This window comes from Schistocerca piceifrons, chromosome 8, assembly GCF_021461385.2.
Source record: "Schistocerca piceifrons isolate TAMUIC-IGC-003096 chromosome 8, iqSchPice1.1, whole genome shotgun sequence".
Classification (NCBI taxonomy): Eukaryota; Metazoa; Arthropoda; class Insecta; order Orthoptera; family Acrididae; genus Schistocerca; species Schistocerca piceifrons.
This window is the reverse complement of record NC_060145.1, coordinates 333,590,836-333,662,924: the sequence shown is the minus strand read 5'-3', so window position 1 is coordinate 333,662,924 and position 72,089 is coordinate 333,590,836.

Genomic DNA, 72,089 nt, shown 5'->3' with positions numbered 1-72,089 from the left:
AAGAATTCTACATACCAACTATAGGAAGGCACAGTTTGCATGATGAGACCAATGAGAATGGTCAAAGGATGATCAACGTAGCTATCTCAAAGAACCTGAGAGTAAGTTCGACTTACTTCGAACAGAAGAGAATACATAACGGATCATGGTGCTCACCGGATGGAAGAACCACCAACTAGATAGATCACATCTTGGTGTACCAGCGCTATAGCCATAGAGTCATGGACGTCAGGTCGTATAGAGGAGCCGACTGTGCGTCAGACCACTTCCTCATTGTGTGCAGGCTTAAACTCATGTTCACCTACATGCATAAGAAGAATGTTGAGAAACTACGAGAAAGTGCCATTAAAGATCAATATGCTCTAGAAATTAAAAACCGTTTTGAGGTCCTAGAGACCCTGGAAGCAAGAGAGAACGTGTAGGAACGGTCGAAAGAAACGGAGGATATATTGGGAAGAAATAAGATAATGAAGAAGAGGAAATGGTTCAACGAGACATGCCAGAAGGCTACAGAAAAGAGAAGGAAGATGAGGGAGAAGTGGCTACCTGACAGGGAGAATGAGCAGAAAAGGGAACATTTTATCAACATCAGAAAGGAGACAAAGCGAATCCCAAGAGCAGAGAAGAGAATATATCTAACTAGTTTGCTAGAACAAGTTGAGACAGAGAGCCAAAACAAGAACTCAAGGCAATTCCTCCAATACATAAAAAATTGGAAACGTGGATTTCAGAGCCCAACTTTTTTGATTAGAGATAGGAACGGCAACTTGATAAATGACAAGGAAAGAATTGTAGAAAAATGGAAAGAATACTTCTCAGAACTGTTGAATCACCCAGACCCAGAGGACCTGCAAACACTACGGAGGAAAGGAAAGATGAAGAAGAATGGGGAGTTAGTGAAGAAGACGTGAAGATCGCAATCAAAGGACTCAGAAACAACAAAGCCCCAGGGGAGGACAGAATAATATCAGAATTAATCAAGGAGGGAGGTGAGAGATTACACTTAGAGATATACACTCCTGGAAATGGAAAAAAGAACACATTGACACCGGTGTGTCAGACCCACCATACTTGCTCCGGACACTGCGAGAGGGCTGTACAAGCAATGATCACACGCACGGCACAGCAGACACACCAGGAACCGCGGTGTTGGCCGTCGAATGGCGCTAGCTGCGCAGCATTTGTGCACCGCCGCCGTCAGTGTCAGCCAGTTTGCCGTGGCATACGGAGCTCCATCGCAGTCTTTAACACTGGTAGCATGCCGCGACAGCGTGGACGTGAACCGTATGTGCAGTTGACGGACTTTGAGCGAGGGCGTATAGTGGGCATGCGGGAGGCCGGGTGGACGTACCGCCGAATTGCTCAACACGTGGGGCGTGAGGTCTCCACAGTACATCGATGTTGTCGCCAGTGGTCGGCGGAAGGTGCACGTGCCCGTCGACCTGGGACCGGACCGCAGCGACGCACGGATGCACGCCAAGACCGTAGGATCCTACGCAGTGCCGCACCGCCACTTCCCAGCAAATTAGGGACACTGTTGCTCCTGGGGTATCGGCGAGGACCATTCGCAACCGTCTCCATGAAGCTGGGCTACTGTCCCGCACACCGTTAGGCCGTCTTCCGCTCACGCCCCAACATCGTGCAGCCCGCCTCCAGTGGTGTCGCGACAGGCGTGAATGGAGGGACGAATGGAGACGTGTCGTCTTCAGCGATGAGAGTCGCTTCTGCCTTGGTGCCAATGATGGTCGTATGCGTGTTTGGCGCCGTGCAGGTGAGCGCCACAATCAGGACTGCATACGACCGAGGCACACAGGGCCAACACCCGGCATCATGGTGTGGGGAGCGATCTCCTACACTGGCCGTACACCACTGGTGATCGTCGAGGGGACACTGAATAGTGCACGGTACATCCAAACCGTCATCGAACCCATCGTTCTACCATTCCTAGACCGGCAAGGGAACTTGCTGTTCCAACAGGACAATGCACGTCCGCATGTATCCCGTGCCACCCAACGTGCTCTAGAAGGTGTAAGTCAACTACCCTGGCCAGCAAGATCTCCGGATCTGTCCCCCATTGAGCATGTTTGGGACTGGATGAAGCGTCGTCTCACGCGGTCTGCACGTCCAGCACGAACGCTGGTCCAACTGAGGCGCCAGGTGGAAATGGCATGGCAAGCCGTTCCACAGGACTACATCCAGCATCTCTACGATCGTCTCCATGGGAGAATAGCAGCCTGCATTGCTGCGAAAGGTGGATATACACTGTACTAGTGCCGACATTGTGCATGCTCTGTTGCCTGTGTCTATGTGCCTGTGGTTCTGTCAGTGTGATCATGTGATGTATCTGACCCCAGGAATGTGTCAATAAAGTTTCCCCTTCCTGGGACAATGAATTCACGGTGTTCTTATTTCAATTTCCAGGAGTGTATATGGAAGAAGGAGAAACTGCCAGAAGAATGGAAATTAGCTATAATATGCCCAATACACAAGAAGGGAAGCAAAATGGAATGCGGTAACTACAGAGGAATCAGCTTGTTGAATGTAACGTATAAGGTGCTGTCGATCATTATCCTCAGAAAATTGCAACCATTCATAGAGAACAACATACAGGAGTACCAAGCTGGCTTTCGACCAAACCGATCGACAATAGATCACATTTTTACACTAAGACAATTGTTTGAAAAACACTGGGAATATGACAAAAATATCTACAGCCTGTCCGTCGATTTTCAACGTGCATATGACAGCATCCACAGGAATAGCCTTTACAATGCTATGCGTGACTTCAGAATCCGTGAGAAGCTAATGATAATGGTGCAAGCTTGTATGGAAGGGTCAAAGGCAGCAGTACATTTCCGAGGATCCACATAAGAAACATTCGAGATTGAGACAGGCCTCAGACAAGGGGATGCTTCCCATGTGTTCTGTTCAATGTCATCTTAGAGAAAGTAATAAAAGAGTGTAGGCAACAGGAGTGGGCTGGAGTAGATATGGACAGTAACTTCAGTTGCCTTGCATATGCAGATGACATAGTACTACTAAGTGAATCTAAGCACGAGTTGAAAGGAATGTACTAGAAAATGGACTATTATGGACAGAAGGTAGAGCCCAAAGTGAATCAAGACAAAACAGAGCTCATACAATTAGGAAGAAGACAAGAGCAGGAAGGATTTCTTGAGAAAGATGGCAAAAGGTTCAAGAGAGTATACTAGTTCAAATACTTGGGATCTTGGTTTACCACGGACAACAACATAAAAATGGACATCAAGGAAAGAATAGCAGTGGGAATGAAGTGCATGCATTCTCCCAGAGAGACGCTCGTCTCTAAGTCGATTTCAGTGAACACTAAGATGAAAATCTACAACACAGTGATATGCCCAGCAGTAATGTACGGTACAGAAACATGGAGCATGACTAAGCGAGAAAAGTAAAAACTATTAATATTTGAAAGCAGAGTAATGTGGAAGATATGGGGACTAAGATAACGGAGACAGGGGGAGGAGGAAAAACGAGGAAATCTACCTTCTGATGCGGCAACCAACAGAAGATAAAGAGTAAAATTACAATGGATGGACCATGTAGCCCGTATGCCACATGGAAGACAAGTGCAGGTGGCACTGGAGGGGAAGCCAAACAGCAAACGCCCCACTGGACGACCAAGGCAGCGCTGGATGGACGATCTGTCTAAAGACCTAGCAGCCCTGGGAACTGAAGACACCTGAAGGAACCGGGCACAAAATACGAAGGAATGAAGGCAGTTTGTGGATGCAGCGTGTGGTCTGCAGGGCCTGTGATCGCTTAATATCTATCTACCTGTTAGAACGAGAGCGATGCAATACGCCAGATAGCCTATTATATTAATAACGTATCTACTTAGGGAACTGTCATTAACGGTAACACAGCTAGTTTATGTTTGTTAAATTTAGATTCATATTTTAGTTGCAAAATAGACCGAAAATGTTTAATACTAGTGGAGACGACAGCTACAATGAAATTTCTCGGATAAACCACCAGCGATCCGCCACGTCATACAGTTCGCCTTGTAGTGCCTGATGCATCTGTGGCAGAAACAGTGGCACGGCCGCCGGTCCGAACATCGCGCACTGTGGCTCCTGGCGATTCGTTACAAAGGATGTTGAGCAGCTTCACTTTTGTCTGTCCTGTCAACGAATAAATGTTGTTGCGCTGGCCCAGCCAATGTACCGGTGTAGCACCCACCAAACGTCTGACTCGATCTGGTATGATCAAGGCTACTTTACGTACCAGCTAAAAAACTAAACTCCGCCCCAAGAGGCCATGAAGGCCCAAGGGTACCGACCAGCCGCCGTGTCATCCTCAGCCCGCAGGCGTCACTGGATACGGACATGGAGGGGCATGTGGTCAGCACACCATTCTGCGGGTATGTCAGTTTACGAGACTGGAGCCGCTCCTTCTCAGTCAAGTAACTCCCCAGTTTGCCTCGCAAGGCCTGAGTGCACCCTGCATGCCAACAGCGCTGGGCAGACAGGATGGTCACCCATCATAGTGCTAGCCCCGTCGATTATTTCTTTCCATCAACTAATTCACGGAACACCATGTTATAAACGCACATTTTCCATTCTAATGCGCCAGTAATTTTCGAATAATGATGACCTCAGATGTTAAGTCCCATAGTGCTTAGAGCCATTTGAACCATTTGAACTGCGTCGCGCGGGATAGCCGCGTTGTCTTGGCGCCTTGCTGCGGTTCGCGCGGCTGCCCCCGTCGAAGGTTCGAGTCCTCTCTCGGGCATGGGTGTGTGTGTTGTCCTTACTTAGTTTAAGTTAGATTAAGTAGTGTGTAATCCTAGGGACCGATGACCTCAGCTGTTTGGTCCCATAAGAACTTACGAGAAATTTCCAAATTTTTCTAACAACTGCGCCAGACACTTGCGCTGACCGTATTGTGCCTGATTACATACCTTTGTATTTGAATACGCACGCCTATACCAGTTTCTTTGCCGCTTCAATGTATGAGATTGACAATGTGTCGGTAGCATCGTGTCTGCTAACCTTTTATGCTGAGGAGCAGAGAGTAAAGCTTTGCAGGTGACCATGACGAATTGGCGAGGAGTGTCACCAGTTCTGTTACCGAATGCAGAGGAATATCTGTTTAAGGTGAGAGAGTTCAGCACAGGGTGTAAAAACGGCGCTAATAGCTACAGAACCTCTTTTCGTTTTTAAACTCGCTGTGTGAAATTACGACGGGCGTTCAATAAGTAATGCAACATACGAGGTGCATTCATGTTCTAAGGCCTCCGATTTTTTTCTAATTAACTACTCACCCGAAATCGATGAAACTGGCGTTACTTCTCGACGTAATCGCCCTGCAGACGTACACATTTTTCACAACGCTGACGCCATGATTCCATGGCAACGGCGAAGGCTTCTTTAGGAGTCTGTTTTGACCACTGGAAAATCGCTGAGACAATAGCAGGACGGCTGGTGAATATGCGCCCACGGAGAGTGTCTTTCATTGTTGGAAAAAGCCAAAAGTCACTAGGAGCCAGGTCAGGTGAGTAGGGAGCATGAGGAACCACTTCAAAGTTGTTATCACGAAGAAACTGTTGCGTAACGTTAGCTCGATGTGCGGGTGCGTTGTCTTGGTGAAACAGCACACGTGCAGCCCTTCCCGGACGTTTCTGTTGCAGTGCAGGAAGGAATTTGTTCTTCAAAACATTTTCGTAGGATGCATCTGTTACCGTAGTGCCCTTTGGAACGCAATGGGTAAGGATTACGCCCTCGCTGTTCCAGAAGATGGACACCATCATTTTTTCAGCACTGGCGGTTACCCGAAATTTTTTTGGTGTCGGTGAATCTGTGTGCTTCCATTGAGCTGACTGGCGCTCTGTTTCTGGATTGAAAAATGGCATCCACGTCTCATCCATTGTCACAACCGACGAAAAGAAAGTCACATTCATACTGTCGTTGCGCGTCAACATTGCTTGGCAACATGCCACACGGGCAGCCATGTGGTCGTCCGTCAGCATTCGTGGCACCCACCTGGATGACACTTTTCACATTTTCAGGTCGTCATGCAGGATTGTGTGCACAGAACCCACAGAAATGCCAAGTCTGGAGGCGATCTGTTCAACAGTCATTCGGCGATCCCCCAAAACAATTATCTCCACTTTCTCGATTATGTCGTCAGACAGGCTTGTGCGAGCCCGAGGTTGTTTCGGTTTGTTGTCACACGATGTTCTGCCTTCATTAAACTGTCGCACCCACGAACGCACTTTCGACAAATCCATAACTCCATCACCACATGTCTCCTTCAACTGTCGATGAATTTCAATTGGTTTCACACCACGCAAATTCAGAAAACGAATGATTGCATGCTGTTCAAGTAAGGAAAACGTCGCCATTTTAAGTATTTAAAACAATTCTCATTCTCGCCGCTGTCGGTAAAATTCCATCTGCCGTACGGTGCTGCCATCTCTGGGACGTATTGACAAAGAACTCGGCCGCATTTTAAAACAATGCGCATGTTTCTCTCTCTTTCCAGTCTGGAGAAAAAAATCGGAGGTCTTAGAACTTGAATGCACCTCGTATTTTGTTCTACAAGCTGGTTGGATTTATTCAGGATTCCAATACAGCATATTTCCCCCAACTCTTTTAGCTACAAAACCCTATTTTGCAATAAACTCTCCTTTCAATGCGACAGCCTTACGCCATCTTACTGGAAAGAGTATGTGCGCATGGTACCACTCTTCTGATTTACGCTGGAGTCAATGTCTTGCTATATCAATAAAATCCCCATCATCCACGTACTGCTTCCCGCGAAGTACGTCCTTCATTGGGCCAAACAGATGGAAGTTGAAAGGTGCGAGATCCGAGGTGTAGGATGAACAGGCAAACAGCCAATGTAGTTTTGTGAGCTGCTCTCGGGCGCGCAGACTTATGTGAGCCTTCGCGTTGTCATGGAGAAGGAGAAGGACGTTTGCATTTTTATGGCAAATGAAAACGCTGAAGTCATTTCATCAGTTTTCTTAGGGCAGCGCAATACAATTCAGAGTTGATTGTTGCACCACGAAGGAGGACATCAAACGGAATTACCGCCTTGAGTCTCAGAAGACCGTCGCCATGACTTTACTTGCTAAAGGTTGCGACTTTGAGCAGTGACGCCATTCCATGAATTTCCGGTTGGAATTGATGAAGTCATGTTTCATCGACTATGACGGTGTTCGGCAAAAAAATGTCACGATCGGCCTCGTAACGTGCAAGCAGTTCCGCGCAGGTGGTCCTTCGTTGCTCTTTATGGTCTTCTGTTAAGCAGCGAAGAGCCCAGCGGTCACACACCTTTCGCCAGCCCATCTGGTGGATGAGTGAGCGAGTGAATCAGCACTACCAACAGGGATGTTGAATTCAGAGGAGAGGTCTCTGACTGTGATCCGTCGATCACCTCGAATGAGAGTGTCCGCACGTTCCAACGTTGCAGGAGCCACAGCTGTGAGCGGCCGGCCGGCACGCGGGAGATCGGACAGATTTCGCGATGCTGTTGCAGTGATGGGAGACGCCTTCCCAACCTCGTTCACTGCCAAGTCACCGCAGACATTCTGCAAGCGCCTATGAATATCTGCGATGCTGTGGTTTTCCGCCAAATGAAACTCAATGACAGCTGTCTGCTTCGAACGCACCTCCGTTACAGACTCCATTTTGAAGGCTATGTATAGCGCCACCATCTATCGGAACTTCATGAAACTGTAGCGACTGAAGCCGGATATTCCACCACGTCCGACAGCAAATTCTGCATTTTTTCAACCGAAATTGGCCGAGGAGAAATGTGTTGTGCTACTTACTGAACGCCTCTCGTAAATTAAACTTGGAGCATTTTAATTATACAGAGACTGGCAGAAATGTAAAGGGTCAGTAATTCTTCTACAGTACATAGATTTACACAAGGTGAATGGGCGTAACAACGTACAGATTCGATTAAAGAAAAACAAAACAAAATCTGTGTTTACCATACTACGCGAGCGAAGCATCGAGATCTAAGTTGCTATTAACACAGGGTGACAGTTTTTGAACTACGTAAAAAAAACGTAAAACATATACAAAATACTGCATGCGCACACTTTATTCAACATGTAAACGTCACTACCGGTATTAGGATTTAGGTTATGACAGGTTCAATATGCCTACCATCATTGGCGACGATGTGGCGCAGACCCACTGAAGTGTGGGAACATCGATGCTGTCGATGCCCTCCTGAATGGCTGTTTTCAGCTCAGCAATGGTTTTTGGTTATTGCTGTACACCTTGTCTTTAATACAGCCCCAGAAAAAGGAGTCTCATGTGTTCAGATGCGGAGAATATGGCGGCCAATCGAGACCGATGCCAGTGGCCTCTGCGTACCCCAGAGCCAGGATGCGGTTTCCAAAGTGCTTCGCAGGACATAAAACACTCTCCTGCTTTGATAGGATCGAGCTCTGTTTTGCATAAAGCACATTTTGTCGAAATCAGGGTCACTATGGATAATGGGGATGAAGTCATCTTCTAAAACCTTTACGTACCTTCTGTAGTCACCGTGCCATCAACGAATATCGCACCGATTATTCCGTGACTGGACGTTGCACACCACACAGTGACTTGTTGAGGGTGAAGACACTTCGCGAAATGCGGATTTTCAATCCCCAATGCGCCAATTCTGCTTATTTACGGACCTATCCAAATGAAAGTGGGCTTCGTCGCCAAACCAAACCATATGCGCATACTAATTCCCATCATGCCCCGCGGCCAACCGAGCAGTTTGAACGTCCTAACGCAAACCGCTCAAAAGTTATGACGATAATATCGCATATAGTTCAATAATTGTCACCCTGTATGTTTTTCTTTTTCAGAATACATTTTCTTATTATTGTAAGTCTACATTTTACATCTCCTTTTCTCTTGCCATGGCGAGTTAGTTTGCTGCCAAGTATCAAACTCTACTGCTTTTAACGTCTCATTGACTACGCCAATTCTTTCGGCATTGTCTGATTTAATTTACCTTCATACAATCAACACACGTGACGCCAAAGTCATTAAAAATAACTGAAAAAAATTCTTCAGACCTGTAGATAAACAAGTGCTCTCCGCGATACATCGTTAAGGTTGCTTGCGAAGTAAAAATGTAAACGATGAAGTGGACCGAAGGATGATTTTCAGCTTCGGATTTCCGTGTTTATGGAATCCCGCGGCGTCAAAATGAAAACGAGAATTATTCAAAGGAAGCAAGCCGACTGGGACGCAACATTTGGTAAAAAATAAAGACGTACGTTTGACATTAGGACAGAACTGCAAGCGGCCTGAACTACAGCTCCCACGCACTGCCGGTGAAACGTGGTCGCTGTGTATTCGACGTCTTGCGTCATTTGAAGCAATTCCAAGCAATAAACGAGTACATGAATTTAAACATTTCGAAACCCTCTTCACCATACTACCACAAATATTGTAAAGGCTGAAATTAAAAACAGGATTCGAAATGCAAATAAAACGAATTATTCCCTATTAAATGTGTTCAAGAGCAGCAGAGCCTGTGGGAAAATAAAAATATGCATTTTTAAAACTTTTATTAAACCAGTTCTAACATATGTAAGGGAAATACGGAAACTGACGTAAAATATGATAACACTCTGAGAATATTTGAGAAGAAAATACCTAAGTAAAATTTTTGAAGCAGTGAACGAACCTGTCAGTGAACATTGACGATATTCTAAAGGCTAATGTCTTGTTGATGCTACATCTTTCTTCTGTCACTGGCCTTTCGTTTCAGTTTAATATGACTGTCAATATCCCATCCATAAACGTTCGCGGAAATTTTTCTAAGAGGTGTAAGATTAAAAAATTGTCAGTTGTGATATAATTGTTTCGGTGAGTTTGAAAACGTGTCCTATCGCAAGGACTAGCCTTGACAGGGAGTACACAAAAATTATTATATCTCAAAAGAGTAACTGTTATGTACCTAGTATATTAAAGGTAGATTACTTCAGTACCTAAAAGCAAGCATGTTCCAACATTATATGCTAAGTACATCTTTTTAAGTTATTAATATGAATTTGGATGTAGCCTTTTTGATTCAGTGATCTGAAATTACATCCTAGTACGATTAAATGCAGGTTATCCAACGATTTATGAAATGAACTTATAAAATATTCACTAAAATAATTAATTAACACGCATGTAATGTTAGGTTGAAACTGAAAATCAAAAATCTGAAAGAGGACAAGAAAGTCAATGAAAAAGTGCTTCTGGGTATGAACAAAATGCCACATTAGTACCCCTCGAAGTGAAGAAACAAAAAATAAACTTTAAAAAAATGTTCTTCAACGTTGGCGTTATCCGCAACACTTTAATTTTTTCGTCTCGAATAATAACCGCTTGGTTGCGCTTGCAAATACTTTATTTAACTACCGGTTTCGTAGCGTTTAGACAAATCGTCAGATCAGGTAGGTTAAATCATGACATTAAACTCGCGACATCTACAGGAACGAAAATTCCTTGCCTACAAATACATACCGCAATTAATTCTTCGTTAGGTACGCAGAAAGAATGAGTCCACAATTCCTCATGCGTTCCGAATTCATGGCACGCTTGAGGAATCGTAGACCCATGCTCTCTACGTAGATGGCGAACCGCTAATTGCGTCATTTGCTCGTAGACAAGGAATTTTCGCTCCCGTCCATGTCGCAAGTTTATTTAACGTATTTAATCCGATGTTGTGGCTTCAAAGACACGAAACCGGCCGTTAAATAAATTATTTACAAAAGCAGCCAAGCTGTTATTATTCAAGAGGCGGTTATCCGTCGCATGAGGTAGCGTGTAGCTTAACCCCCCCCCCCCTTTTTTTGTAACAAAACCTCACATCTGTTCATGTGAATGGATTTATTCCATTACTTTCATTACTTCTAACTTTTAGTGTCGACTGGCGTAACTGAAACTGAACAAAATGTGTTTTCAAAGCTACTTGTTTGTGTTGTTTAGGTGAAGTGTAGCCCTGGGGTCTATATAGGTGTAGGTGAATTTGGGAAATCTCCTAAAGCTATTCCCAAATTGGCCGGTAGAAGCAACATTTAGCAGTCTAGGACTGCACCAATGTAATCGTCGTCTACCCAGTTTGTCTCATTATTGAGCCGCATGCCAATTGGAATGCAGAATTTGTAGCTCTGTGACCGGAGATGTTGCTGTGTTGCACACGTGGACTTTGAGAATGTTTCATTTCTGGAGAGCAAATATTTCGAACATGAAATTTCAACTTCTCTCCACGCTTTTAGCGCAGGAAATAGTATTTCCCTTTATCGACTGATGTGTTTGGGGCTAAGTATAGATGTACACACTTACAACATAGCATGGCTGTGCTCTTCCTAGTGTATTTGAACAACTATGCTGTGTAATACTGCAACCATAGTGGATTTTTTTCCCCTCAGACAAACAGTGAACTACTGTTGTGATTCCGTTGCGCACGAATGGGTGAGGGCGTCCCTATGGGAACTGTGAACAGATGACTGTTACATATACTTCGTCATTTTTATGTGCTGGGAGCTGACAAATAAATCCGCGATCCTTGGTGTTGGACCGGCTTCTTTCTGAAGCTCGGTAAGTTCTGAATGGGGAAGCGACAGAACGAGATTGAAAACATTATTCCCGCACGTTTGTCAACAAATTAGCGCCGAAACCACAGTTCTTGAAGGACTCAGTATGACTGCCAATCAACAGAGTGAAAACTAAGAAAACCAAAGGTGTGAAAGGTGATTCCGTGATATCACAAACTGTCAAGGATAAAGGGAAAGGGTAAATGTATCAGTCTGAGGTGAGGCCGCTGGTCCGGAAACGAACGGTTCGAAATTTGTAAGCTAAAATCATTCTGAAACCTCTGACAGTGGAATACATCTACCGGCATTGTTGTTGCTAGGATTTTAGGATAGGCAACTTTCAGAGGCGGTAGTATTGACCAGTACAAGAAAAAAGTCTATTAAGCATAGTCTCTAAAATGCACACCTTAAGGCTTGATCACTTAATTCATCTTCGATACTGTGAAACAGATCTCTTTACTGTAATCTTCTTAGTTCCCATATTTTTGATGGTGGCAGCATAGAACATACCAATAAAAAATGTCAAGTAAATATGGGCTCTTAAGTGCTTACTTTAAGACCTATGAATACTAACTGTTCGTCTTCGCTACTGTGTAACACATCTTTTCTACTGAAAAAGAGGCCGTAGCACATTAGAGCCCATATATACTAAACTTTGATTCTTGTTTCGGCCCAAACTAACTCCGCAAAAAATTTGGAATCCAAGGGGTTGCAGCACAAAAGATGTATTTCACGCATCGAAAATGAGTAAGCGCTCAAAGTTCTCAAGGGACACATTTTAGACACCAAGTCCACTGGATTTTTTTTTCTTGATTTGGTCCATACTGCCATCTCTGAAAGTTGTCTCTTCTACAGTCATCGCAACAACAGTACCAGCACATGTATTCCATTGTCAGAGGTATCAGAACGATTTAAGTCTATAACTTTCGACTCTGTCGTTTCTGGACCAGGGTCCGTTACCTTCTCCATCTCCCCTGAAAGTTTGTAACATCGTCACGAAATCACCCTGTATAAGGACTGTTAAGGCTGCAGTGTTTTTCGTCGCGGTCGTCAGTGTTAAATCTAAGGTCTAGTGGACTTGCAAACAATTCGGTAGTGAAGAAAAAAGCTGTAGTTAGATTACAGGACGGGTCAAGGGCTACCTTTACCCCCCTCCCTACCTTTCGTCCCATCCTGCACACGATTTGATTTCCTATCCTCTTCTTGATATCTTCCAAATATTTCTTTGTGGACTGGCCTCTTCCATTCCTACGCAGCATTTCCCCTTCGAGAAAGTTAATAATGAAAGTGTTGCGTCTGACGATATGTGCTACAAATTTTTATTTCTCTCTTTTCCATTTTCTGTAATGATATTCTCTCCGTTGACTTAAGACTTCTAGCTAGATTTTTCTTTTCTTATAGCTCGTTCTCGTCATTTTCCGTCAGATCCACATTTCACCAGCTTGACGTTCCAAATTAGCCAGAGTCCAACTTCCACTTCGATAGAACTGTGTCACTATACAAATGAACTTGCAAATAATTGTCTAAAAACTATATTCATATGTTTACTTGTTAAAATATAGTAATAAATATCTGTTTTCTCAATGAAATCCTTCATTTCCACTAAGCGTATATTATCTTCTGTGTCTATGTTTATGAAAACAAAAACAAAGAACTTTGTGACCTTATTAAAAAATCTGAGATCATACCAAAAAGAAAAACTAGAAGGACTAATTATATTGGTCATGTAATGAGACCACAATAGGATAGATATATCAAGACTTGGAGAAGAGCATCCAGATAGCAAGGAATGGAATTTTTAAGACGATTTGGAGAAGGACTAAAATGTTCTGAAAATTGCTGATTGGAGACACATCAGTTTTGTAAATACACACAAGCATAACAAAATATTGCCAGTTTAGTAGCAAGGACCTCAATAAGCCTGCGACTGCTCTTTAATAATTACAATAACAATAACAACTGCTACAATAATTACGAACAAAAAAATTGATTTATGAAAAGAAGGAATACAACAGCGTACAAGCGCACATCCCTGTTTAACTAAGAACTGTGAGTGAGTAACTGCATTTCTGAATTGTAGTAATCAGACCGACTATTTGTAATCTACGGACACTGATCAGCGAGAAAATTATGATCACCGATCTACTATCGATTTAGACCTGTTCGGGTGATAGCAGCGCCACCTGGCGAGGAATAACTGTTAGTCAGACACACGTACGGTGCATGTGGTGTCAGTGAGCGTGCTGTCTATGTGTAGAATGGCAAGGCGAGCGATGTATCTGTTGGACCGAGGGCAGATTGCGATGGGCTGGAGACTCGGCACGAGCAATTTGGAACTGCACAACATGTCATGTGTTCAAGGAGTGCTGTGGTGAGTGTCTTCAACACGTGGCGAAACCAAGGTGAAACAGCGTCCCGTAGGCTGGGCAGACTGGTATAACAGAACAGGTGGCAAACTGTGGCTGAGCTAACATCACACTTCAATTCTGGCTGGAGTACAAGTGTGTCTGAACAAACGGTGCACTGAACACTCCTAACAATGGGCCTCCGCAGCCGACGACCCATGCATGTGCCGATGTTAACACCACGACAGCGGCAACTACGATTGAAATGGGCAAGTGATCATCGACACTGGACGTTGGTGCAGTTGCACAGCGTTGCATGGTCTGATTAATTCCCATACCTTCTTCATGATGGCGATGGGAAGCAGCGAATCCGTCGTCTTCCACAAGAGAAGCTGGTGGCGGTTCCATTATGCTCTGGGGAACATTCACGTGGGCATCCATGGCTCCAGTGGAACTCGTGCAAAGGCACCATGACGGCCAAGGAGTATCGTATACTGTTTGCAGACCAGTAAACCCCTTCACGAGTATCATGTTTCTAGACAACAGTGGCATTTTTCGACAAGATAATGCGCCATGTCACAAGGCCAGGACTGTGACGGAGTGGTTCGAGGAACACAGAGTCGAGTCCCAATTGACACACTGACCCCAACTGGCCAGATCTGAAGCCGATCGGAATACATTTGGGATGTGATGTGGCGTCAGAGCTCATCGACACCCCCCCCCCCCCCCCCGATATTTACGGGAATTAGGTGACTTGTGTGATGGGCTGCCAACCCCCCCTCTAGCGACCTGCCAAACCCTCACTGCTTCCACGCCACGACGCTTCGCCGCTGTTACCCGTGCTAGAGGTGGACGTGCCTGCTACTGGGTAGGTGGTCATAATGTTCTGCCTGATCGGCGTATAATAGCATACTGTGTAATCTTATTGGTGATGGTTTTATGTCATTGATTGGATACGGTGTCGCAAGTTGCGTTGGTTCCATATACTATTCGGTAAATTTTAGCAGTCAAATGCTGTGGTTTTCTGCCTTAAGCTATAAACGTACGTTAATACGAGGTGCATTCAAGTCCTAAGGCCTCCGATTTTTTTTTTTTTCTAATTAACTACTCACCCGAAATCGATGAAACTGGCGTTACTTCTCGACGTAATCGCCCTGCAGACGTACACATTTTTCACAACGCTGACGTCATGATTCCATGGCAGCGGCGAAGGCTTCTTTAGGAGTCTGTTTTGACCACTGGAAAATCGCTGAGGCAATAGCAGCACGGCTGGTGAATTGGCGGCCACGGAGAGTGTCTTTCATTGTTGGAAAAAGCCAAAAGTCACTAGGAACCAGGTCAGGTGAGTAGGGAGCATGAGGAATCACTTCAAAGTGGTTATCACGAAGAAACTGTTGCGTAACGTTAGCTCGATGTGCGGGTGCATTGACTTGGTGAAACAGCACACGCGCAGCTCTTCCCGGACGTTTTTGTTGCAATGCAGGAAGGAATTTCTCCTTCAAAACATTTTCGTAGGATGCACCTGTTACCGTAGTGCCCTTTGGAACGCAATGGGTAAGGATTACGCCCTCGCTGTCCCAGAATATGGACGCCATCATTTTTTTCAGCACTGGTGGTTACCCGAAATTTTTTTGGTGGCGGTGAGTCTGTGTGCTTCCATTGAGCTGACTGGCGCTTTGTTTTTGGTCTCATCCATTGTCACAACCGACGAAAAGAAAGTCACATTCATGCTGTCGTTGTGCATCAACATTGCTTGGCAACATGCCACATGGGCAGCCATGTGGTCGTCCGTCAGCATTCGTGGCACCCACCTGGATGACACTTTTCGCATTTTCAGGTCGTCATGCAGGATTGTGTGCAGAGAACCCACAGAAATGCCAACTCTGGAGGCGATCTGTTCAACAGTCATTCGGCGATCCCCCAAAACAATTCTCTCCACTTTCTCGATCATGTCGTCAGACCAGCTTGTGCGAGCCCGGGGTTGTTTCGGTTTGTTGTCACACGATATTCTGCCTTCATTAAACTGTCGCACCCACGAACGCACTTTTGACACATCCGTAACTCCATCACCACATGTCTCCTTCAACTGTTGATGGATTTCAATAGGTTTCACACCACGCAAATTCAGAAAACGAATGATTACACGCTGTTAAAGTAAGGAAAACGTCGCCATTTTAAGTATTTAAAACAGTTCTCATTCTCGCTGCTGGCGGTAAAATTCCATCTGCCGTACGGTGCTGCCATCTCTGGGACGTATTGACAATGAACGTGGCCTCATTTAAAACAATGCGCATGTTTCTATCTCTTTCCAGTCCGGAGAAAAGAAATCGGAGGCCTTAGAACTTGAATGCACCTCGTACAGCTTGCACTTAACAATCATGTGTCGTTGTGGTCTTCAGGCGCGAGACTAGTTAAATGGAGCTCTCCAGGCTACCCATCCTACATCTATTCCTGTCTGCTCATTGTATTCAAGTCTTGGTCTTTCCTTACAATTCATACCTTGCCTCCGTACCTCTACATTAGTTAGTCAGTCTACCTGCCTAGTCTTGAGCGTTCTTCTGTGGCATTACATTTCAAAAGCTTCTATTCTCTTCTTGTCTTAACTACTCATTGTCCACGTTTCACTTTCATACGAGGCTACACTCCAGAGATACACACTCACAAAAGCTAGCTATACGAATAAGTCGCGATTTATGTGTTGACTGATTTCTAGGCACAGTGCAATGAAGATATAAAATCGTTGGACTAATTTATGCGACTATATGACCATAAATTTATCACACAAGCGCAAGATTAAATCTATAGTGTAGGAGTGTCATATGGGGGACTTCAAAAAGAAAGGGACTCATTACTATGGCACGCCAAATGACTGCTGCAATACACTTTAAAGTGAGACAGGTACATGACACTTTTGTAAAACGTTTTTATTACGTCGCTTTCTTCTCCGTTTGTTCGGTCCAATTTTGCAGTTTATTTTAAACAAACTTCCAGATGACCTAGAGATTTGAAACTGTCAACATAGCTCAGAACTGGACGACAACGCAATATTAACTCACTTCCGTGTCTAACGCGAGGTGAAAGGTACTTTGGTCACAACTATCATTTCCTGAGAGTTAGAGACTTGAAACTCATAGCCCATAAACCGATGACAATGAAATATTAACCCGCTTCTCCTCTTCCACTTTCGAATGTTTCATGGTAAGAATGGTAGCTGGAATGGTTCCTTGCGAACTACATTCTCTTTAACTTTTACTTTCGAGGTCTTGCCGGCAGATAATCGTAAGATGAAGCAATGTATTGGTTGACTGAGGTGAAGAGTAACTGAAACAATCCTGAAACTGACCACATGTCTCGGCTGTAATGTCATTTTGGCACACACACAGTACTAGAGTAAATAATTATTTGAATAATTTTTTAAATATAACACGTTTTGTGCTTTTTAATATTTAATAGTTATGAAAATAGTTGTAAAATTTAAAACTAAAACTGTGCCTCAATTGAGGCATGAACAGTTCATGTTCTTACTGTTATCTGTTACATGTACCTCACCTTTTTCGCTTTAAATTCTACAAGTAGTTTCATGACTATTACAGTTTACAAGCTCAAAATTTCAGGACTCTCTGTATGGCTTAGGAATCTGTATGGAAGTAGGAGAAATTTTTTATACTTCCACCAAATCCCTGTGTACAACGCTCGAACTGTTCCAGCAATCTTCCACAATTTCTCGATGCTCCTTGGTCACGGGGGAGGGGGGGGGGGGGGGGGAGGAGCCATACATGAACCGCTATGTGAACGTCCTCACCGTAAGAAAATCTGTAACTGCTGCGAATCGCTTCGTTACACACGAGACTCATCTCATATTTAGATGTAGGGAACGAAAACTGAATGTAATCTAATCTAGTCTGGACAGAGTCCTCTGTGGTGAACGTCGATGGCCTTCCTATCGCATCAACGTCACCAACGTCTGAGCGTCCTTGGTCAGATTGTTGGCACCATTTCACTACGCCTGGTCGTATCATTGCGTTTGGTCCATATACCGCCGATGTTTCACAGTGAACATGTGTCCAATTTAGGCGTTTCGCCCACAAGAATCGTACCGTCTCGCTTACTTCAGCTTTGAAGTACATTTTGAAGCCACTCTTATGTGACCATAAGCCACGATTTTAAACAGTTTCGTTACTCTCTTCTTGTATAATAGAGAATTATATAAGGATAACCATTTGAAAAGAACAAGCAGTGTACTAAGAACTTCTAGGCGAAAGAAGTTATAGTTACGTCAACTTTTGTATAAGTCTATAAATAATCAGACAATAGTGTCTCGCTCTCATCTTGTAGTTTTCTGACGGCTTATCTTGTCTCACGTTGTCTGTATAGTGTTAGGTCGTGACTTTTAACTGTGGAAATGTATAGTGTGAAAATATTCAAAACTTTAATTTCAGAATTACCTTCCACCTTCCCTAAAAGTAATTATCCATGAGAAAGGGAAAAGTTTTATTATTAAAAAGAAATGATAATTAATTTCTTTAAGTGGATTCAGGGAAGTGAGATAGACAGTTTCAGCGGACAGAAATTAATTCAAAGCTTAAACTGTGAGGACTTTTAATCATTTTCGATCGCTACATTACGCAGCCCAGCTCAGCGATCGTCAATTTTTTAAAATAAAATCGAACGAAAAATTATTATAGGCATAGGATCTTTGACTGCCAGCGTTAAAGAACACCGACTTCATAATAACGTGCAAAAATAACTTTTCACGTGAATCTGACTTGTAAAATTAATTTGGACAGGACTTTCTTATAGATTATCTTCTTTATTCATTGATTACTCCATCAAAGTTAAAGAAAGAAAGACACTATGAATTATTCAGTTCTTCTACGAACCATGTTTTACGACAAATATTAAAGACATTAATTTGTGGTGTCTTCTCGCAAAGAAAATTAACGATTACCACGCCCTGAGATCAGAAAGAATTCAACATTAACGATGACTAACCACTACCAACTAGTCGAGGAATATCTATCTAGAGGCGTCATGTTTCCAGTTGCAGCGCCTTTGCATTCCCACACTGTGCTGCACCTGTTACTCGTACCACAGCAGAACTGTGTGGAAAGGTATTCTCTTCTGATAATGTACTACTCTCGCTGCACAGTGGTCTTAGAGTGGGACCACATTTGTAACTTACTTTTTGAGACAATCCTTTTGTGTATACATTTCGTAGAATTTTCACCTGCAGGTAAGACTTACGAATGACAGTTTGTGTCGTTGCCACCTGGTTTTTCAGATTAGCTAGCCATTTTGCTTATTTTAATGTAGTCACAATTGGAGAATGAGCATAAGCGATAAATACGAGGGTTGATTGAAAAGTGATGCCTCCACCTTCGTAACTCTTCAACAGTTGGCAGCATTGGTATGCGGCAGGTACTGCCTTGTTCCGTAGCCTCTTCTGAACAGCTCCAGCTGGCGGGAAGCCTTAGCATTGAACAGGTGTGTTGTTAGTGTAAAGTATGGAAACGTGCATAGACGGTAGGTCAATGCGATTTAAGCAACGTGCAGTCATTGAATTCTTGACAGCAGAAAATGTCATCCCAAAGGAGATTGTTGGTCACAACTATCGTTTCCTGAGAGTTAGAGACTTGAAACTCAAACTCGTACTGTGCGTCGTTTGGCGAGTACGTTTAAAGATGCTGAGGCGGGAACATCTTACCTGCGTGATAAACAAAAGAGTTGAGCGTCCTGCGACAGAAAGCACCGAGTGTCACAAGCAAAATGTTGACATATTGATTCAGGACGATCGTCGAATCACTGAGAGAAATTGCAAGCACAACAGGCTTTTCAAAAGAACGTGTGAGCCACATTATTGCTTTGCTTGGCTATCGGAAGATCTGCGATTTAAGCAACGTCCAGTCATTGAATTCTTGTCAGCAGAAGGTGTCACCCCAAAGGAGATTCATCAGAGAATGGAAGCAGTTTATGGTGACTGTGTTGACGTGAGTACTGTGCGTCGTTGGGCGAGTAAGTTTAAAAATGTTGAGGCGGGAACATCTGATCTCCGTGACAAACAAAGAGTTGAGCGTCCTGCAACAGCAACCACCGAGTGTCACAAGCAAAATGTTGACCGATTGATTCAGGACGATCGTCGTATCACTGAGAGAAATTGCAAACACAATAGGCATTTCAAAAGAACGTGTGGGCTACATTATTGCTTTGCTTGGATATCGGAAGATCTGTGCACGACTGAATCTCACCACCGTTACAGCATCCCCCCTACAGTCCAGATTTAGCACCGTCTGACTTCCATCTGTTACCGATAATGAAAGACGATCTGCGGGGGACATCATTATGCTTCTGATGAAGACGTCGAGAGAACTGTGAGATTGTGGTTGCGGAAACAGTGTGTCGACTTCTTCCGTGACAGCTTCAGAAAACTTGTCCATCGTTGGCAGAAATGTATCCAATTGGCTGGTGATTATGTGGAAAAGTGAATATTGATAATTAAAGATCACATTCTAAGGATTATTTCTGCGTTTCGTTAATATAATATTCCCATCGAAACCCAATTAACGAAGGTGGAGGCGTTACTTTTCATTGAACCCTCGTAATTTAGTTTCACTGAGGATGAGCGAAGATGAAACATATGGTATCAGAGAGTAAAACCGGAAGGATTCTGTCCTTGCTACATTTCCTCAGTGTAAAACACCGCTAATTGGCTGCATGTCAGGGCTATTTCGCAATACCAGTACATCATAGTTTATTACAACAGAGACTCATGTTTAAGTTCAAGAGCAGTACAAAACCCAAAATAGTCGTGGCTAGCCCTTCTTTTCCTGTAACAAAGAATCTGATCTGTGTCAATTGTCGCAGGCAAGTGAAATGCCCTTGTACTTACCTCTTCAAAGCCTTAAGCCAGGTTCATTCCAGATATCGAATGCAAGTTATTAAGATGCCTATGAAAAGCGTGTAAAAAAAAAAGAAAAAAACCGCTTCCCTTGAACGGGATGTCTCTGTACTAGCGTGTAATGACATTCGCAATCTGCAACGAGCTAAGGGACAAATCTGTCGCCGCACCATAGTGAAGCGACTTTTGATACAATGTATCTTGGCGATAAAAATTGTGTTCTACGCGTATAGATATTACTAGTACACTTTAATAGATTTAGCGAGTAAAAAAGGGCAGGAATGTTTTATAACATCTCATACAAGTTGACTGGATTTTAGAAAAGCTGAGTAGTCGAAAACACAGGTACTAGTTGTCTTATGGTGAATTTATTCCAAATGACATATTTCGGGCTCTGCTCATCATCATATTTCCATTTCATAGCAAAAATAACTTTGACAGCTTGTTCATTTCCCATACATTAACGAACTAAAAGGTGTTACACAAAATTTAAACGTGAAGAATGGGAATGCATGTTGGTCGTGAGATGAAGTACAAAAAACTGCACCAAAAAACTAGTACCTTCCTGTAAATAGTCTTCAAGGGTTTGCCGCCGGATCACGTTGTGCAAATACCACAATATTTCCTCGGAGCAATCTTCAGGTGGTTCAACCTAGCCAGCAGCAAAGTGGAACCACCTGAAGATGTCGAACAGTTGCTCCGAGAAATTATTGTGGAATTTGCGGAACGTATCTGGCGGCAAACCCGTGAAGACTATTCACAAAACATTCGCCGGGAAAGCTTGAATAGTAACTTTCTGTTTGCGACTGCTCAGACTTTCTAAAATCCAGTCAATTATATTAATAATTATGGTTGCATATATCTACCGGCAGTTGCAGGCTCACATACGTAAAATCTCATGCAAGATCACCACGGTAAATCACGTCCTTTCTCCGTTTTTTAATTTTTTTAAATTTTTTATTTTTTTTTTAAATTTTTTATTTTATTTTAGATGGTATCTTGAAGATACGGAATGAAGCTACTATTCCCTATGTTGTTTCCTTTCTTCGCATGTCAGGCATTTTCCTTTTATGGCCTGCTGTTCCGGCCGGCCGCGGTGGTCTAGTGGTTCTAGGCGCGCAGTCCTGAACCGCGGGACTGCTACGGTCGCAGGTTCGAATCCTGCCTCGGGCATGGATGTGTGTGATGTCCTTAGGTTAGTTAGGTTTAAGTAGTTCTAAGTTCTAGGGGACTGATGACCACAGAAGTTAAGTCCCATAGTGCTCAGAGCCGTCTGCTGTTCGGTGCCTCTGTTGTCTGTATTTAGATACTGCTTGATTTATCCACCTCTTTTTTGGTCTGCCTATTCATCTTTCCCATTCCGATCGATAATTCGTTACAATAAGCAGATATGCAGCACACCGTACTGCGTATCTACTGTGACATGGTCTCTCAGTTTAATCCTATACTGCTTGATATCTTCGTTTATGCATGTTACGGAAGATTTTATACCAAATTCGATGAAATTTGACATTTTCTGTTTTCTATTCCATAATGCACTTTAGATTCTCCTGAGCAGTTTGGTATATCATACACTAAAAACAGGCAGTTTTAAGACCTTCAAATATTATTTTTATATTTAAATGGGGCTCAGAATAATTTTCATCACATCGTGTACAGCAGCCCAATATAGCAGGAACTGTCAAGCCAAACGAATGCAGTGGGCAGGCCATGTGGCCCGGATGGAGGATCACAGATGGCCTCGAAAGCTCCTGAATTTCACACCTACAGGAAAGAGACCGCCAGGGAGACCCAAGAAGCGTTGGAGGGATGGACTCCATGAAGATTTAAACCAAGTGTCAGTAGATGTGAACGGATGGCCGATAGCAGCAATGGACAGAATACAGTGGAGGAGGAAACTTATAGATATGTGCGGTCCACTGGGCCTGATCACGTAGTTGTAGTAGTAGTACATTGTGTACACTGTCATAGCTGAACAGTCATATCGTGGGAATCACACACAATCTAAAAGGCTGTGAACTAACTTATTTTGATGCCTCCGTTACGTCTCAGACGTTGGCATTACGAATAAAAAGTCAATCTTTTGATTCTGACCCTAGTTTGTTGGAAAGTAATTTGCTAGCCACAGATTTCTGTGGTGTACTTTCATATGTTGTTGCTTCGTACGTACCGTGTATAAAATCTTGCGTAAAATGCATGCAAATTTGCAGGTAGCTGTTAGAGTAATTCCGGGAGCGATGGCACACATTTTCAATATCGCGTATATAAATTCCCTTGCTGCACTTTCAGTAAATTTTTTTTTTTTGTGCGCCAGTCGTCTACGACATAGGGTTTCTTTGACTTTTTCAATGCAACATTTAAACATAATATTTGATTGTGTAAACATCTTTACATTGCAGTATCCATCTCGTATGCCATGGGTGATATACATGCCGCATGCTAGAAACGGCAAGACTACCCTGTTTTTTGAAGTCAAAATCTGTATACATATACTCATAAATACAGTTTTGGTTATAAATATGTTATGGGTTACAGAAAAACTATGAAGTATTAACGATAGTTTTTTAAAATATCTTATTTATATATTTAAGCAGTTCACTGGTTTAGATAACCAATTTACTCACTGATAGTTGAAAACATTAAGGTATATAATAAATTTATCTTTACTTAATACACTCAATAAATCCTGGTGAAACATTAACTCAAAAACAAAAATAAGATTTACAATAAACGCAAAACATATTAAAAACTGTGAGACCTTTGTGTAACTGAAACTTGAAAACTGCGCGACATAGCCAGTTCCTCTTTTTTTTTTTTTTTTTTTTTCCAAGCGTAATTCTCCGTGCTCCTTACGCAAATATGGGGATATCTTTCCACTCTTTTGTGCATGCTAAATCACTTGAACGAAAATAGAAACAAAACAGAAATGTTTTCATCTATATTTAAAACGGTTATTTGAATTGTGCGGGAAATGTCTTACAAAAAAATGTGCGGCATGTGTACCGGATTTTATAGCAACACGTATCCTGATCTGTAGGGGAGAGACGCCGCACCTTATAAATTCATAGCTGAGATGGCCGCACTAGAATCAATACGTTCCCGATAGAATTTACTGTTAATACACCAATCAAATATTTGACTGTATAGCATACACTAAGAACTAATCGTGACACTGAAAAAGACTTTGAAGAGACATTTGTAGCCTTATCTCACTGAAAAAGACTTACCTCAGTTATCCCCCCCCCCCCAAGTTCATCTATAACTTCCTCAATTGAAACGTAAATATTTTTATCATGCCCTGGCGACTTCTAGGCACTGCAGAGCCGCTATGCGCATTTTGTATTGGTGTTTACCGAAACTAAGGTGGGGCGCAGTCTATACCGGATGCTGCGCCTCTCTGAGATTTACCCTTTGTTACTTCAAGTTGTAGAAAACAGGTGTCCAATTAGTGAAGTAACTGTATAACCCGACGACGACACTATAGCACCTGCGAGAGAGGGCACTTCGGTACGCTTATCCTGAGTGAGCGCGTAGTCGTGGTTATGGAGGTGGGCAGGGAAGCTGCAACCACAGTGATGCAATGAGAACTGAGCTAATTTTGATGATCAGAGTTAGGAAGTGGACGGAGTGGACACCAAATGCAATAATGTCGTGGTCGGGTAGTAAAGTGAGCTCGCCACGTAATGCGTGGTGAAAATGTAGACAAACTCAATTTTCTGTTAATCTAGACGCATCTCCTTTGACAGTAATGGAGACAGTCAAACCTATGTTCAAAAGTTTGATAAATCCAGAGCGACTAACGAAATGTTTACATGTGCAGGCTCAGAATGTGAACGTTCCTTCAGTAACTTTTGTGGTGCCGTGTGTCTAGAAAAGTTTTTGTTGGCCTCGTAAGTAGAGGGTTAGCAGCGTACGATGCTGTAATAATATTTAACAGTGGTGTCTACAAAACACTGAAGGTTCTGGAGAGTTAAGAGTGAAATTACGGCAGAAGACGCAGCTAGAGGGCTGTGAGGACTGGGTGCGCTTCGTGCACGCCAAGCAGAGTGTGCTCCTCAGCAAATGACAAAAGAGGCAAGAAAGTAAGGAAGAGGCATTGTGACACTGAAGAGGACACAGACGACGGGCCAGGACAGTTCCTGTGAGTTTGTATAAAAGTTTGTAAGAGGCCGTGCTGAAAAGTAATGCCTTCGAAATTTTCTTTGTGATAATTCTGAAAGCTTTTTGAATAAAACAAATGTAATTAATATTCTACATCTTTATTCTTTATGTCTACACATTTCTTTCTCAATATTGTTACCCTGGCAACGAAAACATTTCTCTGAAAGAGAGACCAGTTTGTCAATACCGTCAGTGTAGAACGTTTGACTTTTTCGCCGGAGTCACAACTGAAAAAGGACTGTCTTGTTTGCCACGAAGATTATCAGGAAGTTTTGGCCATGAATGTGAATAAAGTTCCGAATTTGACAAATGTACTCAATTTCTCTGATCAGTGAGCCTACTTATTTTGAAGAGAGTAGCATTGTGTGTTGGTCAGTCCGGCAGTGTACTTGATTTGAAAAGTATGGAAGCTGACCTGCTGTGTAGTGGAGGCAGCATTATTTAAAAAGGGATGTTTTAATTATATGTTTTGGGGAAAGATATTGATGGGACTATATCAATGGAAGAATGATAAAACCAACCGTGAAGGTAATCCAGCTTTTTATACATACTTGTAATTGCGTAATTTTTTATTGTTTTATAATGAAACTTATGGTCTAGTCTTAAAGTTGAAACAAGTGTCAAGGAAGGTAATTATACACAGTAAAGTTATTAAGAAATATTTTGATAATTTGTATAGGTGTGAGAACTTTATAAAAGGTATATTGTTGTCATGACTTAATGAAGCGTAGTTGAACTTGTAGTGTTTGTTATCAGTCGTTAAGATTAGTTCCATATTTTCATATACTTTCATGACTGCGCACTCGCATTGCACATTGCGAGTTGTGTACTGAGAAGCATTTTTATGAAGATTGGTATGATACCGTCTTGCATTTCACGTCGCAAGTACGGCAAAGGAAATTTGATTTTTTGACAGTCGTATCAATATTCCTAACAGGTTGCAGAACGGACGAGCGTTCCGTACGCACAGGTACGCCAATAAATTTAATTACCATGAAAGCTCATGTCCATCGTCAGGCACAATGATTGTCAGAATGTTTTTGTGAAATTGTCAGTATCAGTTTCAGGCTTTTTTCGGTTGCCCTGCACTGAGATTTACACGTTTCGATGTCAAAATAAGTTTACACATTTCTCAGATACCAGCCTAGCAAACACGAGTTTAGGTAATACAATAAACGTTCACAACCTCAACTATGCTTGCACCGCTTCGTCACTATCATCAAACTCCTCGAATGGGGGTCAAGTCGGAACTCGGAACCGTATGGAGGACGTTCGAGGACTGTGAATCCAAGGCGTCGGATTGTTGTAGACCTCTAGTGTGGTCTGGCATTGATATACCGAAAGGGAGGGTGCTCCATGTGGAGAAGAACTCTTCGAATTCGGAGATCAATTACAGCTCGCTGTTTCTCACGCACCGACATAGTTACATAGTTACGTTACTCACCGCCATGTTACACGCTACAATACGAGCCTTTCAGCTAAAGAGGGTTGCAAGTATGTAGACATGAAGAATAAAGATTTAGAATGTTAATAACATTTATTTCATTAGGAAATTTTTAAAAATTTTCACATAAAATATTCGGAGACATTACTTTTTAGCATGCACCCATAATTTAAAAACTTTGAACGTCAATATCCTGGATCTAGTTTCTTGCTATAAATGACCAATTATTTCAAAAGTAGTGTAGGTATGGAATCATGAAATTTTCACAGCTCCCAAGAATAAGATTCAACTCATAGATGGGATTATCGTCATAAAAATATCCTCTGTAGTTTACTTTTCATGTTGATTAACTTACAAAATTCTGTCAGAAAAATAAAGTGCAGTATTTGTGAAAAATACCATAACAGACCGCATAATAAAATTTATGCAATAGTTCTAGTTCAGTAAATCTACAAGAGCACATTCAGTTCAATAATTATGGAAAATTGGATGAAAACTTAATATTGGTAGCATAGGACATAGTTCATCATCATCATCATCAGTGATGTGCTCTAGGACAGGTCTTCACAAGTAGCTCTCCGTGCACACCTGTCTTTTGCTACCCTCTTCGTTTCCTCATAATTGTTTTTTTGTCCTTATACTATCCACCAACTGGTATTTTCTGCGTCCTCTTCTTCCTCTTCATCTTCATCCATTCACTGTTCTTTCCCCAGCGCCCATCAGTAAACAATCCAGTGTCCAAGCCAATTGTATTTCCTCTTCCTGATTACCTTTAAAATTTCTCTCTCTTCCTCCGCTCTTCTCAACACCTCCTCATTTCTCACTTCGTCAGTCCATTTTATCCCTTCCATCTTCCTCCAAATCCACATCACAAATGCTTCTATTCTTCTTTCTTCCTCCTTCTTTAGTGTCTACGTCTCAGCTTCGTACAATGCCACGCTCTACATAAAACAGATTCCTGTCCATGCAACCACACTGAAGCCTCCTATTCGTATTAAATGCCTTCTTGGCAATTGCTAAACGCAGTTTCACCTCCTTATTGCATCTAATGTCTTCCGTAATTATGCTTCCCAAATAATCGAAAGAACTAACTTCTTCTGTATCGTCGTGTCCTAACTTCATAGTTGTTCTTACTTTTCTCGCACTTATCACCATACATTTTGTTTTTTTCTTGTTAATTCTTATTCCGAATTTCTCACAGATGTTATTTAATTTTTTTAGCATGGGAAATCGTAGTTCTTTCGCTCTTTGCCACTAACACCATATCATCCACAAATAGAATACATTGCATCCTCCTACCGCCAACCCGCAATCCTCTCTTTGGTTCTAACATTTCTAAATAACATGCTCCAAAGATATGTTAACAGTATTGGGGAGAAGAGCAGCCTTGCCTCACTCCCCTCCCAACTGTGCTTTCCCCTGTCATCTGATTGCCAGCCTGCATGCGTATTTACTGTTGTAGGTGTAGATTGTTAATCAGGGTTCTTCGACTCCCTTACTCTATCAGAGACTTTGTCCAAGTCAATGAAAACGTGTCTGTCATAAGTCCTACTTCTCGTTCGATTTTTGTATGTCGTATCATATCAAATAGTGTATAGCGAGTTGCTCTTCTTAAAAAAGCTCATTTCCGCAGCTTGCATTCTTCGATATTTTCCAGCTGTTTTGAACAAGTCTCACATCCATAAAATTTAGATTGTATTTCCATTGTTTCGTGGAATTTTGTTAGGGTTTCTTTCCTCACATTTTTATTCGATGTTCTGTATATTCTTCCGCTAACTTTCAGTTTTATTTTTTTCAATACCTCTTTTTCGTTTGGAAAGGGGGGTGTATGTCCAAAGAAGTTGGATTCATTGACTTTCTCTATTTGCTAGTCATTTATTACAGTTTCGTTTGGGATCAGTTCTTGATCTTTAAAAGCTGTAATTTTTGTTTTCTGGGTCGATATTATCAAGTTATAGCTCGACATTTTGAGGGTGACCTCGATATTAGCCGCAAAAAGTTGATTACCAGCAAAGAATATTGCCGTTGGATCTTCTTTATTTCCTGGTGCCGTCATTCCATGTCAGCGCAGGATCGGCTTGTTTATTCATGGATTTGACATGGTTAGTTTAAGGGGCAGCCGGGCGCTCTTCCTCTGACCACACTGTTACCCCCTGGGATGACGTATATGGACTCCCACTGTGTTATTCACATTAAAGTGAGTGAAATTTTCCCAAATGTCTGAGAGATGTGTAAATGAGGTGGGACTTGTGTACCAGCCCGGTACTCACCTAGGGGGATGTGAGAAACCGCCTAAAAACCACATGCAGTCAGGCCGGCACACAAACGCTCGTAGTTAATCAGATAGGTGGATTCGATACGGGGGCGGCGCATCTCCCAGTATCGGAAACGGCGCTTTAACATGCACGGCTATTGTCATATTTATGGGTCTAAATAAGTAGTGTCTGCTCTGTCAGGCATGTCTACATCTGCATCTACATGGTTACTCAGCAATTCACACTTAAGTGCCTGGCAGAGGGTTCATCGAACCATTTTCATACTACTTCTTTACCATTCCACTCTCGAACGGCGCATGGGAAAAAGGAACACCTAAATCTTTCCGTTCGAGCTCTGATTTCTCTTATTTTATTATGATTGTCATTTCTCCCTACGTAGGTGGGTGTCAACAAAATATTTTCGCATTCGGAAGAGAAAGTTGGTGATTGAAATTTCGTAAATAGATCTCGCCGCAAAGAAAACCGCCTTTGTTTCAGTGACTGCCACCCCAACTCGCGTATCATATCAATGACACTCTCACCCCCATTACGCGATAACAAGAAACGAGGTGCCCTTCTTTGCACTTTTTCGATGTCATCCGTCAATCCTACCTGGTAAGGATCCCATACCGCGCAGCAATATTCCAGCAGAGAACGGACAAGTGTAATTAGGCTGTCTCTTCACTGGGTTTGTCGCATCTTCTAAGTGTTCTGCTAACAAACCGTAGTCTTTGTTTCGCCTTCCCCGCAATATTGTCTATGTGGTCTTCCAATTTAAGTTACTCGTAACTGTAATTCCTAGGTATTTAGTCGAATTGACAGCCCTTAGATTTGCGCGATTTATCGTATACCCTAAATTTATCGGATTTCTTTTAGTACCCATGTGGATGACCTCGCACTTTTCTTTGTTTAGTGCCAATTGGCACTTTTCGCACCATACATACATTCTCTCTAGATCATTTTGTAACTGGAATTGATCGTCTGATGATTTTACTAGACGGTAAATTACAGCGTCATCTGCAAACAATCTAAGAGGACTGCTCAGATTATCACCTAGATAATTTATATAAATCAGGAACAGCAGAGGGCCTATGACACTACCTTGGGGAATGCCAGATATCACTTCTGTTCTGCTCGATGATTTACCGTCCATCACTACGAACTCTGACCTCTCTGAGAGGAAACCACGAATCCAGTCACACAACTGAGACGATACTCCATATGCACGCAATTTGATTAATAGTCCCTTGTGAGGAACGGTATCAAAAGCCTTCTGGAAATCTTGGAATATGGAATCGATCTGAGATACCTTGTCGACAGCAGTCATTACTTCATGGGAATAAAGACTAGCTGTGTTGCACAAGAACGAAATTTTCTGAATCCGTGTTGGTTATGTATCAATAAGTCATTTTCTTCAAGGTGATTCATAATGTTCGAGTACACTATATGCTCCAAAATCCTACTGCAAATTGAGGTCAGTGATATGGGTCTGTAATTCAATGGGCTACTCCTATTTCCTTTCTTGAATATTGATGTGACTGCTACTTTCCATTCTTTAGGAACAGACCTTTCGTCCAGTGAGCGGTTGTATATGATTGCTAAGAAAGGCGCTATTGTGGCTGCATACTGTGAAAGGAACCTTCTTGGATTACCATCTGCCGGCCGGTGTGGCCGTGCGGTTATAGGTGCTTCAGTCTGGAACCGCGTGACCGCTACGGTCGCAGGTTCGAATCCTGCTTCGGGCATGGATGTGTGTGAAGGCCTTAGGTTAGTTAGGTTTAAGTAGTTCTAAGTTTTAGGGGACTGATAACCTCAGATGTTAAGTCCCATAGTGCTCAGAGCCATTTGAACCATTTTTTGATTACCATCTGGACCGGAAGACTTGACTTTCTTTAGTGATCTGAGTTGTTTCGCATCACTTAAGATATCTACTTTTATGTCACTTATGCTAACAGCTGTTCTGGTTTCGAATTCTGGAATATTTACTTCGTCTTCTTTCGTGAAGGGGAGAACAGACATCACTTGCGATGAAGCAAGTGGGACATATACATGAATGTTTTTGGTAAGGAAGGAATAGAAAGGAAGGAGTTGAGATGGAATGGGGAAGAGGTAGGAAGGATAATGCAAAGTCGAGAGTTGAAAATTTGTGCTAGACCGGGTCTCGGAGCCACCACTTCTCTGGGATGGTTGCCTTAACCACCTCAGCCATCCGGACATGCTTTCCGGCAGATCCAGATTCCGAACTTCCCGGTCGCTGCCCCACGAGGAACGCCTCTCATTATCCCCCCACTCGTAGAATTCTTATTCCCGTAGTTCGTACCGAAATTTTTCGTCAACAGCCGTCGCGTCCATAGGATTGTAGATATGGGTGGCGTCTGACAGAAGAGACAGTGGTGTCCTACAAAACAGACCTCCTCACATGTGCGACGGCTGTTTGACGAAAAAATTTCAGTCGGATGCACAACCAACGTCCGAACTACGGGAATCAGAAATCTGCACGCAGGGGGTTAATTGGCGGGGATCATTGAAGGGCGGCGAGTGGGAAATTGGGAATGTGACGGCGGCGCACAAATTTTAACTGTCGCCGTTACATTGCCGCAATACCCTGTGCGGCTGGAAGTCATTATTGCCTTTCTATCTCTATCCTATCCCGTTTCCGTGCGATTCTTTTCAACCCAAAAATATTCGTGTTATTTGTTTTAGTCTTTGTCTCAACATTGTATCAACACAGATACTAACACTTTGCCGTCCGCAAGTCTCGTACAAATTTATTCGCTTAGCGCCGGCAGCGCTAAGTCGGATTGCTTGGCTTGTCGCTGGCCGCTTGTGACCTTTCCGTTGATGGCAAGCTTCAAACACATTGACTTTTGTGCGCTTTAATTTTCCGGAAATCCTATATTTTGCCGTATCGTTTCACAAACTCGAATTTTCTTTTCAAGTGACTTCTCTGCAAGTTCTACACTGTTGTAATAATTATCCATGCAGAGGTGATGCCACTTTCCCTCATAAGGTGTCAGTAGTCCCATCACTGTTTTTGCTAAAGGCTGTCCAGCGCCGGAGTATATCTTGAATGAGGAAATGCATCCCGTACTCGAATCACACAGCATCCGAATGAGTATGCCGTATTTCGTAATTTTCGACGGATTGTAAACTTTAAAATTTAACCGTCCACGCCACGGTATCACTCCTTCATCAATTGAGATGTTTTGACTTAGATTAAACGTTTCTTTAAACTTTTTGGAAAAATAATCAATTACGAATTGTACTTTGACAAGCCTGTCGGCATTATCCAGTTTGTTGTTGCTGTCGGAAAAATGTGAAAATGATAATATTTGTCTGAATCGGTTGCGGGACATCGTTTTCCGAAATATCGGTGTGTCTATCAACGGATTCTTTGACCAATAATCATTGATCATTCCTTTTCTTACAATTCCAATAAGGATAGCAAGCCCAAATGATTTTCTAAGTCCGGGTCCCATAACGTCGACAAATTTGGCATTTTTTAAATCCAGCTTCCTTCTATTGCAATTTTGACTGTAGTACTTTTTGGTTTCGTTGCTAATATGTTCAAATAGATCGTCCCAAATATACAACTGTACGATATCCTCGACGCTCTGTGTATCTTTGGGAAATATGTCTGGACCCATGTATCCTTCAGATTTATTATTGGTCCTCGGTAAATCAAAGTCTGACCACTGTGCACTGTCTTCTTCGTCTGATTCAGCCGAATCAGTTGGCAACCGTAGCGTTCGCCGAATTCTTCTTGGACGTATTTCACTATCTTCCTACGAGTCTGCTTCACTTTAATTTTTTTGATATTCAATGTATTCTTCCCAATTGGCCAAGTCGTCCGGAATGTCAGACAAGACGTCTGCGCATTCACCATAAATAATCTTATTGTCTCTTTCGTCCGCCATGATGAAAGGGCACAAGTACTTATAAAAACAAAACAATTGTTGACGTGTGTAACTTATTGTTACCTAAACAAAACCGAGCGAGGTGACGCAGTAGTTAGCACACTGGACTCGCATTCGGGAGGACGACGGTTCAATCCCGTCTCCGGCCATCCTGATTTAGGTTTTCCGTGATTTCCCTAAATCTTTTCAGGCAAATGCCGGGATGGTTCCTTTGAAAGGGCACGGCCGATTTCCTTCCCAATCCCTCCCTAACCTGAGCTTGCGCTCCGTCTGTAATGACCTCGTTGTCGACGAGACGTTAAACACTAACCATCACCACCACCTAAACAAAACACGAACAGAATGCCAAACACACTAACATGCTGTCGCCGGCCACTGCGAGATACTATGCTCACGACACCCCTGTGGTGTCGCCGGCCGTTGATCGCTATATCGCGCACGACATCACTGTGGTGTCGCCGGACGCCTTAGTCTTAAAAAGTATCGGAGACAAACTGCATCCTTCTCGAAAGCCTAAATTTGTTGTTACTGTAACATTCTATTTCTGCCAATAGTAATTTCGGAGTCTCTGTTTCTAATTTTCAATCGTGGAAAATAGTATATAGTTGACGCATCTCAATGAGTTGCACCGAACTGTACTCGAAAAGTACACTGTAGGCAGAAAATTTTCAGCGCCAGTGAGTGCTTGAGGGGTAAATTGATCGGCGTGCGTGTAGCAAAGAGGCGTACTGGGCTGACATTTGTATGCCTTTTTCGTTCGCTAATTAAACGAGCCACCGACCCGCGTGCCGGCTGGTGCTCGGCGCGGGATAAAAGCCAAACACCGCTCGGCCACGGAGCGCTTTCCGCTTTGCCAGCAACGCGACACATTGTCACGGCCCGCTGGCCACGGGGAGCAGAAACAAAAGCGCGTCGTGGGTGAGTCACTGCCGTCTGCGGCGCGCCCCCGGCAGAAAACCGCCGCGCCGGGGGGCGAGCGAGCGGCGGTCCGCGGTTCGAGTCCCGCTGGCTCAAACGGCCGCAGCCGGCGCGGCCGGCAGCGGGCAGCGGAAAAAAAAGGACCAAGGCGGTGAGAGCGGCGGCAGCTGGGGTCGAAGCGCGGACCGCGGCGGAGGAGAGGGAGTGCGCCCATACAGCGCAAACCGGTCCGCTCAGGGCCGGCAGGCCGCGGGTTCGGCTCCCGGGCAGGGCAGGCCGGTCTCACCTGACGGCGTCGCTGCCGCTTCGGCCGACTCCCACGCCACTCCAGACGACGCACTCGGTTTTCACGTCGGGCTCTGCATTTACAGGTGACCGGCTGCGTTCCGAATAGGAGAGGCGACGCGTTACACAGCCATCTGTCTGGTCGCTAACAATGTCTTCCCCCTGCCACACACGGCCTTCGCGTTTATTGTACGGTTCGATCGCCGTTATAAACATCTGCTTGCTGGAATGTCACTGCGTACTGCTCTACGGTTCACATAACACCCTGATCCAAAACATTTAGGGTCAAAATCATACAGACTATATAGCAGTGCCGGCCACGGCGTGCCAAACCTCACGCGGACCGATTGCGCGCGTCGCGTGCTGGCCGAGGCTCCACCTGTATCGTCTTTGCTCATTCCTTCTCTAGAGTACTCGGCACAGCGCATTTGATTTAGTATTTCGGTGTGTTTTTTTGCGGTCGGCACAATTTTCTTCAGTTCGGATGAATAGTAGTGTCAGTGCTGTTTACTCTTCCCTATTTCTTCGTCGTGTGGAGGACTTTCACAGGTCCAGTGGCTATTTGCTAATACAAAAAAAGAGGGATGAGAATTGTCTATATGCAGGGTAGTCCATTGATCATCCATTGAACGTATAAGTACGTGGTATCACAAAACATTCCGCCAGTGCGGACGGTATTTGCTTCGTGATACATTACCCGTGGTAAAATGGACCGTTTACCAATTGCGGAAAAGGTCGATATCGTGTTGATGTATGGCTACTGTGATCAAAATGACCAATGGGCGTGTGCTATGTATGCTGCTCGGTATCCTGGACGACATCATGCAAGTGTCCGGACCGTGAGCCGGATAGTTACGTTATTTAAGGAAACAGGAAGTGTTCAGCCACATGTGAAACGTCAACCACCACCTGCAACAAATGATGATGCCCAAGTAGGTGTTTTAGCTGCTGTCGCGGCTAATCCGCACATCAGTATCAGACAAATTGCGCGAGAATCGGGAATCTCAAAAACGTCGGTGTTGAGAATGCTACATCAACGTCGATTGCACCCGTACCATATTTCTATGCACGAGGAATTGCATGGTGACGACTTTGAACGTCGTGTACAGTTCTGCCACTGGGCACAAGAGAAATTACGGGACGATGACAGATTTTTTTGCACGCGTTCTATTAAGCGACGAAGCGTCATTCACCAACACCGGTAACGTAAACCGGCATAATATGCACTATCGGGCAACGGAAAATCCACGATGTCTGCGACAAGTGGAACATCAGCGACCTTGGCGGGTTAATGTATGGTGCAGCATTATGGGAGGAAGGATAATTGGCCCCCATTTTACTGATGGCAATCTAAATGGTGCAATGTATACTGATTTCCTACGTGATGTTCTACCGATGTTACTACAAGATGTTTCACTGCATGACAGAATGGCGATTTACTTCCAACATGATGGATGTCCGGCACATAGCTCGCGTGCAGTTGAAGCGGTATTGGAATAGCACATTTCATGACAGGTGGATTGGTCGTAGAAGCACCATACCGTGGCCCGCACGTTCACCGGATCTGACGTCCCCGGATTTCTTTCTGTGGGGAAAGTTGAAGGATATTTGCTGTCGTGATCCACCGACAACGCCTGACAACATGCGTCAGCGCATTGTCAATGCATGTGCGAACATTACGGAAGGCGAACTACTCGCTGTTGAGAGGAATGTCGTTACAGGTATTGCCAAATGCATTGTGGTTGACAGGCATCATTTTGAGCATTTATTGCATTAATGTGGTATTTACAGGTAATCAAGCTGTAACAGCATGCATTCTCAGAAATGATATGTTCACAAAGGCATATGTATTACATCTGAACAACCGAAATAAAATGTTCAAACGTACCTACGTTCTGTATTTTAATTTAAAAAACCTATCTGTTACCAACTATTCGTCTAAAATTGTGAGCCATATGTTTGTGACTATTACAGCACCATCTATCACAAAGCGAAAAAGTAGTCCAACTAAAACATTCATATTTCTTTACGTACTACACGAATATGTAATTAAAAATGGGGGTTCCTATTTAAAAAAAACGCAGCTGATATCCGTTTGACCTATGGCAGCGCCATCTAGCGGGCCAACCATAGTGCCATCTGGTTTCCCCCTACAAGCTACACAAGTTTCGTTCTTTGTAGTTTTTCGTTTGACGCTTATTTCGTGAGATATTTGGCCCGGTCGCTAGCAATGGACCACCCTGTATACACTGAAGAGTCAAAGAAAGTAGCACACCTGCCTGAAATCGTGTAGGATCCCCTTGAGCACGCAGAAGTACCGCAACACGACGTGACTTGGGTTCGACTAATGTCTGAAGTAGTGCTGGAGCGAACTGACACCATGAATCCCGCAGGGCTGTCCGTAAATCTGTAGGAGTACGAGGTTGTGGAGATCTCTTCTGAACAGCACGTTGCAAGGCATCCCAGATATGCTCAATAATATTCATGTCTGGGGAGTTTAGTGGGCAGCGAAGGTGTCTAAGGGGTGTAGGACGTCAAACTGACCGACTTGGAGCAGGAGAGGCACCACAGGACATTTTAATTTCCACTGTCATATACTTCTACAAATAAATTCATAACATTTTGTCAGCATGACCAGGAAGGATTCAGGATTCACGGTCATAGCAGTGGAAGTTCAAAAACATAACAAAATATTTTTTTTTACATGTGAAATTTTATAATCTTTTCACTGACTATTGGCTGCATTCGTTTCCATAGGTACACCTTCCTTCATAAGTAAGAGCGACTCTTCGATGAAATTTGCACAGCACACAAATCATACTTACAGTTGTATGAAACACTATAACTTTCCAAATCTATTAACAACCGCAGTAAAAATTAAGAAGATTAACAAGAAAATTTGAGTTTTTTTTAAACATGAAATTTAAAATGTAACAGCTTGTTCATTTTTCATAAATTAAATAATTTTTTTGTACTGTATTATGTGTGAAGTCTTGTATGGGACAACCTTTCCCTGACATGTAAAAGGGCTGTCTGGAGTTTACAGCGAAGTCCTCTTGGCAATCTGCTTTCGCTTTGTTTCTTTGAAAGCAGTAAATCTATAGGATACATTTGTAGTTTCACAGAATACACAATCATAACAGAAAAATACAGAAACAATTGCATCACACGTGCGGAAGTAATAATAATAATACACATAATAAAACCAAGAGTAGTAAACATAACAAAATAATACATCTAGTCTCCGTGGCGCTGCCATCTGCAGTCAATTATTATTATTATTATTAATATTAACATTAGTACTTCCGCAATCGTGATGCAGTTGTTTCTTTATTCTATCATCCCAATGTTTCTGTTTATTGTCGGAAACTACAAATGCACTAGCTAGTGCTTTATCACGAGTCGTGTCTGTTCTGTCGCGCATGTCCGACAGAACACCACACCAGCTCTACAAATGTATTCAATAGGTTTGCTACTTTGAACTAACTAAGCGACAGCAGAAAGAACATTTCCACAAACCCCGAAAAGTCTTTTTACATGTCAGGAAGAAAATATTGTCCCATATAACACTTTCACACATAATACAGTAAAAAAAAAGGTCTTCGTTGGGACTTGAACCCGTGACCCGTGGTACAACGACCTGTGGTTGCTTTTTATTAACGTTTAAACCCTTTCTGCTGGACGACAGCTCATGGTTTGAACTAAATCTGAGTTTTGATTGATTCTGTATCGACACACAACGTTTGGTACAGATCTGGGTGTCCGACATCCGGAAGTTTGGGTGTCTGCAGACGCCGCCTACGGGGCCACGTTGAGGCGCAGTTTATCAACAGCTGTTTGCAGTATTCTCACTGCGTGCGCTGTACGACAGCAACGCGAACTTTGTGTTTTAACACCTAAATTATGTTCGCTAGATTACTGAGAATTTGCTCTTAACCACTAAGAATTATCTAGTGAGGGCACATTCATTTCTGAGACTAATAACGGAAAAAAATTGAAATGAGCGTTTGGCGTCATTGGCTGGGAGGCCCCTTACGGGGCAGGTCCGGCCGCCTTGGTGCATTCGACACCACATTGGGCGACCTGCGCGCCGGATGGGGATGAAATGATGATGAAGACAACACCCAATCCCTGAGCGGAGAAAATCCCTGAACCAGCCGGGAATCGAACCGTGGCCCTTAGGGCGGCAGTCCGTCACGCTGACCATTCAGCTAACTTTTTTTCCGGTATCGTTCGTTGCGTTGTTTCCTTTACTCAGTTTTTTACTACAAAGGGCTAGCGCCTCTCTGACCGAACACGCTGAGCTACCTTGCCGGCGAGATTTTGTTGGTGTAGCGGAATGCTGTAATTTTTTTTCTTTTTGTTCGTCATTTTGTGTTTTGGGATCAGGGCGTGTTTTTTTTTTTTTTTTTTTTTTTAGCTTGTCCTCATCTTATAACCGGCAACTTCCCGCAAGTCTGATTGTATTTTTGGAGGGAGATGTTATTATCTTTTTTATATGTATCTTCGAGTTTGTTGCCGTGTGTATGTAGTGACGTCATAGGAGGCACTTAGCATAGCCATTTCCGCCATACTGATGACGTCATGGGTGAAAGCACACGGTGGAATCGGGCACTTCTGTATCAAAAAGTCTTTCAAACACTCTGGAAACCGTGCCTTATCTGAAACCAAGTTTTTAATGGTTGCTGACTTGTTAGCAGTTTATTGAAAATAAGTGTTCCTGAATACTGGACCCATTTTTGGACCAAGGCAAGTGATTTTAGGTCTTGATGTAGATAGCTGTTCCTATTTCTAGTATTGATATTATGTATTGAGCTATTGGTTGGAAACACTTGCAACAAATTTCATTGAGGAATAAATACACTAGGAAGCAGTGGTTATAATACAAAGTTCCTATAACAGGTTCCTACATGATGTCTTGAATTCATACCATAAACGATTTTTATTACACGGTTTTACATGCTAAAAACTTTTGCTCCGTATGATGAGTTATCCTAGAATATGATCCGTTATGAAACAATAGAATTAAAGTGTGTAACCTTTTTTTATATTTATGTCCCCTACATCTGACATCATTCTCACTGCAAATACAGACTTGTTTAGGCGCTTCATCAATTCTGTGGTATGCCCTTCCCAACTGAATTTATTATCGAGTTGTAGTCCCAGAAATGTAACACTGTCAATCTTTTCGATCTGCATGTCTTCATATGTTATACTCATGCTGTAGCTGAAGGAATCGAGCACTTTTCCAAATATCACATAAAACTTGGATTAGCGTACACAGGACAGGAATAAACGAATCTGTCACATTACGTATATTTTTTTGTTGTATTACATGTACACTTACTCAATTAAGTGAGCAGAACAAGAAATTAAGCTTCGAACTTAACCTACAGTATTCAGTTTACATATTACTTCATACTTAAAAACGCACGTTGTTAACATTTTACTTAAACAGTGCTGTGGCGAAGTTCCGTGTGCTTTCTGTTGCAGCTGCGAGGATAATATTTCTAATAGCGACCAATAACCTACTTACGTATAACATGAAACACTAATAATCGTTCTGACATCAGCTGAAATGTACCGGGAGTTAATTAGCTAAGGTTATGACACGATTCATTCGACGCTATCGGGGCGGGCACGAATAACGGCAAAAAAGTAGTAAGCTCTAAAAATGTCTCAGCTCCGCGTCTGCGTTTAAAAAAGCGGACATTGGAGCAAACAAATTGGCGATAGCTGCCGTAGGCGGAAAATTTTGCTGGTGGCGAGGGTCCATCCCCGGCGTGTAACCTTACAAGTATGTCGCTCGGGCGAGATGGTTCTGAAACGCCGACCGGCAGAACAACGTGTGCAGTCAGACGCACTAATTCGGTAGAAGATCTAGTACCAAAAAGTGTCAGCATGAAGGCCAAAATGGTACAAGCAGTCGATGACATCTTGGGAGAATTGCAGGAAGAGCTCAAAAAGAAAAGTTTCGATTACAATAGGGGCATCTTTTAGAAGCAAATATGGTCCTTGGCAATGGGCAAGGCGAAATTATACGGCCAAAACGAAGAGCTTCGAATTGACAGCCATTGACTCTGCAGAGACCTAGCAGTAGCGAACGACACTGACGCTCTCGACAGAATAAGACGACTGGAAAATGAAACTGCTGAACTGAAGTCGGAAAACAAAAGCCTAAGAAATAAGTGCAAACCTACTTCCATGTCATTCACAGCAGATCAGGTCAAAAGGTAAAGGCAAAGAATAAAATAGAAGAAAGTATATAAAATGCAAAGGCGAAACAAAATAAGTGTACTATTTTTCAAGTCAGAAATAAATAAAGATGCCAGACTTGTTTGAGATACTATCACAAAAAGTATAAATCCGAGACAGAACAAGATAAAGAGCAAGGCGATCAGAAAAACAGAAAGCACGGTAATTCTGGAAACAGAAACTTTGACATACAAGAAGAAGATTATTTCCAAGACTGCTCAATTAAAAGGCGTTCGATGCGAAGAGCCACGAAAAATAAGGCCACTACTAACAGTGAACCAGGTTTCTACAACACTAACTGATGAAGAATTCCTTGACGATCTTTGTGAAATAAACCTCTGCTAGCATATTAAAAGAGAGGAATTTTAAGAAGTTAAAATCAATTTCTTGACAGGGCCTAGAGGCAAAACAACTGTGAACAAAGCATCTGAGGTTACACCAAGGGTCTGATTTTTGCTTTTACAAGGCGATAGAGTTTACATACAATTTGAGCCATTAGGTATCAGAGACTTTGTCTGAATCCAAAAATGTTTTAAATGTTGGGCATATGGTCACCTGACCAAACGTTGTGATAAAGAGCCAGTGTGCGGAATATGTGCTAAACCAGGCCACAAGAACTCTGAATGCCGTGAGGAAGAAACTGTGGGTTGCATCCTTTGCAAATACAAAAATAGAACTTGCGTAAAGGCAGGTGGTCCAGAGTGTCCAACCTATGAAGAACTATATAAAAGGCAGATAGAACGTAGTGAATATGACGTCTTCAATAACGTCTGCTTAGCAGTATAACAACGACAGGCAACTGCACTCATCCCTTTCAAATATCAACAGTTACTATCTAGAGTACAATCCAAAAATAAGAACAGAACACAAGTGCAAATCTCCATCCACGCGAACAAGAACCCGCGCAAATATTTATATATTACTGATTTCATAGATGACGAATGCCTGCAAGGCTTCAAGGACTATACTATAGCAAGGCACCTAAAACATTAAATTTTTGAATGGACAACAGCCACTTTTATGAGCGTAGAGGAAGTGATCAGTTACGAGCAAGAAATCCAAAACACACAAAACACCGCAGAGAATCCTGGTCACAAAAATAGCCGTGCAAGCATCAATAAAACAAATGAAAAAATAACGGCACAGAGCCGATCAAATCCAATGGTGACGAAATAATGACCACAACCGAACAAGAATACAGCACAATCAATTGTGTATATATAAGACAACGAACATATATATGATCAAGAACGAGCACTTGCAAACACAAATACAATTATACAGGGTTATTACAAATGATTGAAGCGATTTCACAGCTCTACAATAACTTCATTATTTGAGATATTTTCACAATGCTTTGCACACACATACAAAAACTCAAAAAGTTTTTTTAGGCATTCACAAATGTTCGATATGTGCCCCTTTAGTGATTCGGCAGACATCAAGCCGATAATCAAGTTCCTCCCACACTCGGCGCAGCATGTCCCCATCAATGAGTTCGAAAGCATCGTTGATGCGAGCTCGCAGTTCTGGCACGTTTCTTGGTAGAGTAGGTTTAAACACTGAATCTTTCACATAACCCCACAGAAAGATATCGCATGGGGTTAAGTCGGGAGAGTGTGGAGGCCATGACATGATCTCCACCACGACCGATCCATCGGTTTTCCAATCTCCAGTTTAAGAAATGCCGAACATCATGATGGAAGTGCGGTGGAGCACCATCCTGTTGAAAGATGAAGTCAGCGCTGTCGGTCTCCAGTTGTGGCATGAGCCAATTTCCAGCATGTCCAGATACACGTGTCCTGTAACGTTTTTTTCGCAGAAGAAAAAGGGGCCGTAAACTTTAAACCGTGAGATTGCACAAAACACGTTAACTTTTGGTGAATTGCGAATTTGCTGCACGAATGCGTGAGGATTCTCTACCGCCCAGATTCGCACATTGTGTCTGTTCACTTCACCATTAAGAAAAAATGTTGCTTCATCACTGAAAACAAGTTTCGCACTGAACGCATCCTCTTCCATGAGCTGTTGCAACCGCGCCGAAAATTCAAAGCGTTTGACTTTGTCATCGGGTGTCATGGCTTGTAGCAATTGTAAACGGTAAGGCTTCTGCTTTAGCCTTTTCCGTAAGATTTTCCAAACCGTCGGCTGTGGTACGTTTAGCTCCCTGCTTGCTTTATTCGTCGACTTCCACGGGCTACGCGTGAAACTTGCCCGCACGCGTTCAACCGTTTCTTCGCTCACTGCAGGCCGACCCGTTGATTTCCCCTTACAGAGGCATCCAGAAGCTTTAAACTGCGCATACCATCGCCGAATGAAGTTTGCAGTTGGTGGATCTTTGTTGGACTTCGTCCTGAATTGTCGTTGCACTGTTATGACTGACTGATGTGAGTGCATTTCAAGCACGACATACGCTTTCTCGGCTCCTGTCGCCATTTTGTCTCACTGCGCTCTCGAGCGCTCTGGCGGCAGAAACCTGAAGTGCGGCTTCAGCCGAACAAAACTTTATGAGTTTTTCTACGTATCTGTAGCGTGTCGTGACCATATCTCAATGAATGGAGCTACAGTGAATTTATGAAATCGCTTCAATCATTTGTAATAGCCCTGTAGACGACAAAACAAGGACAATACAGGTAGAAAATGCACAACACGTCTCAGCAAAACAAACCACCACACAGAATATGAACCAAAAGACAAAAACATATAGATCTAAAAGAAACGGACAAAAATGTAACGAACAACGTATAAGAACGAACAGTAGTCTTCAGTAACATAGAGAATAACGCGCAGCTTAGTAGACTAAAACATGGAGATATAATCCAAGCAGCACTTAGACTAATAACGAACGAGATTAAATGATCAAGATGGAGACAATATGTTTCCAGACGACAGAGCAAACTGACCGAATGATCCTAAGATCTGAAATTATTCTGACGGACAACAACAGGACTCTTACAGGTACTGGGGCTGATATGAGCTAGGAAGAATGAAGCAGTTAACTTCGTGAAGTCATACAAAGACCTTGTAAGGGAACATGGACGAGTATACTTTGGCCACACGCAGATGGGACCTAGATGTTTTGTATTAACTAGACAACCATAGTGATTTTCTTACAGTTAAATTGTATGAGAAGTGCCATGGTAGTTATATAGCTTTTGAAGCATGTGGAAGAAGTAGATGTTGATGCAGTGTGTCCTCGAGAACCATACTTAACGTAATGGAAAAATATCTGACCTTCCAAAACAGTGCATGACGATAAACGAAAGACTGAACAGCAAGGCAACAATCACAGCATATAACATAAAAATCACTGCTACATTAATCATACAATTGTGTAAGGAACGAATTGCAACAACTGAGATAACTCTAGGGGACGATACTTGGACAACCTCCTCAATATATGCCCAGTACTCATTTGACGTAGAACCCTTCGCAGACGGAATAAAAGACATAGCAGATTTGCAACTAGAAAACGACTAATGAGTCTCGCATACATCAATGCACGCTCAAATCTTTGGCACACAGAAAGAACGGACGAGAAAGGATACATAATAGTGGACGTAATAAATAAATACAATCTATTTGTTCTAAATAAACCTCGTCAACCGCCGACCTACTGCAATAACATGAGAAATAAAAGTAACGTAGACATCTCACTTGTAAACACTACATCAATTACACATATTACAGACTGGAAAGTTTTAGACAACGCAGCACAAAATAATTACAATGCAATAGTAATATACACGGGAACTATTAACACAAACATACACAACACATTACAGAAACGACTAATTTTAAACAATGGGATCAAATGGTTCAAATGGCTCTGAGCACTATGGGACTTAACATCTGAGGTCATCAGTCCCCTAGAACTTAGAACTACTTAAACCTAACTAACCTAAGGACATCACACACATCCATGCCCGAGGCAGGATTCGAACCTGCGACCCTAGCGGTCGCTCGGCTCCAGACTGTAGCGCCTAGAACCGCACGGCCACCCCGGCCGTGGAATAAACTTAAAACAGATAATTGAGAACTCACCTCTAAATAAAATTCAGGGCAGTATCGATTATCGAATGACATCATAAGAAATATTCTAGCACAAGCACAAAAGCAAGCAATTCCAATAACACAAACCACACAAAAACAAGTACTGCCGTGGTCGACCACATTAACAAGACTGAGAAAATAAACGCGAGAGAAACGACACTACTACTAAAAATCTAAGACAGCCCAGGAAAGAACCATTAGACTACAACATTATTTAAATGCAAAACAACGTACAAAAACGAACTCCAAGAGTCCAGACAAAGCCACTGGGACAAAATGTAAGGACCTAAACACAAAACAACTTCTGAGGAGGAGGGGGGGGGGCACCTTTTAAGATACAAACAGAGCGTTTAAAGAACCCCCAACAGTACTGTCAACGCTTGGAAGACCGGATGGTACGTTCACAAAAGGTTGGAGACGCTCTGCTCAACACCTTTTGTGTAAACTCCTTTCCGAAGACGACTATACACAAGACAACTGACAACATACAAACTTACGCAGACAACTAACTGAACCATACACGAATAACGGAGTTTGTGCCACTTTTGTACTTGAAGAGGTTGCCTTGGCAATAAGAAAATTAAAAAATAGGAAAGCCCTTGGTCCAGCGGGCATTCATTAGGAAACGATCGAAAAAGCTGCTCCACAATTTATGCGTTACCTAACAGACTTGCTATACGAGGCATTACTAGAGGGAAGAATACCAACATTATGGAAAACTGCCAACGGAGTAATAATCAAAAAGTCGGGAGATCGAGACCTGGCTGACCCAAAGACCCACAGACCCATATGCCTTGTCAACAACCTAGCGAAAATAAAAAACAAAAAAAATACTACTATCTGACAGACTACAATCGCACAGACAGCTAGTCGGACTAAATACCCATCAGTACGGCTTCTGTAACACAGTGCTATAGACGCAGTAAACAGAGTAGTCGAAATGATATACAGGATGAGTCAAAAAAATGTATACACACTTTGAAGCCTCATAGAAAATTTATTTCCCGTTCTACAATGTTAAATTTCTGGAAATGGAAAGCTTAAAGTCTAATTGGAAGAATAAATGTTCTTTGCAAATGTGATTAATGTTCAAACTGGTGGTCTTCAGCATCTATACATTTCTGAGTACGAGTCACCACTGATTCCGTACATCGTACCAAAGTGTTCAATGAGATTTCTGCGCACACTGCCTGAATCTCATTCCAAAGTGTGTCCAGGTTACGTGGTTTACGTTTGTACACCTCATCTTTTACTGTGCCCCATAAGAAGAAATCCAGCGGCGTGAGGTCTGGAGAGCGTGCAGGAAACTAGATTGGTCCCTTACATCCTATCCACTGGCTTGGCACATTGTGATCCAGGTACTCGTACGTCCCTATGATAGTGCGGCGGGGCGCCATCTTGTTGGAAATAAAACTCATCATTGACGTATAATGCACGAATGACAGGGAATATGGAGTCAGCAAGCATTGTTAGGTACGTTTCTCCAGTAACAGTACCTTCATAGGGGAAAGGACCAATGAGTCCCCTTGCAGACAAACCACACCACACATTTACACCAGACAAATTCACAGCCTTTTCAACTGTAATGTGAGGATTATCTTCAGCCCAGTACACACAGTTGTGCCTATTGACAGTTCCATTGAGTTTGAATTGGGCTTCATCCGACCAAATTATGCTACCCATAAATCCCGGTTCACGTCTCACCATCTCATGAACCCATTCACAAAATTCTAACCTTCGATCTGGATCGTCGTCAGTTTGCTGTTGCACCAGCCTTGGAATGTACACACGAAACTTGCCTTTCTTCAGAATGCGTAGTACACTACTAGCACTTACATTACTCTCACGAGCCGCTTGCCTTGAAGATTTTTGAGGCGAACGCTGAAACAGTTCCAAGACCGCAGTTGTGGAATCATCACTTGTAGCTGTACGAGGTCGCCCTGATCGACCTCTATGCACATCACACACTGTTCCACGAATTTCGAATTTGTCTCGTAGACGTGTAATTGTTAACCTTGAAGGTGGTTCTGTACCATACTCACTTCTCCACTGTCTTCGAAACGCAGCTACATTCTCAAACTTCCAGTACCACTTAATTATCTGCTTCCGCGCTTCAAAGCTCAAACGCACGTCCGCCATGTTGCAGTTACTTCCTTGCCACTGCTGCCACCTGTTGAAGAAACATAACATTACTTTCTCACAGATATTTAACCTTGTAGAACAGGAAATAAATTGTCTATGATAGTTCAAAGTGTGTATACATTTTTTGACGCACCCTGTAGACAGCTGACGACAAATACAGCGGCTGTATTGATAGATATTGCTGGAGCTTTCGGCAACCTCTGATGGCCGGCTTTCTTCGGAAGACTAAGAGATATACGGACTCTATCAATTTTGCATAATAGTCTGGTAGACTACTGCAAGCAGGAAATAGGTGAATGGACGTCTGGCCACAGAAAGGTTATCAAAAAGATTATCAAAGGATGTCCACAAGGGTTCATTTGCGGGCTAATATTCTGGGACACTGCCATCGAACCTCTATTGAATAAAATCAATGAGGATAACAGAACAAAAGGGGTGGTGGCATACGCTGACGACCTGCTGGATGTAGCATCAGCATATTCAAGACTAGAGTTAGAAACAAAGGTTATACAAATCTTGAAAGTATTAACAATTGGTACACAAATAGGAAATTGTCTATAGCAACTAACAAAACAGCGTACCTGTTATTAAATGGGACTCTTAAACTAAACAATATCTCAATTACGAACAGGGAAGTAACTAGATATCTTGGAAAACATCTGGACAATAAATTAAACTTCAGTGAACACGCAAGGCTAATTACTGACAAAGCGATGAGAATAATGCATAAATTAGCTGGACTTAACGCGACCCAATTAGACTTCCTCTGGTTACTATGCGGTTCTACCACAGCCACCGCCGGCCGGAGTGGCCGAGCGCATCTAGGCGCTTCAGTCCGAAACCACGCGACCGCTACGGTCGCAGGTTCGAATCCTGCCTCGGGCATGGACGTGTGTGATGTCCTTAGGTTTAAGTAGTTCGAGGTCTAGGGGACTGATGACCTCAGATGTTAAGTCCCATAGTGCTCAGAGCCATCTGAACCACAGCCACTCTTTGAATCAACAGTTTGTTTTTGCTGCGAATATCTGGCCACACCGCCTCAGACTGGCCACAAACAAAAACACTGTAAGATACGCACAAAGGAGCGTGCTCATCACAATATTCGGAGCTTTTAGAACGACATCCATAGAGGCACTGTGTGTAGTCATTCGTGTGTGCCCCACGGACATCACTATTCGTCACCGAGCAGCGACGTAAACTGGTTAAAGAAAGGTAGACAAGACAAAAAACAAAACATAACTGCACTCAACAAACCGAAGCCAGCTTAACATATGGCGGATTGAGGCATGGTTGGAGGAATGGGACAGACAAGCAACGACGTGTCTGCTCTTTTTCCCCTAATATCCGAGGACGCATAAGACTAAAATACATTTACCCCAGAAGAGGAATTATCCATTTCATGAGGGGATATGGCCGATATGCTGCTCATCTCCATCGTGTAGATCTAAAAGAAACTGACACCTGTGAATGTGGGGAATATAGCACCGCTGACTATGTCCTTGTCCGTTGCAACACATTAATACGCCTAAGACCGAATGTAGAATTACAAGACCTAGGAAACACAATAAGAGATCAGAAGAAATGGCTCATCCCGAACAGACTAGCAGATGGCTTGCCTCAAACCGTTCATGAAGCTTACAGACAAAATAGACGATACTTAAGAACACTACAAAACGCAGCACAAGCACGACAACAAAACACGAGGCTCGAAACAGACACAGTCATTGTCACTACACTGAATCAGATGAAACAATAGATACAGAAAGTGCACGAGACTTTCAGATATTAACGTAATTATCCATACAAGGTCAAAACAACCTAACAATAGGGCAAATAAAATACTGAATAACTATGTGATTTACATTAGGTTAGGATTAATTCCTAACATCATTAATGGATCAAAACTATTATATAAAGCAAAAGGTATCAGTTGTAAAACCAAATACTTGTAAAGCTGTTTCAGTGACGACAGGCTCGAAGTTTTCCCGAGCCCTCATCTCTACAACAGTTAAGATTTCAGAGACAAATTTTCTCTTTCACTAACTTCCCTTAAAATTTTATTTACTATCTGTGTTCAAAATGGTTCAAATGGCTCTGAGCACTATGGGACTTAACATCTGTGGTCATCAGTCCCCTAGAACTTAGAACTACTTAAACCTAACTAACCTAAGGACATCATACACATCCATGCCCGAGGCAGGATTCGAACCTGCGACCGTAGCAGTCGCGCGGTTCCGGACTGAGCGCCTAGAACCGCTAGACCACCGCGGCCGGCTACCTGTGTTCTCTTTGATCATTATTTATTTATGTGTTATAATCTTTATATTTTATTTTATAACCTGTATTTATATTAAAAAGAAATTCTAATTGTTAACACACTGTCATAGAAATAAATGTGTTAGTAGAATTGTATTAGTAACAACACTGCCCACAAACTGTTATATAGATAGTGGGCTAATTGTAACAAATAAATAAATAAATTGCCGTATGCCCCTGCCCATCATGCTCCCCATATTTAAACCCAATCGAAAGTCTCTGGGACCACTTCGACCCGATTGCCCGCGCCATGGATCCTCAGCCGAGAAACCTAGCGGAGTTAGCTTCGTCCCGGAGTCGACATGGCGCCACGTCCCTGTCGGTTCGTTCCAGAACCTCTTTGACGCTCTTCCTGCACATCTCACAGCGATGTGTGTTGCAAATGCGATTATTCAGGCTTCTGATAGGTGGTCGCATTAACGTGACTAGACAGTGTATTTACACTACTGGCCACCCAACGCACATTGGAAGCGTGTATTCATCATCGTCATACTGGCGTATCACCCTGCGTGATGGTATAGGGTGCCATTGGTTACACGTCTCGGTCACCTCTTGTTCGCATTGATGGCACTTTGAACAGTGGACGCTACATTTCAGATGTGTTACGACCCGTGATTCTACCCTTCAATCGATCCCTGCGAAACCCTACATTTCAGCAGGATAATGCACGAGCGCATGTTGCAGGGCCTTTCTGGATGCAGAAAATGTTCGACTGCTGCCCAGATCTCTCATCAGTTGAAAACGTCTGGTCAATGGTGGCCGAGCAACTGGCTCGTCACAATACGCCAGTCACTATTCTTGATGAACTGGTATCGTGTTGAAGCTGCATGGGCAGCTGTACCTGTACACGTCATCCAAGCTCTGTTTGACTCATTGCCCAGGCGTATCAAGGCCGTTATTACGGCCAGAGGTGGTTGTTCTGGGTACTGATTTCTCAGGATTTATGCACCAAAATTGCGTGAAAATGTAATCACAAGTCAGTTCTAGTATTAATATATTTGTCAAATGAATACCCATTTATCATCTGCATTTCTTCTTGGTGTAGAAATTTTAATGGCCAGAAGTGTATTTTCACGTAAACACACCAATTCTACTTCGTTTTCACATATGGTCACCGGATATTGAAGAAACAAAACAGTGTCTTTTATCCACAAAATAATCAATAAGTTTCTGTTTAGTCAGATTCGAATTTCGTTTACGTGCAGTACGATCATGTAAGTGTTTCACCAACATTAATTCGTCGTTCCAAATAAAGCACTGCTTTTTCTTTTTTTTTCTTTTGGCACTATATAGATGTTGCAGAAATTTATCCCTAGGGGTGCGGGTAGTGGGGCCAATGGGGGGGGGGGGGGAGTAGAGAAGGGGTGATAAGATGCGCAAGACCCGAAAATTGCCATTTGTGGTATAGCTGTTGCTCGATCCATAGAATTTTCTCACTGAAATCAGCCATGTAACGTTACAACATAAACTACAGGCTCAGCGGTATCACGGGATATCGCTTCTGGAAGCGTATGACAATTTTGTAATTAATAAATACTCTGCGCTCTAGGTTCCAGTGGAGGAGGAGAGAACAATGCCCCATTCTTGCACCCCCTTGCCGACTCCTATGACTGTATCTCTAATAATATTTTTACATTGATCGTCAACTTCGTCAACTAATCCAATACCAAGATCGTAACTGTCTGTAGACGAACAAACTGTGATAATTTTGTCAGCAGAAATCAAGCCGCCGTTCAGTGTGCAAAGAACATCAGTGGAGTGACAAATGGCTGGTCGCAGTGTGCTTGGAGAAACCGAGCGAGTGGCGCAGTGGTTAGCACACTGGACTCGCATTTGGAGGACGGTGGTTCAAATCCGCCTCGAGCCATCCAGATACGCGTTCCGTGATTTCCCTAAAACGCTTAAGGCAAATGCCGGGATGGTTCTTTTGCAAGGACATGGCAGATTCCCTTCCCCATCCTCAACACAATTCGAGCTTATGCTCTAATGATCTAGATATGGACAGGACGTTAAACCTAATCTTCCTTTGTACTTGGATACTCCTTTCCGTTTGTAAACCTAATCTTCCTTTCTACTTGGATACTCCTTTCCGTTTGAACCAGAACAGAATGACCTCCTCCAAGCCAACCGGCATGGATTCAAGAAATACCGACCATGTGAAACTGATGGTTGTAATATCTGCACATATATAATGTCTATTCACAATGCAAAATACAAAAACAGGCAGTCACTGACAGTTACAGGTGTGGTAAAAATTACGAAATAGAAACATATTCTGCGACTATGCATTGACGTCAGATGTTCGCGACACATGAAAATTCGCGTCGAACCGGGTTCGAGTCGCAACCCAGGACAAATTTTCATGTGTCGCAAACAGCTGACGTATAGGCATAGTCGCAGGATGCGAACCTATTTTGTAATGTTCATGTGAGAACCCAAATCACATTTTACTCACATGACATACTGAAAGCCATGGATCAATTCATTCGGCAGATGAAGTGTCTCTTGACTTCCAAAAGCGATTTGACTCAGTATCGTACATATGCTAACTATCGAAAGTACGATCGTATACGGTATCTGGCGAGATTTTTGACTGGCTGGAGGATTTGTTAGTGTGGAGGACACAGTTGTTTATCTTCGCTGGAAACTCATGGGTAGAGGTAGAATTGACTCCAAGTGTACCGCAGGGCAGTGTTCAGGTCGCCTTTCTGTTGAAGTTGTATGTTAATTAACTTACAGACAATATTAACAGTAGCCTCAGACTTTTGGCAGATGTTGGTTGAGGCAAAGACGGGCAACTTTCTTCAAACATTCATAAATGAAAAATTGTGATCTTCACAAGAATGCAGAACATGAGTCATAAATGAGATCGGTCAACCTGTACAAATACCTGGATGAAATAATTCGTTGGAATACGAAATGGAGAGGTCGCACATGCACAGTCTCAGGTAAGACAGGTGGCAGACTGTGGATCACTGATGAAATATTAAAGAAATGCAATCAGTCTGTAAAGGAGATTGAGTATAAAACACTCGTGCGATTCATCTTGGGATATTGCTCAAGTGTGGGGGACCCATAACAAATAGCAGTAACGGAATGTTGAACGGATACAACTAGAGTTGCCACCTATCCCCATTTTGCATGGATCGTCCCTACTTTTCTATAACTGTGCCATGTCCGTACACGAGTATGTCGGGACACTCTCAAGTCTCTACTTTTTTGGTTTACTTTTTTATATCAACTAACATAATTTTTAATTTTATGTTCATGTTTGTTTTTCAAACCAGAATGTGGAAAACACATGAGAGGGTAAAAAAAAAAAGCTCTGAGTACCGTGGAACTTAACATCTGAGGTCATCAGTCCCCTAGAACTTAGAACTACTTGAACCTAACTAACCTAGGGACATCACACACATCAATGCCCCAGGTAGGATTCGAACCTGCGACAGTAGCGGTCGCGCGGTTCCAGACTGAAGCGCCTAGAACCGCTTGGCCACAACGGCCGGCTTCGCCGCTTCATTTTCATAGTATTTGGTGTTGAAGAGGCCGTAATATGAGCTGCTCAGAGTTCTATCAGCATGTTCCGCATGAGAAGAAACTTCCGAGCCGCTAGATCAGACAAGAGGTACGTCTGCAAGTCCAGCCCTGGCCCCAATGATTATCACCAATATGTAAGGTAAACACTGTTACCTTTTAAATATTTTAACTTTAAATAATGATATTTGTATTTTAGCTTTGTTGTGAGGAAAAAACTGACGAATGTTGGTAAGAATTGCATATTTAATACACAGGGTGACAACTATTGAACTATATGAAATAAAATCGTCATAACTCCTGAGGGTTTGCGTTGCATGTTGAAACTGCACGGTTGGCCGCTGGACATGATGGGAATTAGTATGCGCATGCATGGTTTGGTTTAGCGACGAAGCCCACTTTCATTTGGATGATTTCGTCAACAAACGCAATTAGAGCATTTGCGGGACTGAGAACCCGCATTTCGAGATCGAGAAGTCTTTTCACCTTCAACAGGTCATTGTGTGGCGTGCAATGTCCAGTCACGGAACAATCGGTGCGATGTTCCTTGATGGAATGGTGACTACCTAACGGTACGTGAAGGTTTTGGAAGATGATTTCATCTCCTTTATCTAAAGCGACCCCAATTTTGACAAGATGTGGTTCATGCAAGACGGAACTCTACCCCATCGAAGCAGAAGAGTGTTTGATGTCCTGGAGGAGGACTCTAGGGATCGCATTCTAGCTCTGGGGTACCCAGAGGCCTCTGGACTGGGCCGCCATACTCTCCGGATCTGCCTGCCGGACTGGCCGTGAGGTTCTAGGCGCTACAGTCTGGAGCCGAGCGACCGCTACGGTCGCAGGTTCGAATCCTGCCTCGGGCATGGATGTGTGTGATGTCCTTAGGTTAGTTAGGTTTAATTAGTTCTAAGTTCTAGGCGACTGATGACCTCAGAAGTAAAGTCGCATAGTGCTCAGAGCCATTTGAGCCATTCTCCGGGTCTGAACACATACGAATTCTTTTTATCGGTCTATATTAAAGACAAGTTGTACAGCAATAACCCAAAATCATTGTCGAGCTGAAAACAGCTATTCAGGAGGTCATCGACAGAATCGATGTTCCGGCACTTCAGCAGGTTATGCAGAATGTCGCTATTCGTCTGCGCCACATCGTCGCCAATGATGGCAGGCGTATCGAACATGTAGCTCAATAATTTCCATCGAATATTAACTGTTGCCTTTTGTTTGAAACGTCCCGACTTTTGAGTTATGGAAGTTGGCTGCCCTGGATACAAAGAACGGCCAGCACTAACGCCCATAGGTTTGTTCGTCCCATGGAAGAGTGTCACGAAAATGCTGAAAAAAATTTGGAGATATGTGGTAAGTTCCTATGAGACGAAACTGCTGAGATCATCGGTCTCTAGGATTACACAATACTTAATCTAAATTCAACTAACTTACGCTAAGGGCAACGCACACACCCATGCCTGAAGGAGGTACTCGAACCTCCGACGGGAGAAGCCGCGCGAACCGTGACAAGGCGCCCAGACCGCGCGGCTACCTCGCGCGGCGAATGCTATAATACAGCACTACACTCTACGCCTCGCTCCCATAGGAATCAGGAAGATAATTTCAGACTAATTACAACGCACACAGTGGCATTTAAGTAATCAGTCTTGCTGAGCTCCATACATGACTCGAAAGAGGAAAAGACCTAATAACTGATACAGTGGGATGTACCCTCAGCCATGCATTTCACAGTGGTTTGTAGACAATATAGGTGTAGATACGGATGTAGATGTATTTTAAAATGGCTCTGAGCACTATGCAACTTAACTGCTGAGGTCATCAGTCGCCTAGAAGTTAGAACTAATTAAACCTAACTAACCTTGCAAGATGCCGGGACTAGCAGTGCATTTAACACTAAATTCTTTTAGAATATTCATATGAAAATGATGCTCTAAGCCCCCCCCCCCCCTTTTCTAACTCCGACTTTTGCTGTTGCACATGGATTAAGAAAGAACGCGAACTAACTGTAATCGACCCTGCAAGTGGAGTAGAAAAGAGTTTGACACCTGCAATAATTTAATTGAATAGAAATTAATTAGATAAAGGAAAGTTTCAGTAACGTAGTGAGAAATGAAAGGGTTGCTTTACCGATTCACAGAATGAAAGTTCTGCACAAAATAACAATTTGATTGATTATGACTAAACTCAAAATAATAAACAAAAGACATGAAACATTTACAATACGTCAAATTGGGTACTCAAATAAATGTTATGAAGGTGAAGTTGCCCAAAAACTAGCTTGTGACGTTTATGACCAAGTGGTATGTGGAGCCAATTCCTTTCAACTCAAATCTTAAGAGAAACACCCAGCCAACACAACATTAATTGCTGCTACAGTAGTGAGAACTCAGACAATGAACATCCAAGACAGAACCACGTAAGAAAAATACGGGAACAGGCGCGCTCTGCTGAGCTCTGATTATCACAGAGCAAAATTCCCTAATCTGCCGGTGCTGCGGACATACATTGCCAAGCTGTCTTCTTAACTGCAAGGACATGATCTGGCGTACTGGAGGCGATGGCTGGTTGCTTCGATGTCCCGTCGTGGTAATGATAATGTCGCGAGTATAGCCCGAAACAAATTCTCCTGGTCTGGTTGTTCCAGACTAAAGACTTCCTAGCAACACAAATACGCCTCTGAGGGAGACGAAGAAGGCTCGCTATACAAGCACTGACGGTACAGTGAGTGATTTTAACAAGAGAAGTCACACAGTAACTCCGATACAGTCAACTTTAGCCAAAACTGCTCAAGACGGACAACATAGGCTGCTTGTACTCAGAACGCTCAATTGCCAACTGTACTCAGAAAGTTACATTGAAGTGGAAACTTCAGCAACTTCGTCAAACAGTTACAATTAAATGAAAGTATATTAGACAGCCAACGGAAGGCAGGCTGTCTAGAGCAGCGAGAGCTCAGTCTTGTAACCTACTCCGACCGAAAGGCGAGAGCCGACTCTCTCAAGAGCATCTGTACAAGCCGAACACAGCACATTCCCACCCCCACGACAGTGGCCTTGGTTAAACGTTCCAATCAGCAACTCGAAAACCGGCGGAAAATTCCACTTTATTGCCGACGCACTACTATTCCACCAATGGAGATACTTGGCGCCAATTTCTGCGCCGATTTTGCTACGTCACAGAGCTATCCCCTGAGCCAGCCAATTACAGTTATGATTTTGCAGAAAACGCGGGAATTTGCCCGCCAAGACTGCCTGGGAACACAAGTCATTCCCACGCCTCGCTGGTAGCCCGCCAGAAAGTGTTTTCAGTAAGTAATGGAATCTCTAGCCCTGCCGCTCCGTCAGACCCCTATGGGCATGTTGCTCCCGCGCTTATGACAATGTCGGCGTCTGGAAAGCATCCACTCGACTCCCTCACACCCGTCGGCTTAACCCTTTCAAGTTCAACAGAACCCGCCTTTCACCGGGCTGCCCGGGTGACGAGAGACGCTGTGTGGGAAGTCCACCTGTGAAGGCATAGCGACTTTTCACCGCATGTAGTTAGAGAGGAAAATCGAATTACTCTAAGATAGAAATATGAGAGGGGGCTCATGTCACTCTCAACCTAAGGACATCACACACATCCATGCCTGAGGCAGGATTCGAACCTGCGACCATAGCGGTCGCTCGGCTACAGACTGCAGCGCCTAGAACCGCACAGCCACTCCGGCCGGCAGATGTATTTTACATTCGTAACAAACGAGTGCGTTGCAGAACTGCACAACTCAACACTGATCAGCTACAACGTTATGACCACTTATCTGGGAGCCGGTAAGTCCACCTTTGGCATGGATAACGGCGGCGATGCGTCATGAATGTAAGCAATATGGTCTTGGTAGGTCGCTGGAGCAAGTGAGGACCACATCTGCGCACACACACAAGTCACCTAATTTCTGTTCATTCCGGGAAGGGGGGTGATGTGTTCGATCAAGTTCAGGTCTGTGTTCCTTGACCTACTCTATCATACTTCTGTCCTTGTGACATGGCGCATTATCATGCTGAAAAATGCCACTGCTGTCAGAAATCTTGATAGTTATGAAGGGGTGTAGGTGGTCTGCAACCAGTGTACGATATTCCTTGGCAGTCATGGTGCCTTGCACAAGTACACTGGACCCATGAATGCGTACATGAATGTTCCCCAGAGCATAATGGAGCCGCCGCCAGTTTGTCTCCATCCTCCAGTACAGGTGTCACGGAACTGTTCTCTGTAAGACGACGGATTCACGACCTCCCATCGACAAGATGAAGGGGTTCATCAACCACGAAACGTTCTGCCACTGCGCAGTGCAGATGGTCACGTGGCCATTTCAGTTGCCGATGTCTTGGTGTTAACACTGACACATGCGTGCCCATTATTAGGAGTGTACGGTGCACTGTGTGTTCAGACACACTTGTTCTCTGCCCAGCATTAAAGTCTTGTGTCAGTTCAGCTACAGTTCACCTGTCCTGTTTCACCAGTCTGTCCAGCCTGCGATTTCCGACATCTGTAATGAGAAGCGGCCGCCCAACACCACAACGTCTGGACACGGTTTCACCTTGGTTCCGCGACGTGTTGAAGATACCCACCACAGCACTCATCGAACACTCGACAAGTCGTGCAGTTTCCTAATAGCCCGTGCCGAGCCTCCGGGCCATCACAATCTGCCCTCGGTCAGACGTAGATAGACCGCGCGCATTCACCATTCCACACACGAACAGCTCACGCATACTACATGCACTGTGCGTGTCATTCCCTGCCAGGTGACTCTGCTATTGCCTGGACGAGTTTTCATCCAGAGTAGGTGGATGGTTACAATGTTCTCTCTGATTAGTGTATGGTAATTTATGATGGGCAGCGCTCCAGTACCTGTGTGTGGAGGTTGGATTCTCACTGTCGAATGCTGTCTCTTTTGCTTTCGGAGTATCGAATAAAAACAGCCCTTATAAACCGCTGGTATACACTAATGAGGGCCAGCTAGACGACGTTCCACTGTGTATTGCAATAAGCAACCAATGTACACTGAGTTACCGATATTATCATATACAGATGGTGGTAGTATCGCGTATACAACATATAAAATGGCAGTGCATTGGCGGCGCTGTCATTTTTACTCAGATGAGTCACGTGAAAAGGTTTCCGTCGGGATTGGGGCCGGGCGACAGGAATTAACAGACTTTGAACGCGGAGTGGTAGCTGGACATTCCATTTCTGTTATCGTTAGATTATTCAATATTCCGAGATCGACAGTGCCAAAAGTGTGCCGAGAATACCAAATTTCAGGCATTACCTCTCACCATCGACAACGCAGTTGCCGACTGAGAGCAGCGGCGTTTGCGTAGAGTTGTAGTGTTAACTGACAAGCAACACTGCGTGAAATAACCGCAGAAATCAATGTGAGACGTAAGTAGAATGTATCCGTTAGATTAGCACGGGGAAATTTGGCGTTAATGGGCTATAGCACCAGACGACCGACGCGAGTGCCTTTGCTAACAGCTCAGCTCGACACCTTCTTCAGAGTGTCTTTTGGGTTCGCGACCGTATCGGTTGGACTCTAGGCGTCTGGAAAACCCTGGCCTTGTCAGATGAGTTCTGATTTCAGTTGGCAAGAACTGATGTGGTAGGATTCGGGTGTGGTGCAGACCCCAAGAAGTGGTGTTAACGTGGAATGGACTGGGTCCTCTGGTCCAACTGAAACACTCATTCACTGGAAATGGTTATGTGGAGACCGTTTCCAGCCATTCATGGACTTCGTATTCCCTAAGGACGGCGGCATTTTTGTGAACGACATTGCGCCATGGTACTGGGCTACAATTGTTCGCGGTTGGTTTACAGAACATCTGGACAATTCGGCTGGATTTTTTGGCCTTACAAATCGCCTGACATGAGTCCCATCGAACATTTATAGGACACTATCGAGAGGTCAGTTCGCGCATAAACTCCTGCATCAGCAACACTTTCGCAGTTATGGATGGCTATAGAGGCAGCAAGGCTCAATTTCTCTGCAGGGGATTTACAACGACTGGTTGAACCTATGCCAAGTCGAGTTGCTGCACTGTTCCGGACGAAACGAGGTCCGACGCGACATTTCAAGGTATCCTGAGACTTTTGTTACCTCGGTGTGTGCCATTATGTTGCTCTTTTATCGATCAGTTAAGTGTTTTAGACGTCTTACAGAAAGAGCAATTAAAATTTTCTACAAAGATTTTTCTATAATGCTGACATTTGTAGGGACTATCCTTTCTGGAGTAAATATAGGTGTTGATTTTTCTGGAAATAATTAAGATCGACGTTTTGCCTCTTCATTGTGTGGTCTTCCACTCACTGTAACATGATCGTGGTCCGCCAAAACGAACCTTCCATTGTTTCCGTATAACCAGGATTCTCAATCGGACATACTTTTTCGCCTCCCGGTGCTACGTCTCCTATCCACAAGAAATCCTTTTATCGTACCGGATTGATCAAGAAATTAACTGAATAAATTATGTTTTCATAAAGACTCATTTACACACATCGAAAAAAGTTTTGCATCATCCCGGTTCCCAGAGCTCCTGAAGATAAACGTTGACTGTGGATATTATATCACAGACACAGTTCCTTTGACTGTACAGAGATGTCACTAAACCCGCCCAACGATGTAAACAACCATGCATGAGCAGCACCTATCAGACGGAGGGGGTCCGACAGCCGATCAGTTCCAGTCATTCTACTAGGAAGGAGGTTGTTGCCTAGACGGTTAATACCGCGGTTCGATCGTGTCTGCATTGTTACTTTGCGCCAGAAAGGGCTCTCAACAAGGGAGCTGTCCAGGCGTCTCGTAGTGAACCAAAGCGATGTTGTTCGGACATGGAGGAGATACAGAGAAACAGGAACTGTGGATGAAATGCCTCGCTCAGGCTGTCCAAGGGCTAGTACTGCAGTGGATGACCGCTACCTATGGATAATGGCTCGGAGGAATGCTGACAGCAACGCCACCATGTTGAATAATGCTTTTCGTGCAGCCACAGGACGTCGTGTTGCCACTCAAACTGTGCGCAACAAGCTGCATGATGCGCAACTACACTCCCGACGTCCATGGCGATGTCCATCTTTGCAACCACGACACCGTGCAGAGCGGTACAGATGGGCCAACAACATGCCGAATGGACCGCTCAGGATTGGCATCACGTTCTCTCACCTCTGAGTGTCACATATGCCTACAACCAGACAATCGTCGGAGACGTGTTTAGAGGTAACCCGGTCAGGCTGAACGCCTTAGACACACTGTCCAGAGAGTGCAGTAAGGTGAGGGTTCCCTGCTATTTTGAGGTGGCATGATGTGGGATCGACGTACGTCACTGGCGGTCATGGAAGGCGCTGTAACGGCTGTACGATACGTGAATGCCATCCTCCGTCCGACAGTGCAACCATATCGGCAGCATATTGGCGAGGCATTCGTCTTCATGGACGACAATTCGCGCCCTCATCGTGCACAGGACAACGACATCGCTCGACTAGAATGGACAGCATGTTCTCCAGACATAAACCCTAGCGAACATGCCTGAGATATGTTGATATGGGCTGTTTATGGACGACGTGACCTACCAACCACTCTGAGGGATCCAAGCCGAATCGCCGTTGAGGAGTGGGGCAATCTGGATCAACAGAGCTTTGATGAACTTGTGGATAGTATGCCACGACGAATACAGGCATGAATCAATGCAAGAGGACGTGCTACTGGGTATTAGAGGTACCGGTATGTACAGCAATCTGGACCACCACCTCTGAAGTTCTCGCTGTATGGCGGTACAACATGCAATGTGTGGTTTTCATTAGCAATAAAAAGGGCGGAAATGATTTTTATGTTGATGTCTATTCCAATTTTCTGTACAGGATCAGGAACTCTCGGAACCGAGGTGATGCAAAACTTTTTTTGCTGTGTATATTGCCGGCTGCTGTGGTCGAGCGGTTCGAGGCGCTCCAGTCCGGAACCGCGCTGCTGCTACGGTCGCAGGTTCGGGTTGTTCGGTAATCTTCCTATCAATCTACCGTACGTTGGTAGCTGCCTCTTTCATGTTTGTCAGATTTGGTGTGTTAACGAATTTATTGCTTGGAGTGTAACGGCCTAATACCCGAAATAAGTTTTGATCCTTGGAAACTTTGATATTATTGCCTATGGTCTTGAGAGGCGGTATCTGTGTACTGTAGAGCAACTTAACTATTGTTTGGCCAACCTTGTAGAATTTTATATAAGATTGCATTTCATGGGCTTTTATTTAAATGATCATTTTAGTATGTAAAGTTGTTACCTTTTCACCGTAAGACTTTTCTTACAAGTTAAAATCAAGTTGCACCTTCGGTGGCAAGGTTAATATTTTAATTGTTAGTGTTTTGTGCTATTTCCATCCCTCCTACGGGGGGTTCATAGTTTGTGTGCTTGTGTAAATTGCTAAAACTCTTAGTTTAAAGTAATCTGGTTTGTTGCAGATTTGCACCAGTGTAGTCTTTCAGAGGCTGTTGTGAGCGGTCGTAACTACGGCCATGTCAAAAGGGAGCGGCAAGGTTCTGTGCACGAAAGCTCACACAGTAAAAATTCGTTTCTTTCAGCCTCTGAATAAATTGTAACTTTGATATTTAGAAGGTGCTTTCTGATTATAATTTTAAATCAGTTTCTTTTATAAAATGCTTTTAGGCACTATTAAAGTGAATAAAATTCCCATTTGTTAAAAGGAATTTGGTTATGATTTCATCAGTTACTCCCTGGCAACTACCTCCATGCTTACATAGTGTGATTAAATGTGTTAATGTTCTTGATGAATCGCTAGTAAATAAAATAAATTCTTAAGAATATTCTTTGAAAATAAATCACGGTTCATTACTGAAATGTGTGTGATGTCCTTAGGTTGGTTAGGTTTAAGTAGTTCTAAGTCTATGGGACTGATGACCTCAGATGTTAAGTCCAATAATGCTTAGAACCATTTGAACCATTTGATGTGTGTATTTCCCCTTTAAAAGCGGAGTTTTTGTTACGTATAGTTAATATGGCTGATACGCTCAACATATTACAGCAATGACTCATATAGAGAGAAAAAGCTGACTGGAAAAAATGGAATGTAGCCTGATCTTCGACTTTATATTATGACTACAAAGACATTATGTTTTATTAGTTCCTATGACTATGTGCAATTTGCCGTAAGCGGTTACAAAATAATTGTGTTTACCGTGAATAAATCTTTCTCCTCTCATCTTTCCTACACATATTACAAATTGTCAGAAAAATATTTTATTTGGAACATACATTTGTAGACGTTTTTATATTTCGTAACAAATAGCTACTTGTTTTACATTGTTGCCAAGCTGGGAAATGGGCGCCAGAATGGGAAGCGAATCTGAGGTGAATAAGGATACATATTTACCCCATAAAAGGCAATAAGTGGCTGAGGACATGAAAGTTTTTTTTTTTTTTTTTTTTTTTTTTTTTTTTTTTTTTTTTTTTTTTTTTGCTAGACTGACAATACTGTTTGCGCTATTGCAAATGTCCCTGTAGCTTCATACAATTTCTTTATAAGTCTTGTGATGTGAGTCACCGTTGAGAGAAATGGTTACATGTGCAACAGTATTTGCTTTCTCAAATATAGATTGTCTGTGAAACACATATTTCCAGCATTGCACGTTTTGTTGCGTGTCTATTAGACACGTATCTCCAAAAGCGATGGTTTTATTTCTGGTGAGTAGGACTAGATGCAGGTAATTGCCTTTTCTTTTAGACATTCTTTTATGTTAGAAGACCTAACATTTTTAAATGTATTATACAGGTGGGAAAAACCTACGCCACGAAAAAGAAGACGAACCAAAGTATTGAGAGGGGGTGATCCAAATCTTAAAGAGAAAATTGTTAGGATAAAGGAAGAAGTAGATGGAGAGAAAATGGATGTCAAGGATTTATTTTCTGACTTTGTCCCGAAAAAACAACCTCTAGGCCTTCCTCTGATGGACAAGACTGTTTTGCAGATGTTGACTTTTTGAGTACAGATGACGAAGCAAATAGCGATTTAGGGTTCCTTTTGTTTACAAAAGCAAAAATATATTTTATTGGGGATCAAATAAATAACTAAAGCTGGACGATTATCCCGTGATAACATAACTGGGGAATACCGGATATGACAAGGGCTGTTAAAAATTGAGATGATAATCCTAAGATAGAAAATATTTGCTCTTTAATGTTTGATTATGACCTCACAATACTGCTTGTCAAACAGAGAAACGTTAAACAGGAACAGTACAGATGCAGGACTGAAATACATCAGCAAAGTAATTACAAATCTGCTGATCTGTATGAAATAAAAGAGGAAGCGCAGTCTTCGTACTTACCAGAACAACAGCAGCACTGTATATAAGTGTGTGATAGATATGTATGCCTGGAATGTTTCAGAAAAACTTATGTTAAGTGTTTCGTAGATTAATTAACTAAAAGAAGTTGTGAATTTGGAGCTTATCCTTTTTTTCTTTACGCAATCAAGTATTTTTGTAGAGTTCCATTATATGAGTATTCATGAAAGCGATGCATATTGCAGTCCTTACTTGATGGGGATGTTTAGCGAACTATTGCTCAATTTGTTCATTGTGCTAATACACTGATGAGCCAAAACATTATGACCACCTGCTTAATATCTTGTTTGCCCTTCTTTGGAATGAAATACATCCCTGATTCTGCTTATCAAAGATCCGACAGTTTGTTGGTAGGTTTGTGGACGTATGTGGCATTAAATGTCTATGCACAGGTCTTGTAATTCGCGTAAATAACGAGCCGCTGATTCGCGTACGCGGTGATGGCGCCCGATAACGATCCAATGGGTTCCATATGCTTTACACCATCAGAATTTGGTCACCGAGATATCAGCGTGAGTCCACTACAATATTCCTCAAACCCTGCAGCATACTTCTGGCTCCGAGACACGGACAGCTATACTGCTGAAAGATGACATCACCATCGGGGAAGATGTCAAGCATGAAGGGATGCAGGCGGTTCGCAGCTGTCATGGTATCTTCGATTACTACCACAGGTCCCATGCAAGCGCAGAAGAAAGTCTCCCATAGCATAATACAGCTCCCATCAGTCTGCGTCCGTGGCGCGCTGCACGTTTCGAGCCGCCGTTCACCTAGATGAAGGCGTTTGTGAAGACCATTGACCCAGTGTAGTGTAAACAGGCACGGGACTCCACTGCTTGTCGCTGGATTCGAACGTGGGTACTCTGCTTGGAGTGTGGAAGAGGATGGAGTGCAGGGGCGGGGGGCGGCTCAACGGATGGCTCCTGATGACAGAATAATAACACGAGGGTCACTCCAAAAGAAATGCTAGTTTTCTAAAAATACAGTTTTCATTCTGCATGTGTTAAAGTTTTACAGTGTGTAGATACATCCTTCCCGCTTGTTTTCAAACTTGGTTCAACCTGTTCCCGTGGGTGGCGCCGTCACAGCATGTCTTCAAGACGGCTGCGACACTTGACGTTCGTCAGAGGCAACGTGCTGTCATAGAATTCCTGTACTGTGAAAACGAGACAGTGGGAAACATCCACAAGAGGTTGAAAAAGGTGTATGGAGATGCTGCCGTCGATCGCAGTACAGTTAGTCGGTGGGCAAGCAGGTTACGTGATGAAAACGGGCACGGCAATGATGAGGACTGTCCTCGCAGCGGCAGGCCTCGTACTGCACACACTCCAGACAATGTGCAGAGAGTTAATGAATTGGTGACTGCTGACAGACGCATCACAGTAAACGAGTTGTCACGCTACGTTGGGATAGAGGAAGGAAGTGTTTGCAGAATACTGAAAGTGTTGGCGTTAAAAAAGGTTTGTGCCAGGTGGGTTCCCAGGATGTTGACAGTGGCTCACAAAGAAACAAGAAAAATGGTATGCAGCGAACTTTTGGAACAGTACGAGAATGGTGGAGACGAATTTCTTGGAAGAATTGTGACAGGTGATGAAATATTGCTCCATCATTTTTCACCAGAGACGAAGAGGCAATCAATGGAGTGGCATCATGCAAATTCACCCAAGAAAAAAAATTCAAAACCACATCTTCTGCTGGAAAAGTTATGGCTACGGTGTTTTCGATTCCGAAGGACTCTTGCTTGTGGACATCGTGCCAAGTGGAACCACCATAAAATCTGATGCATATGTGACGACACTGAAGAAACTTCAAGCTCGACTGAGTCTTGTTCGACCACATCGGTAAAAGCAGGATGTTTTGCGGTTGCACGACAATGCACGGCCACATGTCAGTCAAAAAACCATGGAAGCGATCACAAAAGTCGGATGGAAAACACTGAAACACCCGCTTTACAGTCGTGACCTGGCTCCATGTGAGTACCATCTCTTTGGGAAATTGAAAGACTCTCTTCGTGGAACAAGGTTTGAAGATGATGACTCCCTTGTGCACGCTGCCAAACAGTGTGTCCAACAGGATGGTCCAGAATTATACCGAGCGGGTATACAGGCGCTGGTTCCAAGTTGGCGTAAGGCAGTTGAGAGGGATGGAAATTACGTGGAGAAATGAAAATATTGTTCCTAAAGGATGTATCTACACACTGTAAAACTTTCAAACATGTAGCATAAAAGATGAATTAAAAAAAAAATAGTGTGCATTTCTTTTGGAGTGACCCTCGTATTTATTGATCAACTGCTATACATTGGTTGTTGGCCCTGTGGGCGAACTTTGCTTCCGCTCGTAATATTCTCGGCGGCGACGAAGGTGGTCGGCGGACGTTCACACGTGCGCCTACTGCTGCGACTATAGTTGAGCTGGGGTAACTGGAATTCGCTGCCTCGGCAGTGACGCTACGGTCTTGCTGGATCGTACTGCGGCAGCTGGAACCACGCACCGTGGGCCTCTGTTGTGATGACGGCTTGGGGGGCGTGGCGGCGGCGGCAATGGGACAGGCCAGTGCCCAGTCTCAGCGACCATCGCCGGCGGTGGCTGTCTATGTCGGTAGGCCACAGTCCCCGGCTCTGCCCCAGTCACGGTGTTTGTAGAGGCAGCGTCCCAGGGTGATGGCGACAGCGTGTTACCACAACGTACCCCTGGCGATGACTTCCATTAGAGACGGCTGATTGCTGATGGTGTCCGACGACAGTGACGGTGGTGTCATCACTGTGGCGCCTTCTAGGCGACGACCTGCATTTCGGCGGTGACTGTTACGATGACTGCGATAACAATAATAATGTTGATGTTGTTGTGGTCTTCAGTCCTGAGACTGGCTTGATGCAGCTCTCCATGCTACTCTATCCTGTGCAAGCTTCTTCATCTCCCAGTACTTACTGCAACCTATATCCTTCTGAATCTTCCTAGTGTATTCAACTCTTGGTCTCGCTCTACGATTTCTACCCTCCACGCTGCCCTCCAGTACTGAATTGGTGATCCCTTGATGCCTCAGAACATGTCCTACCAACCGATCCCTTATTCTAGTCAAGTTGTGCCACAAACTCCTCTTCTCCCCAATTCTATTAAATACCTCCTCATTAGTTATGTGATCTACGCATCTAAACTTCAGCATTCTTCTGTAGCATCACATTTCGAAAGCTTCTATTCTCTTCTTGTCCAAACTATTTATCGTCCATGTTTCACTTCCATACATGGCTACACTCCATACAAATACTTTCAGAAACGACTTCCTCACACTTAAATCTATACTCGATGTTAACAAATTTCTCTTCTTCAGAAACACTTTCCTTGCCATTGTCAGCTTACATTTTATATCCTCTCTACTTCGACCCCAAATAGCAAAACTCCTTTACTACTTTAAGTGTCTCATTTCCTAATCTAATTCCCTCAGCATCACCTGAGTTAATTCGACTAATAACAATAATAATAATAACATTAATATTGTGTACTCTCTATAGCAGTGTAATAGCCGTTACAATTACTGTCGAGATGAACTGTCTGTTCTGCGCGGCCCGTCCCACCGGAGGTTCGAGTCCTCCCTCGGGCATGGGTGTGTGTTGTTCTCAGTATAGGTTAGGTTAAGTTAGTTTAAGTAGTGTGTAAGTCTAGGTATCGATGACCTAAGCAGATTGGTCCCTTAGGAATTCACACACAGTCCAACATTCGAACTGTCAGTTACTTAATTTATTGTTGTGAAGTGAATAACGAAGCAGTTTCTGGTCTATTGCAAATACGAGGTGCATTCAAGTTCTAAGGCCTCCGATTTTTTTTTCTCCAGACTGGAAAGAGATAGAAACATGCGCATTGTTTTAAAATGCCGAGTTCTTTGTCAATACGTCCCAGAGATGGCAGCACCGTACGGCAGATGGAATTTTACCGCCAGCGGCGAGAATGAGAACTGTTTTAAATACTTAAAATGGCGACGTTTTCCTTACTTGAACAGCGTGCAATCATTCGTTTTCTGAATTTGTGTGGTGTGAAACCAATTGAAATTCATCGACAGTTGAAGGAGACATGTGGTGATGGAGTTGTGGATGTGTCGAAAGTGCGTTCGTGGGTGCGACAGTTTAATGAAGGTAGAACATCGTGTGACAACAAACCGAAACAACCATGGACTTGCACAAGCCGGTCTGACGACATGATCGAGAAAGTGGAGAGAATTGTTTTGGGAGATCGCCGAATGACTGTTGAACAGATCGCCTCCAGACTTGGCATTTCTGTGGGTTCTGTGCACACAATCCTGCATGACGACCTGAAAATGCGAAAAGTGTCATCCAGGTGGGTGCCACGAATGCTGACGGACGACCACAGGACTGCCCGTGTGGCATGTTGTCAAGCAATGTTGACGCGCAACGACAGCATGAATGGGACTTTCTTTTCGTCGGTTGTGACAGTGGATGAGACGTGGATGCCATTTTTCAATCCAGAAACAAAGCGCCAGTCAGCTCAATGGGAGCACACAGATTCACCGCCACCAAAAAAATTTCGGGTAACCGCCAGTGCTGAAAAAATGATGGTGTCCATGTTCTGGGACAGGGAGGGCGTAATCCTTACCCATTGCGTTCCAAAGGGCGCTACGGTAACAGGTGCATCCTACGAAAATGTTTTGAAGAACAAATTCCTTCCTGAACTGCAACGAAAACGTCCGGGAAGGGCTGCGCGTGTGCTGTTTCACCAAGCCAACGCACCCGCACATCGAGCTAACGTTAAGCAACAGTTTCTTTGTGATAACAACTTTGAAGTGATTCCTCATGCTCCCTACTCACCTGACCTGGCTCCTAGTTCCTTTTGGCTTTTTCCAACAATGAAAGACACTCTCCGTGGTCGCACATTGACCAGCCGTGCTGCTATTGCCTCAGCGATTTTCCAGTGGTCAAAACAGATTCCTAAAGAAGCCTTCGCCGCTGCCATGGAATCATGGCGTGAGCGTTGGAAAAATGTGTACGTCTGCAGGGCGATTACGTCGAGAAGTAACGCCAGTTTCATCGATTTCGGGTGAGTAGTTAATTTGAAAAAAAAATTCGGAGGCCTTAGAACTTGAATGCACCTCGTATTGTAGTCAGGATTTTCATGAGATATTTAACCAAAGTATAAAATTAAGTGACATACATCACACGTGGTTAAATGTCTCATGAGAATCCCCGCAATAGAACAGAAATTGCTTCATTTGTTCTTTGTGTAGCGGGTGGAGTATGTGAAGACATGATTTTCATACATTCTTTTCGCAAGCTTTCTCTCCACCATTTTGTGTCAGGCATTATACTAGTATTTGAAGAAAAAATTATTGATAAGTTATGTAGTCGGTATTAGAGTCTTACGAAATAGTAGTGACCTTTTAAAAATAATTTAGATTCGTGACTGCAACACAGTTGAACACTTGCTTTTACCCCTCAGAAAATTTCATTTTGTCCCGTAGGAGGTAATTACTTAAGGTAGGGAACTATTACATCAGGTGATCCGTCACTTGTTACACACTGATAAACAACTCCAGGTTATAACATGAAGATCACACTCCCTTTCCTAGTATTTTTGTCTACTCATTCCACTTTAACTGGCAGTTGTAACACCTCCGTTTATTATCCCGACCTGATCTGATCGAATAGCAGTCCAATATTTATTATTAACACGACCGTGAACCTAATGGGGGCTGGCAATCGGAATTGACTGCTACGGAAGTTGTTACTTTCCAGTTCGTTCTGCTCAATACTATAATACTGAATGTCTGGTAATGAGGAACACCAACACAGTTTTACTAATTACGAACTTATATTCTTCTCAAAACACAAAAAAAGAGATAGCCACTGCCTTCGTCATACATATCTAATTACGGCTAATCTCAGCACAGGCTTTCTTCATTTTCCATTATCGTCACACGCTAATACATCACTGCATCCAACACTGCAATCCAAGGTTAGGCCGGCGCGGTAGGCGCGAAACCAAATATCGGCACTAGTACGTCACTGATCACTTTCGTAATGATACTTCTTCACTTTCCCGGTGTTAATCTATTACATAGGGGTCTAACCACGGCGATGGCGACATCCTTCTCCGTTAAAGACCTTATTTCAACCATGGCCTTCACACACACACTACACCCGCCAACCACTCTGGCGCAACTCCACACTCGCTCTCGCAACACGTCACAATCGATTGTTCGATCGACCTGTGCCGAGTGCAAAGTTATAGTAAGGGCCTATGGACACAGTCAATACTCATCTATAAAAATTTTATGTTTGTTACCCCATCTAAGAAATTTTCATCTACGCAAAACGCAGATTACTACACTAATTTTATGTAAAACTCCAGTCTCTTGAGAATAGACCTACATGTGACAATTATTGAACTATATGAAAAAAACGTAAATTAGTTACAAACTACGACTTGCACAGACTTTATTCAACATGTAAACGTCACTACAGATATTAGGATTTAGGTTATGACATGTTCGATATGCCTGCCTTCACTGGCGACGATGTGGCGCAGACGAATAGCAAAATTCTGCGTGACTCGCTGAAGTGTCGGAACATCGATGCTGCCGATGAGCTCCTGAATGGCTGTTTTCAGCTCAGCAATGGTTTTGATGTTACTGCTGTACACTTAGTCTACAATATAGCCTCACAAGGAGTCACATGTGTTCGGATCCGGAGGATATGGCGGCCAATCGAGGCCCATGCCAGTGGCCTCTGGGTGCCCCAGAGCCAGAATGCATTCCGCAGAATCCTCCTCCACGACATCAAACACTCTCCTAATTCGATGGGGTCAAGTTCCGTCTTGCATCAGCCACCCCTTGTCGAAATCAGGGTCACTTTAGATAATACTGATGAAATCATCTTCCAAAACCTTCACGCACCGTTCGGTAGTCACCTTGCCATCAAGAAATATCGCAACGAGTATTCCGTGACCGGACATTGCACACCACACAGACACCCGTTGAGGGTGAAGAGACTTCTCGATCGCGAAATGCGGATTGTCAGTCCCCCGAATGCGCCAGCTTTGCTTATTGACGACCCATCCAAATAAAAGTGGGCTTCGTCGCTAAACCAAACCATACTAATTTCCATCATGCAACGCTGCCAACAGTGCAGTTTCAAAGTCCTGATGCAAACTGTTCGGAAGTTATGACGATTTTATTTCACATAGGTCAATAACTGTCTCCCAGTTCACACAGCGTGCCTGCGAGTTGAAATGTAAATCATTTATTTTATTGTTCTGAAGCGAGCAATGAAAAACAAACACAGATCGCAATACTAGTTGTAGGTAGATCTCTAGTCTCTGAGCATAGATATACATGCTGCATGCGTGGCAGTTTTGTCATCATTCCCAAATATTATAGTCAGGCAAAAAATTCTGTCAGTCTGTATCTGAGTAAAGATTACTTAGTTATTTCTAGTTATGCATCTTATCTCTCCTGCGATGGTGTCTGAAACAGAGAACTGTCAGATCAGGATAACATTGGAATACTTCATTAGAAGACGCCCACATAATCAGAGTGATTCCCTCCTTTACGTAACCTATGAATTTTAAAATCTCTATTCTGATTTTGTCGCTTCATACGGTACGGAAATTGTGGTCCTCCGGAAATATTTCGCGTGGTTTGTGTCTTCGCTGTGTATACGCTGCAACGACTTGACAAGCGTTTCAAACGTTGTTCCAGAAATCCATTGTCAGACACCTTCTACTGTAATGTCAGTTTTACGCCTAATAAGTCCTTGCTTAGTTCATCGTAATTTTTATCATCAGTTGTGGCGTGTCTATCGAATCAATGTCAACTTTGCATAACAGGCATCTGCATTGTTTACGACACCATATTATGAAAATTTCATGTACTTCAAAGTTCGGATAATATGGTACCTACACTACTGCCATTAAAATTGCTACACCAAGAAGAAATGTAGATGATAAACGGGTATTCATTGGACAAATATATTATACCAGAATTAACATGGGATTACATTTTCTCGCAATTTGGGTGCATAGATCCTGAGAAATCACTACCCAGAACAACCACCTCTGGGCATTGAGTCAAACAGAGCTTGGATGGCGTGGACAGGTACAGCTGCCCATGCAGCTTCAACACGATACCACAGTTCATCAAGAGCAGTGACTTGCGTATTGTGACGAGCCAATTGCTCGGCCGCCACTGACCAGACGTTTTCAACTGGTGAGAGGTCTGGAAAATGTGCTGGCAAGGGCAGCAGTCGAACATTTTCTGTATCCAGAAAGGCCCGCACAGGACCTGCAACATGCGGTCGTGCATTATCCTTCTGAAATGTAGGGTTCACAGGGATCGAATGAAGGGTAGAGCCACGGGTCGTAACACATCTGAAATGCAACGTCCACTGTTCAAAGTGCCGTTAATGCGAACAAGAGATGACCGAGACGTGTAACCAATGGCACCCCATACCATCACGCCAGTATAGCGATGACGAATACACGCTTCCAATATGCGTTCACCGCTATGTCGCCAAACACGGATGCGACTATCATGATGCTGTAAAAAGAACCTGGATTCATCCGAAAAAATGACGCTTTGCCATTCTTGCACACAGGTACGTCGTTGAGTGCACCATCGCTGGCGCTCCTGTCTGTGATGCAGCGTCAAGGGCAACAGCAGCCATGGTCTCCGAGCTGATAGTCCATGCTGCTGCAAACGTCGTCGAACTGTTCGTGCAGATGGTTGTTGTCTTGCAAGCGTACCCATCTGTTGACTCAGGGATCGAGAAGTGGCTGCACGATCCATTACAGCCATGCGGATAAGATGCCTGTCATCTCGACTGTTAGTGATACGTGACCGTTGGGATCCAGCACGGCGTTCCGTTTACCCTCCTGAACCCATCGATTCCTTATTATGCTAACAGTCATTGGATCTCGACCAACGCGAGCAGCAATGTCGCGATACGATAAACCGCAATCGCGATGGGCTACAATCCGACCTTTATCAAAGTCGGAAACGTGATGGTACGCATTTCTCCTCCTTACACGAGGCATCACAACAACGTTTCACCAGGCAACGCCGGTCAATTGCTGTTCGTGTATGAGAAATCGGTTGGAAACTTTCCTCATGTCAGCACGTTGTAGGTGTCGCCACCGGCGCCAACCTTATGTGAATTCTCTGAAAATCTAATCATTTACATATCACAGCATCCTCTTCCTGTCGGTTAAATTTCGCGTCTGTAGCACGTCATCTTCGTGGTGTAGCAATTTTAATGGCCAGTAGTGTAATTTATCGATTTCTATTTTGTCTCATTACGTAGTTCAGCACGACAAAAAACTCTGTAGGTGAAGCACAAGAGAAATAAAGCAGAACAATTTTTTATTACTTCATCAATGGTCAGATCACATTATGTTGATGCACCAGAACTATCGCCGTTATTTGCACTAGTCGTGAAACAGTACATTTATTCTTCTCGAAAAATCTGGCACATCCGACATAACAGCCGTATGTGATTGCAGAGTCGAAAGGTATCGTACTTTGTATGAATAATTTGTGGCGAATGGAACTGAAAAGAAGCAGGCTGGGAAAGAGATAGGACTGCCGA